Below are 72089 nucleotides of genomic sequence, written 5' to 3'. Positions count from 1 at the left end.
CTTTTTATCCTGATGAAGTCCCAATGGTTCATTTTTGCCCTTGCTTCCCTTGCCTTTGGGATTGTTTCTAGGAAGAAGTTGCTGCAGCTGAGGTCAAAGAGGTTGCTGCCTATGTTCTCCTCTAGGATTTTGAGGGACTCCTGTCTCACATTTAGGTCTTTCATCCATTTTGAGTCTATTTTTGTATGTAGGGTAAGGAAATGGTCCAGTTTCATTCTTCTGCATGTGGCTGTCCAATTTTCCCAGGACCATTTGTTGAAGAGACTGTCTTTTTTCCACTGGACATTCTTTCCTGTTTTGTCGAAGATTAGTGGACCATAGAGTTGAGGGTCCATTTCTGGGTTCTCTTTTCTGTTCCATTCATCTATATGTCTGTTTTTGTGCCAGTACCATACTGTCTTGATGATTACAGCTTTGTAATAGAGCTTGAGGTCCAGAATTGTGATGCCACCAGCTTTGCTTTTCTTTTTCAACATTCCTCTGGCTACTCAGGGTCTTTTCTGGTTCCATACAAATTTTAGGATTATTCCATTTCTTTGAAAAAAATTGATGTTATTTTTTTAGGGATTGCATTAAATGTGTAGATTGCTCTAGGTAACATAGACATTTTCACAATATTTGTTCTTCCAATCCATGAGCATGGAACGTTTTTCCATTTCTTTGTGTCTTCCTCAATTTCTTTCATGAGTATTCTATAGTTTTCTGAGAACAGATTCTTTGCCTCTTTGGTTAGATTTATTCCTAGGTAGCTTATGGTTTTGGGTGTAATTGTAAATGGGATTGACTCCTTAACTTCTTTCTTCTGTCTTGTTGTTGGTGTATAGAAATGCAACTGATTTTTGTGCATTGATTTTATATCCTGCCACTTGACTGAATTCCTGTATGAGTTCTAGCAGTTTGGGGTGGAGTCTTTTGGGTTTTCCACATAAAGTATCATATCATCTGCAAGGAGTGAGAGTTTGACTTCTTCTTTGCCGATTCAGATGTCTTTTATTTCTTTTTGTTGTCTGATTGCTGAGGCTAGGACTTTTAGTACTATGCCGAATAGCAGTGGTAATAGTGGACATCGCTGTCGTGTTCTTGACCTTAGGGGAAAAGTTCTGTTTTTCTCCATTGAGAATGATACTCGCTGTGGGTTTTTCATAGATGGCTTTTATGATATAGAGGTATGTACCCTCTACCCCTACTCTCTGAAGAATTTTAATCAAGAAAGGAAAGCATATGACTCTTGATTTCAGTTCAGGTCATGATCTCAGGGTCTTGGGATAGAGCCCCGTGTGGGGCTCCACGATCACTGGGGAGTCTGCTTGAGATTCTCTCTCACCCGCTCCCACTGCCCCTCCCCCTCCCTGTGCACATGCTTTCTCTCAAATAAATAAATCTTTAAAAAAAAAAAGAAAGAAAGAAAATATGGAGGTGTGTTCAGTATACTATGCCTAGGAAGATCAATGCCATTGCCATTGTTCAGGAAGAATTTCCTTTGTTCCCATTGCTTCAGAAAATTACATTGATTGAGGTTCGCATAAAAGTCCTTCAATGTGTTCTGTGATGGAGTTCAGAAGTTTGCCTGAATCATCTGTGGACAATATAGATATGTGATAATGGCATCAGGATTGTTTGGTTTCAAGTGACAGAAATTCAAAGACAATAAAGGAAACATCCAAGTCTGTTTTTCCAACCTCACGAAGGACAGAGGTATAGCTAAGCCTCAGAGAAAAGTGGACAAAATGACTGGTCTTGCCCAGGAATCTTTCTTTCCATCTTCTTTTTACTGTGGCTTCTCTCAGCGTTATCTTCTCCTGCTGAAGACTGGCTTCCTCCATGCTGTGGATAACACGGCTGCCAGCAGTATTTTGGCATTACTTCTTGCATCTACTACCATCACTCTAAATTACAGAGACTACACCTTGTCTTAGTCCTATTTGAAAATCATGGATAAGGACTCGAATTACTTAATTTACTTTAAGTGTTGAACAGTGAGCCAATCAGTTTGCAAAGAATCAAAATGGTCTCTGAGGGACCGATCTGTAAATTAAGGCCATGCCCAGATTTAGAAATTATAGGCCAGGGAGACACTACAATGAGCACCTATTACATTTGGCGTCCATTGAATTAGAAATTTTTAGGGAAAATTCTACCAAAACATGAACAAATTTTTAACATAAAAAATTAAGCCCACTTAATGGAATAAGCTTCAATGATCTAGAAGATATACTTATTTCAGACATTTCATTGTTTAATGATATGGGACAAAACATATATTATTTAGTCAAGGCCTTTTTCCAATAGTGTCTTAGCATTACTAGAGAATTAAATTGCTAAACTGGGAAAACAAAACTTAGGAAAAACAAAGTCTTTTCATATTCATAGTGAAAAACTGAGTCCTTGATAAAACGAGCTTGTCTAAGAGATTTCTGTAAAATATTCCAAGATCTGTTTCATATTCTTCTAGCTCAGTTGTTGTAAAACATTACTATATGAGTTGAGGTGAAAGTGGGTAATATTATTCCCTTTTACTGAGGCACAAGCCAAAATTCAGTGAAAGCAATGCATGGAAATGTATGTTAATCATTAGAAGAGGCTTAAAAATGTATGTTCCAATGACATGCTATATAGATACAGTTCTTAACTGGAATACTATTTATTCATGTGAAAATTCAAGTTGCTGCCACTGAAAGTTTATGCCGAAGGCAAATTGTCAAATCTGAAATGTAAGGCCTAAGAGCTGGTCTTGGATAGATTAAAAAAACACACGGCAAATAGACTGCATTGTTGTAGGCTAAAGCTCATTTTCAGAAATACATTGCTCAGCACTAAAGTGGACAGTCTAATCAGGTCCTCTGCAGAAACAGCAAGATTTTTACAAATGAAAGAAAATCTACAGAGATGAAGCTGTGACTGGAAAATTTGATCCACATGGTTGTATTTTTAGATCTGTCAAAGATTGACCTCTGTTTGCAGTTTTCCTAGCAATAGTTTAATGTAAAATTAGCCTATATGTAGCATTTCTATATTTCATGGAATTGTGCTATAAATTATACCTTATCTATTATTTCTAGAAAGGTCAAATATTCTCTTTGTTAGTTGCAAATATTTCTTCTTTTTAAGCTATGCAAATGGTAGTTAGCGTATTCTGTATACATTTTGTGTAGGATTCTGGTTAATTAACCTAAAATCCTTATCTGTGATGAGAAAGCTTGGTGGAAATTTACAGAGGATAGAATGTACTATTTTGTTGCCTTCAGAATATCTAAAGGGTAAAGAGATGGTGAACATATGGGGAAATTCTCACCACTGGAATCCAAACAGGAAGATTTCTTATTTTTTCATCAGTATGTGGGAAAATCTTGGATGTGGAAAAATAGCAACTTCTCCATATTTAAAACAGACACAACATGGTTGTTTTCACAGGCATATCATTATTATTTCATAGATAAGTGAGTATATAAGTGTGTCAACACATACATACATGTGTGTGGGTACGTAACATGGTGACCAGGAGAAAAAAGCTCTAGAGTAAAACCATTATCCTATTTTAAAGTATGCTTTTACTAAACCTATTATTGGCAATTCAGTTGACAATCATATTACTGTGTGACATTCAAATGTCAAATGCATATCTCATTTTCAACTAAGACCATTACATCATTCCTTGTCAAATGCACTGAAATATGGCTAGGTCTAGCTCTGATTAGATAAGGGACCTCATGCTGGTGTTAGCAAATCCAACCCCAGGGATTGATTCCCAAGCTGAGGGAAATGGCAAAGTTATTATTGATGATGGTGCCAAAGCTAACAGGTTTCACATGTCCTTCATGAACATATGGCTACAACCCCAACAGCGACACCATTAAGAGCCATTTGTTCAAGTGTCCTAGAATCATTGCTGAAGAAAGGTGAAAAATTTATAAATTTTAAATACCCATCAGTATAGAAGTTTGTCCAACTCATTGTAGGTTGCCTGGTTCACTGCACTTACTGAATCGTATGAAAAATAATCCTTCATCTTTGTGCAGGAGTTTGTCTCATTATAGAGACCATATAACAAGTACGTTAGAATCCAAGTCTGGGGTTTGAGTCTGAGCTCTGTGCAGTCCTGGCTGCATGACTTTGGTAAAGTTCTTAATTTCTTTAAACATCAGTTCTTCTGCACAATTGTGATTATTATGAAAATAAAATGAAATCATGTATAACCAATAAATGGTAGTTCTTCCTATTATGTTCTTTAGCCTTTTCGCAACTTCATGAAATATGTAAGGTACACAGTATAGTCTTGTTCTAGATCAAGAAACAAACCCAATGAGGGAAGTGGCTTGTCCAAGGTCACCAGGCTAATAAGGGTGAAAGAGAATCGAGCCCAGGTCTCTTGTTTTGAAATCCAGTATTCTTAAAGTATCTGTGGAGGAACAGAAATCCTGTAAATTAGACTATAATTAAGGTACTACCACACTTACGGAGGCCAAGTGAAATAGTGAATTGGTTCAATTACCTCAATGATTCAAGCCCAATAGTACCAAAACACTTTTATGTAATATGTCTGAATGTATCAGACCAAATATCTGAATAATTGCTCAATTACTCATATCATTTTGAATGTATGTATAAATCTGATCTTTTTTGTGGGGGAGGGGATGAGGGTAGGCTCTGAATCATGTCTCCAATCTTTCTAACATAAATAGAGAGTATTATTTTTCATTTTCCCCTTCTAATTTGTTCAAAATCCAGTGGCTTTTTTTATTATTAAATTGAAGTTTGTGGATAAATCGTAAAATCTTTACTGAAATATGGTACTTCCAACTGTAATTTTGGTTTGAATTAGACTGCTTACAAGGAACACAACTTCATACAAGAGTGACAAGCCATGACCTTCTTTGTAGGTGTGTGTTGGGGGTAGGGCATAGTTAGAAATCCTTTCAGCTTTTACTGTTAGTGCAGAATCAAATTCTGATCCTGGAGAAAATGTTTCAACCCTGTTAAAAGGGGTTATATTCAAATTAGCCCAAGACAATTCTCATATCAGGAATGAGCCAAAATTACAGTTATTTGAAACTAAAAGAAACCTACCCCCTCTTTTTTTTCCCTTCTGATCTTTACAAACCACATACCTATTTCAAGATAGAATTAAATTCTTCTGATTATATTTCCTTAGCTACAGCCCTGAATGGAACATGATATCAGCATTGAAATAGAAAGTAGTGACATTTGGAAAACAACCAACAAAAGTTTTTCAAACTATAGAAATACACATCAATTAAAACAAATCGGGCATAGTTAAAAATCTCATGTCTGTACTAAAAACACATCTGTCAGCCTACCATCATTTATGTTTTATAATAAATATAGTGCTTAGCAAGATATGGGAATAACATTACCCTGGATTGACAAGCCTATTATACTTTGAATAGATACTACACAGAAAGTGGGGGAGCAAGTGCCTTCGTTTCCCTGTGAAGCCTGTTTAGTAGAATGATCCCTAGAGATGAGGAAGGAAGAGGTTCAGACATAATTAGGGCCCATGTGAAAGGCTATGTTCAGTATAATGGTGTGGGTGTAAGTCTCTCCGTGATAGTGTGCCGATCCTCTCTTAGGGTTGCTAATAAGTTCTCTGTCCCTCTCATCAAGTTCCTGGCCTTTGCTATAAAACCTGTCCAAACTGGAAGGTCCTTTCAAACTAGACAACTTTGTGCCCACAAAGCAGGTAAGCTGGCCACTCTCCTGGCTGTGACGAGTTCTATCTTCGGAATTTTCAACCTCTGTATTTAAGTCTCTGCGCTCTGCTTCGCCATGTATTTGCTTGGGGACCAACTGAGCCAGGGAGCAGCATCTTTGAAGAAGAGATTGGTGGGTGAAGCGCCTCACACGTAATAGAAACTTCATAGACCTTTACTGACCAGACATGAAAGGAAGCCTCAAAAGCAGAAAAGAGAAAATGATTAAATACAGGAAGTGGTTACAGTTTGGGGGTTTTTTTTTAAGGGGAAACCATGCCCACTTATAAACTTGCCTTGCACCAAGCACAATCCGAAACCGCTTTTTTCCTCACCTTCATCTAGAAAGGCCACATGATGAATCAAATAAGTTAGACGAAAAAGGCGGGGGGGGGCAAAAAAAGCTTTTGCCAAATTATGATTGCTAAAATGCTGATTAAAAAAAAGGTTTTGTTTAAACAGCTGTCCTTTCTATATATTTGGCCCCCAAATTCTGCCTCTAAGAATTTTTCGTAAGAAAATAAACACAAATGTGCTCTAAACTCCAAGTCTGTAAAAGAATTTTAACAAAAATTAAAATAGAGGACTGGTTGGAAATATCATGATATATGCATATATACAATGGAATAAAATGCAGCCATTAAAATGATGATATTAAACATTTTAATTTAGTCTCTGCATATTTGTTCAGTTCTTAACTGTGGGCCAGAATCTGGCCAGTCGCTGGCAACAGCAGTATCTGCATTCGGAAACCTTGCATATACCTGAGATAAGGGTGGACATATATTAGCTGAAAAAAAAAAAAAAGATTACAGGATATTATGCTTTTGATTTTGTTAAATATGTTATTTAAATACACACACATACATATATATATATATATATATATATATATATATATATATACTCATACACATTTATATATGCTTATTGCACCTTTAGTTCACCCAAAACAACAGTCATTAATTATCACTCATGCATTTGTGCATCACTGTAGGCTTGTGGATTGGCTGGGACAGTTCTGCTCCACATGTTTCTCATCCTCTTTAGAACAGCGGGCTAGCCCGAGCATGTTCTTTTTATGGTAGTGACAGAGGTACACGAGAGAATAGAAACAAAGACAACCTCTTTAGGTCCAGGCATAAGAATATACAACGAAAAAAAAAAAAGAATATACAACGAAAAATGTAGAAAAACCCCAAGATGCTTAGGCAGTAACATTAGTTATTTGAATGATAGGATTAGGTATGAATTTTAATTTCTTCTGTTTATTTTTTCTGAAGTTACAACAAAAACATACTTTTTATAATCAAATCCCAACAAACACTTAGTTTAACTATTTCACCAAACTGAATTTTCAGAATTTCCTATTTTTGTCCCTTTTCATAATAATTCATAGAGAAAGGAGAACGACTGGAGAAAGAAGACCTAATATTTCATGATGTCCATCCATATGTCAATAGATCATAATTATAATTACCTAACCATTGCCTGGCCTGACTTTGAATGTGAACCCTGAACCACTGATAAACTTAGAGTGGTAGAGAATTGCAAATGTAGTATCATCCCTGTTTATTTATTTACTTTCTTCATTTAAGAAAAACCAAGCACTTGCATTTCAGTTGGCTTACAAAGATAATAATGTCCTTAGATTTACTTTATTTGCATGTATACAACTGTTTTGATACGGAAGGAAACTAGATGGCACCTTGCATGCTGTTAACTGCTTCTCAAAGGATGTGTGGTCCTTGGCTTCACAGCCCTCCCGTGATGGCGCACAGCAGGAATGCTTTAGGTCCCATCTGCCTTTTTTTGCTTTCTGTGCTCATTTAAGTGGGTGTTTTTTTCTTGTCCTATTGACTGGTTTAGAAAGCCTTTTTTTTCCCTCCTTTTTTGGTGCCATGATTACATTGAATGCTTGATGTTTCTAGTGAATCATTCCACCAATTAGGCTAAAATATTAAAAGACAAGTAACTTGAGAAGGAAACGCGCATTTCTATAGCACTTTGCAGCAGATGTATCCTATTTACTGCTTTATTTTATTGCTTAATGACTGGATCTGAAGTAATTGCACCATTTGACAGATATTTATTTGTAAAATGTGATTCATTCAGTCAGACACTTTTAGAATGATTTTCATGCCAAGTGTTAAAATTGTGTAGCTCTTTCAAAAGATGCAAACACGCATGTAAATTCCATGCATCAAGCACATCTACTTTCGGCCCTTTTTATTATAGAAATATTCCAGTTGACAAAGAGTGCTAGTGAATAGACGGCAAGGACTTCTGGACTTTAATCAACCGCAATCACTGGCAGAGTTCAGAATTAATTTCCTAACCATGAATCACCTGCAGACAATGAATCACGTTCTAGAGAATTTTGCCAAGCAAAACAAGCCATCATGCCCTATACAACTTTTGAGGACAGGGCCATGGAAACTCATTCGACTAGCATAGTTGAAACAATGAAAAGAAAAGAACATAGAGAATAGTGGAACAAGCTATCAGAGAGTTTCTGGTGACTTTTAGCTTCACAACGACAGGGGAATCGAGAGTTCAGCAGGAAAACACTCTCCAAAATGGTCTACTCACTGGTTGGATTCTGTTCTTAAATTCTCGCTACTGAGAATCAAGGTAAAGAATTCTCTGTTAATACTTTCTTGGCTCTGAAGCATTCTACACATCACAGCACAAACGTTAGAACATTTCCACCCATTCTTTAACCAAAGTAATAGAAACTTTCTCTTTAACTTCTGGTTCATACACTGTCTCTCTGTGAAAGGAGAGGAATGGGGAGAATTAACTATACAGATAACTCAGGTGGAAAAAAAAACACTTTTGAATGAAATAGCCAAGTGATTTTACATACCTGAATTATTGGTGTGATTGCCTCAATTTTCCATTTTCTCTTCCAGATAGGCAAGCAAAGGAACTTATGATCTTTATCAGTTTCTGGACATTATTTAAAAAAACTGAGATAAATTTGAGTTGCGAGACACGCAACAAAATATTTAGCATCTTACATAATATCATCAAAATAGAATTGATCATTTAAAAAGGAAATATTTTTATTGTCAAATTTAAACCAAGTTAATTTTAAACTACACCAAGTAAAAATATACAACAGTAAAAAATAAAATCACCAACACAAGATATTTGATATGAATGCCACTGCAGAGAAATCATGCATGCCATTGCAAAGAAAATAAAGAATAAATAGAAAATTCTCACCTAGAAAGAATAGTGAATAAGATTTGTGAACACATTAGACAAATATCAAAAGACTAGACAATATCCATGTTCATAAACTGGTTTGAGGTTTTGTTTTGTTTTTTTTAATTGATTGATAGGTCATTAGCATCAAATAAATTTGCCTTTATAGATTCATCCAATTTTGGCATATGAGGGGAAAAAAAGCAAGATTCAAGCAGAATGAAATAATTTTCCAGACAGGCAATCAATATTTCATTTTAGACCATGAAAACAGGTAAATCGAACTATAAAGTACCCATTGTCAGCCACTTTAGCCAGGTGAATGGAACACATTAACCATTATTATTATTAAGTGAAGCTAGCTGGAATTTTCATCTGTGACTTGTATACCATTCTGTTTTTTACAGTGCGTTGCCTTCAGACCTTCTAATCTTTCCCTCTCACTTACTGATTGCCTTGGCACCTGGGCTTGCAATTCTCTTCCCTTCCAAGGGTTCTGTTATCATTCAGAGGGCCTGGAAAGATGTGTGTTCAACCCAAAGAAACCCTGAGCTCTCTGCATGTTGGCCTCACCTCCAGTTACTTACCTTCCCGTGCAGAGCCCTCTGGGGCCCACCACCAAGTTGTAAAGCTGGAACCTTGATCTTTACCTAAAGCTACTCTAGCTATTACATTGTAAATTCAGACTATATAATTATTTGACCCAGAACTCTTAATTTTCTGACTGTTGCTTAATTATTTCTGATACTTTAATCTTCAGTCTCATTGGTTAGCCACTTAACAAATAGTGATGAGAGACCTCTTGGTACCTTATATTGTTCGAGACACTGGATTTGCTGGAGTAAAGCAAGAAGTCAAAGATGCCTGCTGTCATGAAGCTTACATTCAAAACCCTTAACCCTGCTTCATTCTCTTGATCAGCTCTCCCATATCCTTTCTTACACAGCTTAAGTCCCATGACCCATCATTTCAAATACTCTGTTTTTAATATCTTAACTTCTTTGCTCATTGTTTTCCCATCATCTACTGGCAGAAGCCCAAGCCTAGAAGACTCTAGCCACCACCCTTCCCAGCATATTCACCTCAGCGGCTGACCATAAGGTGGAGGAAATCACATAACTCTGCAGATAAACGCCACAGTAAATTCATGGTCTCTCCAACAGCATGGAGGCCCTCACCGCTTCCACGAACTCCCTTTTCTCTGTTTTTCTAGCTCTTTTTTTAGATCCCTTGGTACTTACTTCAAACAAACAAGAAAGCTTACTAATGTTGGCATCCAGGGGGGAGCAGTTTCAAATGAACCCCCAAACCAACTCTAAATTCGTGTTGTGATTCACAAATGATGGTGATTATTATCAACGCAGGACATCTGAAAACATCCTCTTTAACCAGCCAGCACCCAGAGACTGAGGCAAGTAGAAATGTTCTGGGCTTTCATTGAGGGGGAACAACTGATTTGTTTTGCCTTGATGTTAGCCATTTTGTTGGGCCTGATTTTATAATTCAGCTTACCATCAGCAAGAATACTTAAAGCAGGAAGTGTCCAAGTGTTAGGCACAGAAAGAAAGAAACATATAAGATTCCTGGGCTGCTTGACCAGCAGTTGTAGCAGAGGACGATGAAGGGTGCTCCAGAACTTAGTGAGGCCTTGGGCAGTTATTTGACATTTTTTGGCCTTGGTTTTCTGTAAATAGTAGACTGATTGAGTAAGGTAATTGTGAGAATTGAATGGGAAAGTATGTGTAAAGAGTGAGGATATTACCTGGCCCCCCCTAAGCGCTCAGAAAATATCAGCAATTAGCTGCTGATCCCATTTCCATCTCGAATTGTGACTCCATCTCTCTCTTTCCTGCCACACCAACTTTCTTTAAAATCCTGCCAGGGTTTGTAGTATCCATTTCTTCATCTCTGTGCCATTTCTTCACACCACCAGTCCTCTGAACCTGTTCTCACTGAGGTCATCAGTAGCCTCCTCGACGCTAAGTCCCCAGAGGTCTACCCCCTGGTTTTTATGTTGTTGATCTATTGGTATCACTTGACACCAGTGACTGCTCTCTTCTTCCTGAAACACTCTTTCCCAAGCTTTTATGATGTCCTTGATGTCCTCCTATATCTTAAGTTAAACTTGATCACCCTCCTTTTCAGGATTCTAGTCTGTCCACTTTTCAATGTTGGTGTTCTGTAAGGTTCGATCATAGAGTGTTTCTTTTCTTACTCTACATACTTTTCCCTGGTATATCTAATATACTCTCACAGAATTCCCATTTCTATTCTTTAGGGTGAAGGCTAAGCTACTGCGGGAAAAAAGGAGTAACCTAAAGAATGAGGTTTGTCTCTCTCTCACCGAAGAGCCAAGATGTGCATGGTCCAGGAGGGCAGCTTTGCTCTATGTGGTCACTTAGAGACCCAGCTTCTCTTATTCTGCTGCTCTGCATCCCTGCACCATCTGGATAGTCATTGCCTGCTACTTGAAGCTAGGTTCGTACTAAGTTTAGGGTCTTCAGCTGGGGGAAAGGAAACAAGGAAGGTCAGGGGCAGGGACTACCTTTAAACAAATGGCCTGACGTTGTATACATTACATCTATTCATACTCCGCTGGTAAGAATGTGGTCAAATGACCACACAGCTCCATGGTGACAGCTGGAAAATGTGGACTTTAAGTGGGCATAATATCAGGGAAAACAGGGGGTGGGAGGATGGATTTTAGTAGACAACTAGAAGTCTCCACCACACTGTCTATAAGCCTATAAACTAGGAATTCTGTGTCTTCAGATGCCTTTCCTTAGCTTCAGACTCAAACATCTAACTGCTTCCTGGACAGTCCCACTTCAATTTCCCTCTTACACCTTAAATTCAGTAGGTTCCAAATAGAATTTATAATCTTCTACATCTCACAATCTCCAAACTCCATTTCAGTGAAAACCACTCGAACTCTTTTGTTTCCTATCATAGTTGTAGAAACCCCATGGTGTTTATCACCATAGTCATGACTGTGCATCATCCTTCATTCTGCCTCTATCCCCTGGACCTCTCCCCCTACATCAAATCTATCCCAATGGCTTAGTAATGATTTTTAAATATCTCTCAGTTCCTCAGGTTACTACCTTTTTACTACCTTTATTATGTTTCCAGTCTCCATTATCACCCCACTTAACTTTACAAATATTTTTTATTTTCTGAATAGATTTGATTCTTCAGTTTAGACAGCAAGAGGTCAGATAGAGAAAGACATTAGGTTATCTGAATCTGTCTCGTTTCAGTGATTAGCAAAAGTTTGGAGAGTGGAGATTTATCTAAAAATTTATCTGAGTCTCACACCCAAGAGCTCCACTCTTGAGAATGTGGAAGGTGAGGAATCCCTGCATTCTCCACGTGAAGTCCAACAGATCTTTCTAAAATATAAATCTAATCTTACCACATGTATAAGTTTTCACTTGCTTCCCACTGACATCAGGATAAAATCCAAATTCTTAGCATGGCTTAGAAGTCTTACATCTCGGATTGTTACTTAATCTTGCCACTCCCCGTGTTGAACTTTTGACTCCAGGCACACATCCTCTATTCTGGTTCCTTGCACACACCATCTCTCCCTTGTCTTGAGGCTTTGCATATGGCATTCCATTTGACTGGAACGCTCTATCTTACCCTCTGACCCTTTACTTGCTTAATTCCTAGTCATCTCTCAGATGGCAGCTTGGTTATCACATTTTCCAGGTAGTCATGGGACTCTCTCTTGCTGATAGGATTTGGTGCCTTCCGCTATTTGCCCCTTTTGCCTGATATTTACCCTCTATTACACTTACAAAAGTTTGTTATAATTGCTTTTTATATTATCTATTTCCCCATTAAAAAATGTAAACTCTGTGATGACAGAGACGAGTTCTCTTCACTGTTGCATCTGTAGAACTTGGGTACAGTTTAGAATGTACTAGATGCTCATAAATATTTATTAAATAGTCATTTAATATTTGGATATATGTATAGTTTGAAATGAGAGTAAAAGTACTACAAAAGTATTTAGTGGCAATTCAGAGTTCTTGGCACAATTATAATTAGGATGAATAGATTAATATTATCCACTAGAGCACATTTTTACTTAGGAAAATAATTTAATAACAGTTTGAGAGCAATGAGCTAAAATAAATGACCCCAGGCCAGGCATGGAAATGTCAGAGTCTGCCTGAATTCTTGTTTCCCTGCCTTGCCTGATTCTTCTTGTACAGCCCATACATATAGAGCTCTTGCTTTTGCCCCTCAGTCTGGCTCCTTGAGGCTTCCTAGGCGAGAATCACAAGGAGGTGGTGAGCACAGAGACACCAACCTATCAGCTGGTCTGCCTTCTCATTCTGATTCAAACCTCCCTCTCCAGCACCTGTCTTAGGAAACTACTCAGCCACAGTGGCAAGCAGTTATGAAGTGTGTCACCAGTGATTACTGATACTAAAATACCAATGCTTACTAGTGTTTTTGTTTCTTTGTTAATTAAAGCAGTTTCGATGCCTTCTGGATTATAAGATCGCTCATGCCATTTTCTTACTATTTTTCATTCAGGTGATTTTTTTTTTAATTATATTTTTTAAAGATTTTATTTATTCATTTGAAAGAGGGAGAGAGAGAGAGAGAACAAGCAGGAGGTAAAGGCAGAGGGAGAATCCGACTCCCCGCTGAGCTGGGAGCCCGATGCGGGGCTCAATCCCAGGACCTGGTATCATGCCATGAGTCAAAGGCAGATACTTAACCATCTGGTGCCCCATTTTTTTGTTTTTTTGAGAGGAAAAGAAATGACACAGTTTATGCCAGAGCTGACATTAACAGTTGGATATGCATGTGATCGACCATCTAGTTATCTGGTTTTAAAAATGGAAGTAGGGGTGGTTTTCTCTTTCCTGTCAAGAAGCGCACATTTATACGGAGAAAGTGGAATTATCAGGTGGGAGTTAAATAAGAGCAAACTACATTTAATACTGCCAAGCTAGATGGGGGCAAACGGGAGACTGTAGCCAAAGAGAAAATTTCAGGACAGAGCAAAGCAAAGGGCGGTGTTGTTAGAAGAGGACGGAGTTGTCCTTCTGAAAGCTTGTGGGTCCTAAGGAGCTGGATTTAACAGCTCCAGTTAAGAAGAAGCAGCGATTCCACCAGTAACTTCGAGCACATGGAAGTCCCAGGTCAGTGTCTGTTACCTGCAAGAAGAGATATGGATGTTGTCTTTATGGGGCTCGCTGGGTATAGTCAAGGATTTTTTGCAAAGGCATTTAGGGGCTTGACTACCCACGTATCAGTAGCGTACTTGTCCTTTAAGATTTTCTTTCTAAAACTCATCACAGTTATACTTCAAACAATATTTAGTCCCACATTCAACTGGTGCTATGTGACTATATCCAGCTCTTCATTTCAGGCCTCCAGACTTAAATTAATTTAGTGGACTATTTATGTGCTGTCCCATTGCAAAGTGGTATTTGCACATAGTGAGACACTGAGCTCCAAAAAGCAGTATCTCAAAGGCCCCTACCAACACAGCATGTGTGTATCTAAGAGAAGGGGGGAAAACAAACAGCCCTCCTTTACGTTACCTCTACCAGCAACTGCACAGAAGCCCCACGGTGTACTCTGACCTGTTCTAGAGCCTGATCCTAACAGGCATCTTTGTGGTTTCACACTTGGAGACATCGGGAACACGGTCAGAGAGATCTGGTCATGTTCTAGGGTGCAAAAGCATGTGCAATGATGACTCCTCTAAAGATCTAATGAGGAAAATTCTCAATAGTTATGCATGAACACGGTCAGGTCCTGAAGACCTAAACACAGATACAGACTCTTTCCTAATTGCATTTTTCTTCCCTTTGGTTCATTTGCTATGTTTGTTCTTGTTCTTGTTGCTCTTATTTGTTTGTTTTGTTCATTTGAGAAGTTAATACTTTAAAAAATAGGTTAACGAGTTGTGTGCACTTGAAGAAAAACTTCAGAGGACCTTGCGTAATGTCTGAAAGAGCTATGAGTCTCATTGTTTCTAAAAACTTAAACCTCAGGCTTGCTCTTGATGAAGCATCTCTAGTCTGTGAAGACATCAATCAACTTTTTCTCATGTTCCTTCACCTTTTGCTCAAATTATGTATGAAACGATAGCATTGTAGAACTGGCTACTCCCCAGTGAATCTTAAGCTGTCCTAAAGATCATTTTCTACCACCCTGAAGGTTTAACTACACCTCCATTTAATTGGCACTGGTGGGCAATTCACTGAGGGGGTTGCGGTGTGACTGTTCAGGAAATGTCTGCCTGCCGTAATGCTGGCAAGCTTATTCCTATAAAATCTCACAAGATCTCTTGTCGAAACATTTTCTGCTGCAATGTTGATGATATGCCCAGTTCAATCAATCAATCAACAAATATTTATGTTAAATGCCTGTTCTATCACCACCGCTAGACTGACATTCCTCCCCCTCCCGCCCTGTTGGCCATTGTGCCCATGTGAATGGTATTCAGGCAAAGGTCAGGGTGATCTCTCTCTGACCCCAGTGGATGCATGCTGTTGTTTCTAGCCCTCCCCAAATGGAAAAATCAGTTAATTCACCAAGTAGTTATTGACATCTACTGTGTGCCCACATTCTTTGTAGGTTTAGATTTCTTCTAGTATGGTGAAACTCTTAAACCAGGGTCACTCCCTTCTTTTCTCCTTCCTCACCTCTTTCAATAACAGTTTATTATAGTAGCGTCTAACATTTGTATAGAATTGTGTCATTAGCAAAGTATTTTTGTTCTTAACCTTACTGACTATACTGAGAGGAGGCTGTTTTTTCCTCTTTTACAACTGAAGAACCAAGAGATTTAGATTTGTCTAAAGTCACAGCCAATAGAGAACAAGGGAGCATTCCTTAACTCCAAAGTGACTTTCCCCAGACCCCCATTTCTCTCTGTTACATATAAAGCACTGTAATAAGTGTGGGAGTTTGGGAATAGGAGTAATAATAAGATGAATAAAATAGTTTTTTAAAATTTTTATTTATTTATTTATTCAAGAGAGAGCACGAGCAAGAGGGGCAGAGGGAGAGGGAGAGAGAATCTGAAGCAGACTCCACAGAGCATGGAGCCCATCATGAGGCTCGATCCCACAACCCTGAGATCACAACCTGAGCTGAGACGAAGAGTCAGATGCTGAACCGACTGCGTCACCCAGGCATCCCACAAAAAAAATAGTTTTTAACCTCAGAAATGTAATATTAGAGGTAACCCAGTGATTTTTGTCTCACTCTAAAATAGAACTAAGAGACTGTGCATTTCAGAACACCTGTTTCATGCCTAGAAAGAGATGACCCCTAGTCTCTGGAGTCTTCCAACGTTTCTTGGCCTCACAAGCGTCCCACTCGCATGCTTCTATCTGCGGACTGATTCAAACTCTATTTCTCAGAGCCATGCTTCTCAACAGCTGCTTATCTAGCTGTATCTAAATGCAGCGTCCATTTCTTCACCTCTCCCCTGGCCCGGCTCTACAATCCACTGCAGTGGACTGTTGGCCTGGACCTATCATTCCAGTCAAACATTTTGTGCTAAGGTCATGACTGACCTCCCCATCACTCAAGTTAAAGACACCTTTTCTCTATCTTTGATTTGTGGAGAGGCAGAATGGCGTAATGGCAAACAAAGTAGGGAACCCTGAGGTCAGACTGCCCTGGATTGACTACTGACTCCTTTATTTACTAATGTGGTCTCAAGCGAGGGACTTCACCTCTCTGTGCTTCAAGTTCTTCATCCATAAAATGGGGATGATAATAGCATCTCTGTCACAGTACAGGTATAAGTGTTCAAGGAGTTAATATCTGTAAAACCCAGAGAAAATGTCTGACACATATTAAATGCTACAGATGTTAGCTGTTACTATTTATTGTTACCTAAGCTGCTTGATATGTTATCCATTTTTTTCTTTGTTAGCCCTAATCTTCCATGTGGCACCCCCGTTCTCATTATTTTACTCTATCCTCTCCAATAATTTTTCTCGCTCGCCTATGTAGACTCTCTCTCTCTCCTTTATTTTTTACTTAACAAATAGATGTTTAAGTTCTTCAAGTTTCACTTACCATTTCCATTCTTTGTATTAGTTTTCTATCCTCAGAAATCTCATCAAGTTCACACATTAGAATACCAAGTTCACTCAAATATATATTTTCACGACGGATTCCCCACCCCTGGATTCTCCATTGGCATAGCCACCTATCTTCCTGCCATCTCTACTTGTATATTTCACATACAACTTAAATTCAGTATTTCTCCCCTAATTGGTCACCTTCTGGTATTCTGATATTAATAAATATAACCAGAAGTCAATGTATTATTGAAGTTAGATGCCAAGGAATCATCCAGAAGACTTCTGTCACCCTCACCTCCAATAACCAATCTATTACTAAGTCCTGAAGATTATACCTCCATATCTTTTGATGCAGGTATTTCTTATAGCCCATCAATGCCACTGTTATCTCCCACCTGGACTATTGCAATAGCTTTCAAAGTGCTCTTTTCTGATCTTGTCTCTCCACTCTGGGCACATCAAGTAGAACAATCTATTCAAACACAAGGACATGCTAACATTATCTGCTTAGAGCATCTTGATGTCTTTCTTACACTTTTGTAATAAAGACAAACTTACCCCTTCACTGAGCCCACCAAACAATACCTCAGCAGCTTTAAATCATCTTACCCTTCCTCTTGCTTTCTTACTGCCAAGTCACTGACTATTGTTTCATTTCATTAAGAGTTTCCTGATCCCCTCCCCCCACTGTAGGGTCTTTGCACACGTGGGTCCTTCACATTTTCTCTCTTCTTTGCCTCATTATTTCCTATTCATCTCGACATCTTGGTTGTATCATCACATCCTCAAGAAAACCTCATCTAACCATCCTGACCAGATAAACTCTTCATATTTCTTTGCTATGTAGAATTTATCGTGCTTGTAGTTTTACATTCCTTCATGGATTCTATCTGTTTCATATAGTAGACTGTAAACTCTATGAGACTATGTCTTTGGGGAAGGTGATTACTGTTTGTATTCCTAGGACCTGTCATAGAGATGCTGCCCCAATATATTTTGGTTGAAGTCACATAACCCTGGACACTCTGAGTTCAGCTCTAAAACAATGGACATACCTTAATTTAAAAATACTTTATTGCTAAAAATTTTCTAACTATCATCTACGCTTTCAGTGAGTCAATCTTTTTTGCTGGTGAAGGGTCTCGCTTTGTTCTTTGGAGATGACTGGTCAGGGTGACGGTTGCTGAAGGCTGGTGGTGCCTGTGGCAATTTCTTAAGATAAAACAACAAAGTTTGCCACATCAATTGATTCTTCCTCTCATGAACAATTTTTCTGTAGCATGTGATGCTGTTTGATAGTACTTTACCCATAGTAGAACTTCCAAAATTAAAGTCAATCCTCTCAAACCCTGCCACTCCTTTATCAACTAAATTTGGACAATATTCTAAATAGTTTGCTATGCCATTCTACAATCTTCATAGCCTCTTCACCAGGAGGAACTTCTGTCTCAAGAAACCATTTTCTTTGCTCATCCATAAGAAACAATTCCTCATCTATTCAGGTTTTATCATGAGATTGCAGTAATTCAGTCCCATCTTCAGGCTCCACTTCTAACTCTACCTGGCTATTTTCAGCACATCTGCAGTTACTTCCTCCACAGAAGTCTTGAACCCCTCCAAGTCATCCATGAGGGTTAGAATCAACTTCTTCCATGGGTCGCCTGGGTGGCTCAGTTGGTTAAACATCTGACTCTTGATTTTGGCTCAAGTCATAATCTTAGGGTCGTGAGCTTGAGCCCCACATTGGGCTCTGCTCTCAGTGGGGAGACTGCTTGAGGATTCTCTCCCTCTGCCCCTCCCCTGACTCATGCTCACATTCTCTCTCTCTCCAAAAAAAAATAAAAAATAAATAAATCTTAAAAAAAAAAAAAAGAATCAACTTCTCCCAAACTCCTGTTTGTGTTGATAATCTGACCTCTTTCCATAAAGCACAAAAGTTCTTAATAGCATCTAGAATGGTGAATCCCTTCTAGAAGGTCTTCAATTTACTTTGCCCAGATCCATCAGAGGCATCACTATCTATGACAGTTATAGCCTTATGAAATGTATTTCTTAAATAATAAGTGTTGGAAGTCAAAATGAATCCCTGATACTTGGGCTACAGAATGGATATTGTATTAGCAGTCATGAAAACAAGATTAATCTCATTGTACATCTCTATCAGAGCTCTCAGATGACCGGGTGCTTTATCAACGAGGGGTAATATTTTGAAAGGAACCTTTTTTTCTGTACAGTGGGCTTAAAGTATTCAGTAAATCATGTTGTGGCCTTAAAGTATTCAGTAAATCATGTTGTAAAGAGACGTGCTGTCATCCAGGCTTTGAGGTTCCATTTATAGAACATAGGCAGAGAAGATTTAGCATGATTCTTAAGGGCCCTAGGATTTTCAGAGTGGGAAAGGACCATTAGCTTCAGCAGCATTAGCCCTTAGCAAGAGAGTCAGCCTTTCCTTTGAAGCTTTGAAGCCAGGCACTGACTTCTCCTGACTAGCTATGAAAGTCCTAGATGGTATCTTCTTCCAGTATAAGGCTGTTTCATCTACACTGAAAGTTTGTTGTTTAGTGTGGCCACCTTCATGAATTATCTTAGCTAGATCTTCTGGATAACTTGCTGCAGCTTCTACATCAGCACCTGCTGCTTCCCCTGCACTTTTATGTTATAGAGATGGCCTCTTTCCTCCAACCTCATGAACCAACCTCTGCTATCTTCTGCCTTTCCTTCTGAAGCTTCCTCACCTCTCTCAGCCTTCACAGAATTGAAGAGAGTTAAGGCCTTGCTCTGGATCAGGCTTTGACTTAAAGGAATGTTGTGGCTGGTTAGATCTTCTATCCAGACCACTCAAACTTTCTCCATCTCAGCAATAAGGCTGTTTTGTTTTCTCATCTTTTGTGTGTCCACTGCACAATTTCCTTAAGGAACTTTTCCTTTGTCCTCACAACTTGGCTGTTTGATGCAATGGCTTAGCTTTTAGGCTGTCTTGGCTTTCGACATGCCTTCCTCACTAGCTCAGTCATTTGTAGCTTTTGACTTAAAGTGAGAGACATGTGACTTTTCCTTTCACTTGAACACTTAAAGGCCATTGTAGGCTTATTAACTGATCTAATTTCAATATTGTTGTGTCTCAGGGAATAGTGAGGTCCAAGCAGAAGGAGATAGGGAAATGGCCAGTTGGTGGAGCAGTCGAAACACACAGAGTATTTATGGATTAAGTTTGCTATTTTGTATGGGTGCAGTTCATGGCACCCCAAAACAATTCCAATAGTAACATTAAAGATCACTGATCACATATCACCATAACAAATATAATAATAATGGAAAAGTTGGAAACATTGGAAGATAACCAAAATGTGACAGACACATGAAGTAAGCAAATGCTGTGGGGAAAAATGCCACCCAAAGACTGACTGGATGCAGGGTTGCCACAAACCTTCAATTTGTAAAAACATGGTATCTGTGAAGCGCAATAAAATGAGGTATGTGTATATATATATATATACATATATATATGCTAATTATGGCAGAGTAGCAACTAATCTCACTTAGAACCTGCCATGTTTAAATAGATGTGGTCACAGGACTCGAAGACAAATGAAGTAGAGGTTTGTCAGGCAACATCATAACTTGCTGACTGATGCTCCAGCCCGGACAAATAAAGCATTTCAATTCATCTTGTCTTCTTAAGATTGCTGACATGGCCGTTCCTGGGTCCTGTCTACTCGTGGGCAGTATTACATGGCCAAAATGTAACAGAATAATTGTAGTGCTTAGCTATATCTTATTTGTGCTCTAATGTTTAGCCAACCGTGAGTTATTTGTTCCTAAAAAAAAAAGACTGTTTCATATTATAATGGCTGAACCTAGACCCTCCTAATATTCCCAAGCCATGGGAAGGGAAGGAGCTGGGAATTGCATTATTTTACCTTCCGGTAAAATAACTATTTTAGTTATAGCCTGAACTATTTCAATTTTTAGTCTTTTGATGATTTCACAGATGAATCACAATGTGGTTGGTTTCACTAAAATAAAAAGAAGAAATTTTCAGGCCTTTCCTATTCTGCAACCCCATCCCAGTATTTAGTAATAAAATGAAGAATTATTTTGCGACCTTGATGTTCAAGTGTCAGAGACTCTAAATTTGTTACACAAACAAACTTTGATGACTCTGTTGATAAAAATTTTTTTATTAGCATTATAGGTCTGTTAAGGAAAAAAAAAAAGTCTGGACAGTTCATTTGAATGGCCACAAGAGAGCAGTAAGAAATTAAAGCTTAGGAAGATGACTCATAGTCATTCTTTATGTATTAGGAAGAAGTGGAACACAGAGCTACTATTATGTGTTCTTAAACTTGGAAATACAGCTTAGAATCTCTCATTTTTTAGGAGGGACAGTATACATAGCGTTAATAAATTAACTAAAAAGAACCTTGAATTAGGGCTTTTACAAATCTCAAGTTTATATCTGAAAATAAAAGAAAATAAGGACTTTGGGCAAAGGTACATCTTGAGCAGTCATCTGGCCCATCCTTTTACATTATGCAAGCCAGACAGAAAGGTATGAAACCCATTTGCAAAGTCCCACAGAAGAAGATCTTGGCATCCTGTTCTAGAACATGGCCAACACTTTAAACTGTTACCTATTAGGAAATATATTCTTATGTGTAACCTAACTCTCTCATGTTGTAATTTAGCTACTATTTCAAATAATATTTTGGATACCTTGGATTTTCCCGAAGGCCCATCCTATTTCTTTATGTGCCCCCACCCTTCTTTCCCCACACAAACTTGTGCCATTTTTTACTTGAAATTTCAGATGCCATGAATTTTTTAAATGAATTTAAAAATCATTAATTTACAAAATGATCAGCAATAACCCCAATATGTAAGATGCTATTAAGAATCGGTCTGAGGGGTGCCTGGGTGGCTCAGTCATTAAGCATCTGCCTTCGGCTCAGGTCATGATCCCAAGGTTCTGGGACCGAGCCCCGCATCGGACTCCCTGCTCAGCGGGAAGCCTGCTTCTCCCTCTCCCACTACTCCTGCTTGTATTCCCTCTATCGCTGTCTCTCTCTCTGTTAAAAAAATAAATAAATAATCTTTAAAAAAAAAAGAATCAGTCTGAAAAAGAAGATTAATGGCCAGTAGAAAAATAGGCAAAGGGCATGAATAGGCAATTCACAAAAGCAGAATCTCAGCCAATAAACATACGAAAAAATTATTCATGCTTAACAGTAAACAAAGAAATGAAAATTTAAATAGGGTACTTTTCTACTACTAGATAAGGACAGATTAAAAATAATTATAATGTCCAGGGTTCATAAGAGGGAAAGCTACTTGCAAACACGAGGAACAACTTTCAAGAAGTGGTTTGAAAATACATATCAAAAACTTTTCAAACATAAATTTCCTTTGACCAGGCAATTTCACTGTTAGGAATTAATCCTATGGAAACAATCAGACAAATACAAGTATAGGTTTAGTAGTAAAAAAAAAAGGGGGGGGGGCGGAATAAAAACCTAAGTTGTTTCAAAAGGAGAAGTGGTTAAATAAATTAGAATATAACCATACAAACGAACTATGATGTAAATCATTAAAAATAATACAAATAACTATTTATTGGTATTGAAAGACTATGGTTCATTTTAACTTAAAATGAGATTGAAAACATCATAGCATTTCATTTCAGAACATACTGGGAATGACTACACAATGTCTGGATGATATGCACTAAAGAACAATTATCTCTGAGTAATGAGCTCACAGATGATTTTTTTCTTTCTTCTGTAGAACTTCTTATAGTCTGCACATGTGTTAGTTTGCTTTCAATCAATGAACACACATTACTTATAAAATCAGTTAAAAAACATATTACTATATGTTTATTACTATATTGGAAAAAAATCCTTAGAAAAACTTAGACATTGGTTTGGTGAATTTGTAAGAAGTTTGAAACAGCAAGGTGCAATGAAAACACAGCTTAAGAAAATATGATCTATGATTATCTCCATTATCTTAATAATAGGAAAGAAAAATACATAACAATAAGTTACCAGAGTGTATGCAGGTGATGTCTCTATGCTGCTAATATAACTGGGTGAAAATTAAAAACATTTCTAAAAAAGCATTCAAATGATTGACTTCATAACATAAATACCCTTGCTTTTAGGAGAAAAAACAAATCCTTCTCATCCCTTTTTCCCAGGAACAAGCCAATAAGCTGACAGCCAAATCATTTTTTTCTACATATTTTAAGTGATCATATTCTCATTATTGATTTTTCAGTCCTATATTTAGCCTACAATTAATATAATGAGATATCTTTCTAAAGGGCTTTTTTGTGAATAGGGCTTCTGTGCAGCTGAAGGTCTCCGTGTGTAGTGAGAACTTTCCTATTACTGTGGACCTGGGAAAGAATACTGGGTTTCCTACTCTAAGCTGCGAGCCATTCTTTATTTTTGACCCTGTTCAAATTACATCCATGACTTTTAAAATTATCAGTATTGAATATCTCCCATGAACCTAGTACTAGATGAGACCTCAAAACAAACTGCAAAATAAATATTATCCTCAAAAGATGGCAAACGGGGTCCCAGAGGCTCAGCTCACTGGCCTGAACGGCAGAGGAACGAGCAGTAAACCCTGCACTCTCTAAACCCGACAGCGCTGCATCTTTATTTTTTTCCTTTTTCTTTTTTCTTTCCTTTCCTTTTTTTTTCTTAGCATGGAAGAAGCCCTTTTTCCCAATTGCTTTTTTTTTTTTTCTTTTCTTCACAGCATTTCCTCAGCTATCTGAAGCCCATCTTCCTCTTACCACCGAAGCGGCCGTAAGATGCCTTTGAAAATTAACATTCCAATGTTTTGTCATTTTTCTCCCTGCCTATACTTGGAATTGAGAGTTAGGCTGTGGTGGTGGGTGCAAGGCAAAGCAGCTCAGTGGTCCAGTCAGAGCCCCTGCTCCGGCTTACCACCAATGGCCTGAATCGCTCTGAGGTAATTGCCCACTTGTACTTTATGGTTTTCGTGGGTGAAATCGTAACAGGCGTGCCTGCCACCCTTGCTGGGTGGTTACAACTCCACCTTCCCTTAAGAATGCATGTTATCCTTCTTAGAAAAAGAAAAAAAGCTGTGTCATGGAGATGTAAAAGCATTTTGAAAAGGAAGTTAAGTGCCTCTGTTTTATCCATCACGTCTGAAAGTAAGTCTTTAGCAGCCAATCAAATTGTGTTTGATAGCCAGAGCTTTTAAATATCCTCAGTGGTGTGGCTCGGGGGTTGGCTTAGAAGCAAGGCATTGGAATTCTGGTTGCAACCCAGAGAAAGCATTGCCATAAATGATGAGTATATGCACTGGTCATTTCCAGTCTTCTTTCTGGCTACTTTTGGGAAAACGAATGACCTCACCCTGTCCTGGCCTTGGCTCTCTTTGGTGAAGAAGTTTCTAGAAGTTCTGAGATTTCCAGATTCTTACTGCAATTTCTCTGGGTCCCCCCTCTTTCCTATTGCCCGAATACCACTCTCTTTCCATTCCCGGGGCTTTTGTTTGTGGATGCTTTGAAATAATATGTTGAAAACAAGAAAATAAATTTGAACTTTAAAAAAATCCAAAGGGAACCAAATAGCAAAAACATTCAAAGGGCAATGGGCAGGAAGGTAGAGAAGGGAGGGGCAGGGGGTGTGAGGGGGAGATTAGAAACACAGGTACTTCCTTTACCACTGGCTCACCAGGGCTCTGGGTGAGTCACCGAACATTAATCCTGTCTGAAAAAGGAGATGCAAGAACACTTCCTTGAAGAAATTCTATGTAAGCAGATACAGTAATATACAAAATCTCTTTGAAAGATGTTCATATAAAAGCTGCAAGTATTATTTTTATCTTTCAGCTTGCTTAGCCTTCACATTTCAAGAATCATGGAGATGTATGGTGTTGACATTAAAACAAGGGGAATGTTGTTACTAATTTTACCCTCTTTATGTTTAGAAAATGGCTTTTTTAGTAGAGTTAAGAAGTTATATGGCAATATGAGGCTGTTCAACTTAATTAAAATAAAGTGTCAGATTCCAGTTCTACAAAGTACCTAGCATGTGTTGGGTGCTACTAGAAACTTAATGAGTATAGGGTAATGGAAACTAAATGAATGTAAGACCCCGGCAAGAATTAAGACAATTGTAGAAACAAAAGAATGAAAATTAATGGGCTCTAAGTTAGTTGTAGCAGATTAAGACACTGAAACCAGTCGTGAGTCCTTTCTGGTAAGTGGACTTAGTTAGATAAACTCAATGCTTGGTCTTTCATCTATCTGCCCAACGACAAGGGTATCGAGTGGCTATGCCACACGAGGGTAATGGCCCACTGAGAATAAGATGAAGTCCCTTTTCTCTCAAAGCACAGATTCCAGTAGAGGAAGACAAAAAATAAACTAGTATTCAATGAAGCAACTAGATAATATTAAAGAGCAGTGAGTGCTATGCAGGAAATAAAACAGATGGTTGAAGGAGAATCACTCCGAGAATTCTGTAGATCAGGAGGCCCAGGAAGAGTTGTCTGAGTTAAGTGACATGATGGGTCAGCTGAGACCTAAAGGTTGGATGAGAGGGAGTCAGGAGTGTGATAAGGCAGGAAACCAGTCTTTCAAGAAGAGGGAACATCCTATTCAGAGGATTCAAGGCAGAATTAGGAAGAAAACTATTGCACATAGGTTGCAGTGTACAAAGAGAAGGACAGTGGGAACAGTTGAGGTCAGGAAAATGGGACAGCCCGGATCATGTCAGGCTTTTGACGTCACAGAAGGGAGTGTGAAAGTTGATCAGAGTGCAGTGGGAAGTCCCTGGAGGATCCTAGCAAGAGAGAGAAACAATCTTATTTACATTCATTTTTTGAAAGAAAATTCAGGCTCCTCTGTGAGGAAGTGAAGGTAGGGAAGTGAGAATGAAAGGCAAGAGATGAGTTAGGAAGCTGTCTACGTCAGCGTACAGGCTTAGACAAGTTTATGTCAGGAGCTGTGTGAGTCAGGTGAGCAAAGAAAGTGCCATGGACGAGATTCGCTATGCGATATTGGGTAGGACTGGAGCCTTGTGTGGTCTTTGAAAGTGTTCCTTTGAAAAACAATCATGTTGTCTCACCAACTGAACTTGGCGGTGACAGTCAGAATTAAAGCACAAAACAGAGGAGCCCGGCTCTATGCTGGAAAAAACCACTTTTGCTTTGAATTCCTTCCGGTTCTCTTCTCCAGCTTAGGAACATTGTACCAGAACTTGGAATGTGTGTAACACTCTGCCTTCAGTTTCCTCACTATGACCCCTTGGATTCTCAGTCTCCCCGGCCATTGCAGGCAAAGAAAAGGAAGGTAGGGTCGATAAGTTTCTCGTGTTAACATGGAAAATGAGAGGTAGGACTGCTTACAGAACACAGGTATGATGTCTGGGTTTCAAGGCTGTAATCAGAAACACATTGCCTTGTAACAGGAAATCTGCGCTTCTAAGAACTGCAAAGTGGAGACTTACCAACTGACCTAATCATGCAAAGAAAATGTCAAACTGCAGTAACAGATTTTTGTGCTCTGGTCTGCCTACAGAGCAGAGGTTGGGGCCCCTGCCCAGCATAGATCACGAAGCACACAAATATCCAGGCTCCATGTTTCGGTAAAGAGTTTTGCTTAAATGTGCCAGATATTGTTAAAAATACAAAGAACCCTGTTCATAAACACCCGGCTTTCGACTGATCCAAAAGCACATGTTTATTTGTGTGGTCAGTGGCCTACATATTTTACGAATCATGGAAATAATAAAGTCAAACTACTTTATTTGGTAAGAGTGAAATTGATGGCCCAATAATCAGACACATTTGTGGGCCGCTGTATCAGTACATATGCTATTGATGAGAAATAGTGACTGCATACATGTGAGAGAATTTACAAAAACGTAACTTCAAAATTTACAACTTGCCTTTGGGGAAAGAAGGGGCTTTCCTTTCTTTGCTTCAGGAACACAATTAGAAAATAGAAATTAGAAAAAAATATATAATGGCTATTCATTAGCCATATCTCCAAGTAAAAAGATACACAACGATTTAAAACCTGGAGTAGAAAAGAATTTTTCTAAGCATTAAATATAATCAGAATAATTGAATGATTTCTTAGGTCTCCGGGAAAGAAAGTAGGTAAATCTGCTTCCGAGAATGTGGAAGTAGCTATCCCTCCCCCTACTTGAACCCTAACCTGAAAGAAAATCAGAGTTGAAAATGTCTTCAGTCTCACTGACTAAAGGGCCCAATCATAATTAGTTTTCTGAATATGTAAATGTTTCCTTGAAATGCTTTCACATTTGTTTTAGACCAATAGGTGATTCTTTTTGAAACCAAATGTTTGACCAAATAACCATTTCTTTGTGTGTCCCAGTTCTTCTGTCTGTAGAAACCGGTAACCTCAGAACACTGCTCGCCTCAGAGACTGGAGTCCAATCTACAGTTATCAGCCATTGTCAGGCAATTTTTAAAAAGTGCTAATGGAAAAATTTAACATTCATTTTTTTATTTATATATTTATATATATATATGCATGTATAGTCTATTTTTACATATTTACTTTTCTCAGGTCCAGCCTGAGATACATTGAAATTAGCAACTAAATAGCTCAAACTCATTTTCCGATTTTGGGCAGAGCCTAGCTGGTCATTTGCCGATCTCCACGCCTGTCTGAAAGGCAGACTCCCCACTTTTGTGCTCCCGAGTTGACATCTCATTTGATCAGAGCACACTTTCTCTCCGATCCTGCATGAGAGCTCACTGCAGAGCTCACCAGACCTCTGCTGTAGAGAGATGAAAGCTAATTGAGGAGACGAAACCTCCTGGGTCTTCCTGGCCCATGTGCAAAATGGAAGTGAGTTTTTCATGCGATAGTAAACGCACAGGGCAGCTTCTGTAGATCTCACTCGCAGCACCCTCTCTCCATAAACTGCCGGAGAGGAGCTGACAGAGAACCCTCAGGACTGAGAAATACCGAAGGTCAGAAAGCCTGGACATGGTAAAAAGGAAAAAAAGAAGTCCGGGTCGTTCCTTGGTGTCGTGCACATATTATCTAAATAAGCTAGTTAATGCAGAGCCAGTCAATAACAAGATGGTCAAACTAGAAATGCAAAGTGCTCAGTGATGTCGGCATCAAATCCGCATCCCCCAACTGGCCATGCTTCTATTGCCAAGTCAGGTGTGACATTATGGCTTTTGTCTGTGAACTGCAACTTGGAGGAGGGCAGTTGGCATTGTTTTAAATTGTAATTTTATGGGACAGCTGATTAATGGAAGTCACAGACCGGATGAAATGTTTGGCTTTTGATTTGAATCAACTGCACAGAGATTCTTTGGGGGTATCAGAACTAATAACAAGTAAAAGCAGGAAACAATACCTGTGATAATTAAAAAGAAAAAAAGAAAAAATTGCAACTTCAGGTGTTCAGGTGTGTATTTAAAGAATTCTGACTCTGCTTATTTGCAATCATGTGAGTGAACATAGCTCAGGATAAAACGAAGCCAATATTCGAGCTTTAGCTAGCAAAGTGAATTAAGAAATCTAGCTAAATCCTGATTAGAAATTTAAAAAATCTTGATTAGGAATAATCACTACTTAAAAAACTATAATTCATTTCAGCATTCAATGATACAAATTATTCTAATCTGTTCGATATCTTTTAAAAGCCTCAAAGTATACTGTTTATAACCTCATGATTTCAATAGGGTCAAACATATACTCTGGTAGGAAGAGAGATTAACGTACAAATCTGAAATTTATCATTGAGTTATATGAGAAAAGAAGCTAGTTCTTTCCTGAAAATTAAAGATAAACAATGTTTGTTTGTTTTTCCCCAGTTAATTATAGGGTCAACATTATCTTCACTTAATGAAAATATTTAACACAAATAATCCTAAAATATTAACACAAAACTTACTTTCACATATGTATTGTTTAATCTATGATATTACAAAGTTATCTCCATAAAGCATTTAGCTCACTATGATCCATTATTTTATTTGAGATATTTGGGTGATTTAGATTCATTTATCCCTAGATCCAGTAGGTATGTTTATAAATATTATCTTTATGTGAGTTGAGGAATCTAGAATATGAGTTCTTGCCATGAAAAGGGGGCTGGAGTAAAACCAGTCTCAATAAATTGAGGATGAATGGTTCTACTTACATAGTTATCAGTTGTCTTCTTTCCAAATGAGATCTAAAGGAATAGCCTGTTTTACTTCAATGTTTATCCTCAAACAGTTTTGATTACTTTCCTTTTTCCATTGCTACATTCACACTTCTAATTTAGGTATTAAGAAAAATAAATGATTTGCTTCTACATCATTGTTCAATCTTAGAACTGTGAATGACCCGCCTGGATAATGAGTGGTTTTTCCATTATTGCCAAGCGTCACCAACGACCCTTACCCTAAACCTATGTCAAGATGAGGGCATTTGTGAAATAAACAATAAACAGGAACAATAACTTGTCTTATTTTTACATTTATTTTGTGAAAGGGGAACTTACTTGCCTAAAAGATGTGGCCAAGGTTTGGATTTACTTTTGAAAATATAAAATCATGTTTTAGACTAGATTTTGCAAGCAGAATGGTGTTTCTTACTACTGAGTCATACTGTCTGGGAGAACTAGAAAGGATTCTTTATATTTGCTGTTTGTGTGTTCGAGTCTTCTAAATTTTCTTTCCCAAACCAATGGAAACATACAAATGTTGCATTGTAAATGCACACAATGGTGTGAGCTAACCTGAAATAATATGACTGTTGTTGACTGTGACTCAAAAAAAAAAAAATTTCCCCCAGCAGCTGCTTCTGACTTGAGTTTTGAAACATTATTTCCATACACATCCATGAATTATTTAGAATTCCTTAGTTTGTAATTCTCCTCTTCTCCTGCTAGCCGTAATGCTGATTTTGAACCATTGTCCTGAGAAAGATAAAGCACATATAAGACTGAACTTCACATAAACCTCTTATTTATATAGAGTTTTCTATTGCTTTTACTTTTCAGATTAACTTAGTTGTTCAGTAAGGTGAATACATAGTTCATTCAAGTTTTAATGTAAACCAATAATGTAAAATGAGAGTTTAGGTAGGTATAGTATCTATAAATATAAATAAAGAGTAAAGAATAATTTTGCATTGTAAGAATTGTACATGGAAACAAAAAAGTCTCTAGCTTTTACATAATTAAGAGTCATTAAGGATGATCCAGCTTTCTAAAGTTTCCTCACCCATATTTTTCAAGTTAATAAAAGTTTTACTCTAGTATCTTTTTAAAAATATACAAACACCTAATTTAGAAAGCATTTTTTATTGATATGTGACAGTCTTGATTTCTTCAGCAAAAAGCATTAAAATATTGCTTTCTATCTATAGAAAAAATAACAAACTGAAAAACTGACCAACTGTGAAATATTTCCAACAGGGTGATCACGTAGAGTCTATATATGTTGTAGATGAGCTACTTGGAAGGGGAAGACAACGCCATTTGCATGGAACGACATGAAGAAGCATGTCACAGAATCTGTCTTTCCAGATCAAACCTAGCTCTCTTTGCTTTCTCTTTTTTACTCTTGCCCTTTCTGCTCTCCTCTCTTTTCTTGGTCTTTTCTTTCCATAAATTTCTTCATGTCCCAGTGAAGTTCCGGTCTCCTCACTGTTCAACTCAAACAGAGCATCTAGGACCAAGCCGGCTTTCCATTTGACTTGAATTTTCATTCAGATGATTTGCATCCTATAGACACAACACAATTTTTCAAAATAAGATCTGGCAACGTTCAACGGTGGGGTTCAACTGCAGATGCCAAAAATGCAAGGTGCTGTGATGGAGTTTTATAGTGTCTAGTGGAAAAACTTGTAAGTGGAATTCTTTCTCCATCAACTTTCTTACATTAAACGGATCAATTTTTAAAAATAAACTCAGGTTTATGGAAGAATCATCAAACACCAAGGCTTGGTTCCTTAGGGCAAAGCGTCTCAGTTAAGACACATTTTTACAATTTGCTTCTATTCCAAACGTTTGATCATTTTACTATGTTTGAGGGAGTTAAAACTTCTCTTCTGATGCTTCTTGCATTCTCCAATAAATGTTGTTTATAAAAACTGTAAACAAATCTGACTGAATACATAAAATTACCATCTAGGAATATAGCCGAAAATAATCATTTTCAAGAGTATTTAAATAAAATGTAAGGTATTACAGATTCTTAGTAGAAAACATGTTTTAGAAATCTGTCCTGATAGTCCAGTTATGAAAAAATATTCTAGATATATTTTAATAACACACCAAATTTCTCAATGATGGGAGTTAGTAATATGTAATAACATAAAATATATTAAAACATTATTAAAAATATGCAGATTTTATTTTTAAATTTTATTAAATTTTAATTTGCATTATATTTTTTAAGTCAGCAAATTTTAAGGAGTTCCACGATATTTTGATAATGTTCATAGCAGCAATGTCTGCAATAGCCAAACTGTGGGAAGAGCCGAGATGCCCTTCAACAGATGAATGGATAAAGAAGATGTGGTCCATATATATAATGGAATATTACTCAGCCATCAGAAAAGATGAATACCCAACTTTTACATCAACATGGATGGGACTGGAGGAGATTATGCTAAGCGAAATTAAGTCAAGCAGAGAAAGTCAATTATCATATGGTTTCACTTATTTGTGGAACATAAGGAATAACATGGAGGACATTAGGAGAAGGAAGGGAAAAATGGGGGGGGGAATTGGAGGGAGAGATGAGCCATGAGAGACTATGGACCTGAGAAACAAACAGGGTTCTAGAGGGGAGGGAGAGGGGATTGGTTAGCCCAGTGATGGGTATTAAGGAGGGCACGTACTGCATGGAGCACTGGGTGTTATACGAAAACGATGGATCGTGGATCACTACATCAAAAACTAATGATGTATTGTATGGTGACTAACATAATATAATAAAATTAAAAACTACAAAAAAAAATGAGTATTGACATTGACATAAATATGAATTATTTAAAAGGACATGGGCTTCCCTGATGGTTTTAAAAATCATTTTAAGAACGTTCGTAACTTAATAGTTTAGTGTTATCAATAGTATTAAAATAATTTAAATTGAAACTTAAACTAAAACATTAACATTGTTAGCTATTTTAGTAATTTAATTTAATTTAGTAACAATTTTAATTTGCTAAGTCAAAAATATTCATTTGTAAAAAAATGGCTAGTTCTTTCCTTGTGGAATGAAATAATATGATATTTTTAGGGAAATAATATTAGTGTTTTTTCTTAATAACATAGACTGGTGTGTATCCCCTCCTCATTCCATGGTGTGAGCACAAACAGGAAACATAAAATATATTTTTCTAAACCAGTTTGAAATCTTTTTTCAAAAGCTGGAGCGTATTTTGCATGTATGACTCTCAAGTGTTTGTTTGTTTTGTTTTTTGTTTTTGGACAGGATATAGTACTAACTTCCTACAATTTTAACTCATTTGAAAAATATACTTATTCCAAAAACCTCAATGGCAAAAGATAAAACCAAGAATTATTGACACATTTAAGAAGGAAATTCAAAAATTGTAAATGCCTTTTGCAAGAAGTTTTGCTTTTTCCCCAAATGCCTTTGCAAATAACATAGAGCTCATGATAAACAAAATATGTCTCCCAATAAAGATCACATATTAAATAGGTAAAATAACCCAATGTGCAATATTCTCCATCTTTTCTAAATTATTTGGAAATACTTTCCAATGTCAAGTAATAGCTCATTCATTTATAACTTTATAATGTTTAGAAAATGATAATGCACTTTTAGCCAAGAAATTCCTTAAGTAAAATTATATGACTTGTGACTAACACTTGTGCTTTTGTTTTTAAAGGAAAAAATACAGTTACGTACATTGTTGGGATGTATTTATAGAGCATTTTTATTGTTAAGTTATGCTTTTAGAGCTTTAGGAACATTTGAGAACAATAATCAGTAGTGTGTAATGGTATTGTTAGTGGAGTCCTTTCTATTGAATTTTCAAGATGTTGTAAAATGAGATTATGTGAGTAGCACCTCTGGACACTTTTTCCCATCATTGTGTTGGTATCAATCGCTGACTTCCACCATTTCTCCGGGTATTAAATAGAAGCACTGTTTCCCACTGCCTTGATTGGAGGGTTTATAATACATGACAGAACTGATAACCCTACTGAGATTAAGCATTGTAACATTATGAAAGCTACATGAAACCTACAGCTCCAGCGAGTGTCTCTAAGAGACGTGAGAAGGTTTAAGACAGACCCGACAAGGTGTACTTTCATTTCTTATTTTAACAAAGCACTTCTCCGCCGAAGCCAATCTGACCCAGAAAGATAACGAGCAAGCCTGCATTTCCTTGAGCTTCAGCCACCCCGTCCGGCAGCCATTCTACTGGAAGAGGCAACCTTTGCCAGATGCGGATGCTAATGCCTCTCTATAGAAAGCATGGCACGTGATCACTTACTGCATGCAGACAGATTGCCGGCACACACAGGATCAGTTTGCAATTGGCAGGACTCAGCACGGCTGGAAATTGAACTATGTATGAAAAAGGGTGTCTCTTTCTGGCTCTGCCCCTGCAGTCATCTATGACTATGGAAAAAAGCTTCTCACATTTGCTTCTTAGTTTCCCACACACATGAAAAGAAAATGAAATTTAACAAACAATCATTGACTCTCCTTTATAAGGAGCTGTGGAGATCAGATATTAAAGGATCATAGTCTGATAGAACTGAGGGTGGCATATCAGTTCGTGAGGCCTGGCTGCAGGGATCAATAGAGCTACACCCAATAGGCTGGAATTTTAAGGATTTTTAAGAATCTTTAATCAACGGCAGCCACTCATGACCAGAAGTACAGAAATGGCATTCCCTCTCCTCTCCACTCCCTGGACTAATCTTAAGAAGGCAGCTGACTATCTCAAAGTAACCCTGGAGAGGGTCTGGTCAGCAGTGAACTGCTACCCTTAACTGAATTGTTTTTTTATATCTTTCCACCTCTCATTTACTGTCCTTCCTCATATTTTCCCTCTTCCAAATTCAGCCAGTCCACCCGGTATTTGCACAGACTGAGCAGTTTAGTCCCCCTCCAGCTTCAGTGAATGGCTGCATGGATTCTGGCTCAGGAATCCTCTTTCCTCTCTCAAAACGTGTAACATTTCATTTTGATAGGGAGGTATCAGCAGACCCACTGGAAAGATAAAAGCTAAGGACTGAGTAGCTGGTGACAACTAAATGTCATTACCTGCCATATGACATACAAGGGTACTTTTATTTTACCAATCAACAATGTCTTAATCCAAAGGAATTATTTTCTCCTGGTATTTTTTCTAGAGACTTACTTTGGCTAAAACACAACAAAACAAAAAAACAAAACTCAAATCCAGAAATTTTCCAAAAAGGGATTTAGTTAACTGCAAAGTTACAATGGCTAGTGATAGCCTTATGTTACTCTGAGCTTGTCGAATCATACATGAAGTGTTCTGTTGAATTCTGGGCCCTTCATTCTAAAAGGATTGGCAAATCATAAGGTATTCAGATGAGTATGAAAGAATAGAGGAGAGGTCTGAAAATCAAATTGTGTTAGAACAATTAGAGTAACTGTGGACGTTTTGTGGCAAGAAGACTTGGACAGGATGCATCCTCTAAAACCCAATGAAGTCTTCATGTGATACTCTGAACAGGGAAAGTTTAGAATGAGGGTTGACAGTTCACATTTAGTGTGTTTTTTAACAACTCTTCACAAGCCGACCCTGACTTTCAGGAAATTAAATGAAACTGGCAGATTACCAATCTGAAGATCCACAAGCTAAAAAAGAAACTCTTAAGGGATACCATCTCGATAGTGACACTGTAAAGTCCAGAAGGCCTCATATACTGGAAGCCGTTTTGGGGGGCCAGGGTCCCAACAGGTCTCTGGGTTTAAGGGAGGAATTAGACTCGCTCAGCATGGCTCCCAGGGACCACAGAAGTTGCAAGAAGAAAGATACAGTTCCATGTATAGGAAAAAAAATTATTTCCACTGGATCTGTTAAAAATGAGAACATTCTTCTTTATGAGAGTATTGGAGACAGGCATCAAATGATTGCAATGAACAAAATTCTACTCTAGCATATTTGTTAAAAAGTAGATTCTTGAAAGAAAAAAGAATAAGGAGTCACTGATAGAACTCAACTGCAGACAATGCAGTTAGTCTTCCTGGAAAACAAAATAACATCAGATATCTCCTTTCTCGGCCTCTTTCTTTCCAGAACCACGCAGTCTCTTCCTTCTCTTTCTCTCTTTAAATTCCCTACATTCTTCTCTGTGCAGAATGGATTGATCCTTGACATTTCTGGTTTCTGTGACTCCATCATTTCAACTTGCTTGCAGCCCTAGCTTGCCACAGCAACTGCTCTATGAACATCCCAGTGTTTCCTTAGCATTCCGGAATCCAACAGCATCTCTGTCATTTTGGGGTCTTATAGTTCAAATTCTTCTAACAAGATTTTTTTGGAGCCTTGGGGCACTTGGGTGGCTCAGTCAGCTAAGTATCTGCCTTCAGCTCAGGTCATGATCCCAAGGTCCTGGGATGGGGCTCCGTGTGGGGTTCCCTGCTCAGCGGGAAGCCTGCTTCTCCCTCTCTCTCTACCCCTCCCCGCTGCCTGTGTGCTCACGCTCTCACGCTCCCACTCTCTCACTCTCTCTCTCTCTCTCAAATAAATAAATAATCTTTAAAAAAAAAAGATTTTGTTGGAGCCTCTTGAGTCCAGTTTTTCAAACCTAATCCAATTTGTTGTGCCAAGTGCGTTGGTTCTACCAGTTACCAGTATAGTCAAGGCTTTTAGCCAAGTGCTGGGACAGGCAGAGAATTCTTTCAGAAGGGAGTATAGATAATCAGCAGTATTTCTAGAGCATGATAGTGAGCTTCCTCCTGCTAGAAGTGGAACAGAGACTGAATAATCATCCCCCACACTTCCGTAGGAATATATACATTGGGAAGATTACCTAAAAAATCCTTCCAACTTTTAAGTTTTCCTCTTATAAACTTCAACATAAGTAGCAGATTTGGGAGGGAAAATTGTGTGCATTCTTGGATCACAGCGATTAGATGACTGACTGCTCTCCCCTTTATCCGGCTTTGTATTCTCATCTTACTATGTATGCCCACCATTTAGCCATTCAGCCATTTGTGACGACACTTTTTCTTTCAACTCCCAAATCTAATCCATCAACAGGTCCTGGCAATTCTATCTCCCAAATAACCCATTGTTCCGGAGACTATTCATGCCACCCTAGTCCAAGTCACCATTATCTCTCACCTGAAATATTTCAAATGTCTCCTAACTTGTCTCCCAAGGTCATATTAACCCCATTTTCCACCCTGCAGCTGAAGCAACTCTTCCAACCAATTCTGATCATGTCATCCCATGTTTAAAGCAAGACTTTTCAGGTTCCAAGTTCAAAATCAAATAGCCTTCAAGAATCTACATAGTCTGAGTCTTATTAATCTCTCTGGCCTCATCATATACTACTTTGCTACTTGCTCTCAGAGCTCCAGTCATATAGTTTACTTTTAGAAAGTGGGAATATACCAAGTTTTCTATCGCCTCAAGACTTTTGAATTTGCTACTTCCCATACCAGGAACACTTTGTTCTACCACCCTTAGGCTAGATAACTTCAACTCCAGCCTTCACATTTGAAATTAAATATTATGTCTTCAGGGTGGTCACCCTAAATGCTGAATGGCACACCGTTACTGCTCTCTTGTAACATTCGACTCGTGCAATGTCTGGCTTTCCCTCAGAGTATAAGGGACACCAACTAATACTGTTCCGGCAATGCTTGACATTCACTATAACTCAATAAACACTTACGGAGGGCGCCTGGGTGGCTCAGCTGGTTAAGCGACTGCCTTCGGCTCAGGTCATGATCCTGGAGTCCCGGGATCCAGTCCCATATCGGGCTCCCTGCTCAGCTGGGGGTCTGCTTCTCCCTCTGGTCCTCCCCCCTCTCATGTGCTCTCTCTCTTTCTCTCTCTCTCAAAAAAATAAATAAAATCTTTAAAAAAATAAAATAAAATAAAAAATAAAAATAAACACTTATGGAGGGTATGAATTAATGGTAAGCTTAGATCTCATACCAGGCATCCTGAAGATGTGAAATTCTCATTGTCTTACATTTTCAGAGATGAAAACTTCACACTTCTTAAAATCTATGACCATGATTAGGGAAAGCAAGACACTTGGTGAAAACTTCTAAAATCAAGAGCATATTTTTAAAAGTGTTAGATTATTTCTTCACAGAGGGGGAAAACAGTAAAAATTTTATGTGGGTTATGTTCATGGCATTTACATTCTAGTAATATAAATACACAAAAATAGACAAAGAATGAAAACACTGAAGTGTTTACCCAAACTTGGCCAAATTTTGTAAGATTTCAAAACTTCAGAAGTTGGAGCATTGTGAAGAAGAAGAGACAAGGATGACCCCCAGGCTGACCAAAGCCCAGCGTCCAGTGCCTCCATCCTGCCAACTGCAGCCACCATATCCAAGAGAAAACCTGAGGTGAAGGACGCCACAGGTGAAGCCAAGGTGAGGGATGAGCTGCAGAAAAGATCTGCAAGGTTATCTGCTAAACCTGCTCCTCCAAAGCCAGAGCCCAAGCCTAAAAAGGCCCTTGCAAAGAAGGGAGAGAAGGTACCCAAAGGGGAAAAGGGGAAAGCTGATGCTGGCAAGGATGGGAATAACCCTGCAGAAAACAGAGATGCCAAAACAGACCAGGCATAGAAAGCTGAAGGGGCTGGAGATGCCAAGAGAAGTCTGCGCATTTTTGATAACTGTGTATTTCTGGTGACTGTACAGTTTGAAATATTATTTTTTTATCAAGTTTTATAAAAATGCAGAATTGTATTTTACTTTTTTTAAGCTATGTTGTTAGCACACAGAACACTTCATTGTTGTTTTGGGGGAAGGACAAATGTCACTAATAGAATATTCCAGAAGCTAGTGGGGGAAAAACACCTTTCCCTTCTAATTTTGAGAAACTTCCTCTTAGTTCTCAGAAAGAGGGATTCGTGGATGTTGACACATTAGCCACATTGGCACAAATCCTTTGTAGTGTGGAAAAACTAAAATTTCTTTTTTATTTCCCCTTCTCCTTCTCTGTCTTTATCATAGACTTGACTCCCTTAAACCCAGAGACCTGTTGGGACCCTGACCCCCCAAAATGACTTCCAGTATGTCAGGCAATCTGGACTTTACAATGTCACCATGGAGATGGCATCCCTCAAGAGTTTCTTTTTTAGCTTGTGGATCTTCAGATTGGTAATTGTGTCAGTTTCATTTAATTTCCTGGAAGTCAGGGATGGCTTGTGAAAAGTTGTTAAACAACATGCTGTGAACTGTCAACCCTCACTCTAAACTTTCCCTGTTCAGAGCATCACATGGAGACTTCATTGGGTTTTAAAGTGGCTTTCTGACTTTGGTAGTCCATTGAAGAAGGTAGTTTGAAAGTTGTTGTATACTGTTAATGATTGTCTGCCCATGTCCTGCCTGAAATACTGTGATTATTTATGAAAAATATCTTTAGTAAAGCTGGATACAGTTTGGCTTGGAAAAACATTTTTTCTGAAGTTGACCTATAAAATAATAGTGTTTTCTCTCCTAGCCACTAATCACCTACAGAAAATCCTAAATGTTGCATAAGACACAAGAATAAGACTTTGGATAAAGGCTGAAGCTCAAGTTGATATAACTTGTTTGTAAATTTGCCATTACAGATGTTTATGTCTAAATAGGTAAATATTATTTGAACTGGGATAACTTAAACATTTCAAAGCAATGGGAAGTCTAAGATTCTCATGTATCACACACCGAATAATTCTAACAAAGATGTTTACAAGGAATAAGTTAATTTTGGTGACGTTGCCTCTCTTCATTTACTCGAATGACCAGGGTTTAAGCCAAGGAACAACAACAAAGCTGGGTGGCAGGGAGATCATGGAGAGAACAAGGTGCCTGACAGTCCCCCACATCAGATTGGTCAGGGGAATACGTGAGAATCTAGATGCCAAGAGTTGAAAAGAAACCATGGAAAATGGGGTGATATGATATCCCTTTTAATCTCTTTTGTTTTTATTCCAAGGGATTCTATGTTGGTGCAAGCCGAACAATAGACTCTGCAAGAGCAAAGTTCACAGCACAATAAGTGCTCCAAAATGGATGTTAATGCAAAAGGAAATCAGGCCACTTAGAAAACAGAATGTTGCCTTTTGTCTTAAAATTCAAGCCAAATTTAACTCAGAGAAGACAATTCTGAGCAGAACAGTCATATGGCTTCTCACATTGGTTCAATGAGAACCCTCAAGTACGTCTAACAAAGGTCATCAATGTAGTATCTGATAACACTAAGATGTTGTCGGTCGACAGATCTTCTGACAATTCATTCATTTATTTTAAAAATATGTTTTGGGTGCCTACTGTACACCAGGCACAGTTTGGGGTACTGAGGATAAGAATAGAATAAAACAAACCCTAACTTTAATCTCATATGGAAGATGAATGTATAGCACACAAAGGCATGTCTAATAAATGTCAGATGGGAACGATGCTATAAAAGAAAATATAGAGGAGAAAATCTATTTCCTTTTACAATAAGGAGATAAAGAGTGCTGGGAGGTGGTATTTATGATGAGATGGAAAGATATGGCTTGTCTGTTAAGGTGACATTTATGCTAGACAGGAGTGGGTCAGGAGAAGCATGATCAGAGAGGAGCATGGAAAGGTAGCTGGAATTCAGATCAGGAGGCTACTATGGACTATGTTAGGATAGTGTGGTAGCTTTGACAAGAGTAAAAGGGGTGGTGAAAGTAGTCAAATTCTGGAGGAAGAGAGAGAGACATGATAGGCAGACATTATCTATTTATCATCTATCCAGATTCAAAAATGGAATTTTGGTGCTAGATCACTGCTGTCCAATTGTCCTTGAAGACCTCATCAAGGATGATAAGGAGAACATCAATGATCCCGGACTTGCAGTAGTCATGCAATTGTTAAAATATCCACACTTTTTTTTTTTAGATTTTATTTATTTATTAATGAGGGACAGAGAGAAAGAGAGGCAGAGGTAGAGGGAGAAGCAGGCTCCATGCGGAGCAGGGAGCCCGATGCCAGACTCAATCCTGGAACCCTGGGATCATGACCTAAGCTGAAGACAGACACTTAACTGACTGAGTCACCCAGGCATCCAAAATAATCACTCTTAATAAACTTAAATAAGGTGTTGTTGTGATAGGCAGCCTCTAGGATGGTCCCCAATGATCCTCACCTCCTGATATCCAGGCCCTTATGCAATTCCTTCTCACATTGAATCATGGTGACCCCTATGCCTAATAGAACACTTCTGTAGTGATGGTGTGTGACTTCTGAGGCCAGGTTATTAATACATTGAAGCTTCCACCTTGTATCTCAAGCCCACTCTTCCTGAGGGAAGTCAGCTGCCATGTCTGAGGATACCCAAGCAGTTCTATAGAGAGACCCTTCAGCCTAACCCCACAGCCAGAAATAATTTTCCAGCCATGTGGAAGTGAATATTATAGCTCCAGTCAAACTTTCACTTGAGTGCAGACCTGATTGACATGCAATTGAACCTCATGACGACTCTAAGCCAGAGACCACCCAGCCAAGCCATTCCTGATTTCAAGACCCAAAGAAACTGTGGGAGATAATAAATGTTTGTTACTGTTGTAAACCACTACAAGTCGGGAGTAATTTGTTATGCTTGATAATTTGTTATAATAGATAACTTATACAGATACCGATAGAAAGCAATATAATAAAAAGGTGTTTGAGAAGTACTGAGAAAAAAGTAATTATAAAGACTATCAAATGATATGGTTATTGATATGAGCAAGAGATGTGAAAAAGAAAAGAAAAGATTCACCAGGTTCATTCAGCACTTAAAAACTAAGTGTGGAAATAAATGAGTCTTCCTAGCAACATATAAAGAGATTGTCAGCTCCTGCAGCCAGAAGATGGAAAAGGTGAGGATCAGGCCTAGAACTTAATTATAAGAGTAACAAAGCTCCAAAAAAGATTCAATTTTCAAACATGGATTGTCTGCAATGCCAAGATCAGAATCCTGTTGGGAAGCAGTGGGATGCTAAGACTTGGGATAGGGATTATTAAAGCACCTTAAATCCCAACATCATCTTTAATGCCCACCTGCCATGTTTAAGTCTAATCCTTCTCCCTTGCCTGAAAATGATGCAAAGGTTTCTACCTTGTAGGACAACCCATCCCCTCTCAGGATCTACCTCCTGCTATGCCAACAACTAAAGTTGAGCCTCAGTATTATCCAACCAGGGAAGAGCTGGGGTATGCTAAGGGAGGAAAGAGTCTATTTTAAAGGCATGGCAGGACCTAATCAACATGTACCCATAGGTACAAGACGGGATCCTAAGGATGCTGGATTAAGGAAGGTGGAATACAAAATTGGATAAGCCAAAGTATATTAATATGGGAATATTCTACCATTACACAGGACTTAACACCCTGGCACACAACCTTGGGAAATGGAAGTAATATGCTGTGAAGATGGCTATTGGAAATTTGTCGATAGGGATCATCTAAGTGAGGTACATTTACCCCCAGGCTATTATGGCAGACAAGGAAGAAGGAATTAAAATGGCCAGGAGAAATGGGCATGTTATTTTGTGGGAAGGCCAGAGGACACTATTTCCCAAGATGATAAGGAATGCACAGGTCAGAGGGTAAACCTGCACTGCTGAGCTCAGTGGTGGCTGTCCTCTCTAGGTCATGCTGATGATAAGAGATACTTCTATAGAACTGTGCTCCCTAATAACAATGGGGATGATAGGAGGCAAAATTATAACAGAAGCAAAGTGGGATTAATTATTATAATGAGCACCAAGGTTATGAGGCAGCTGAGAGTGTATTTAACAGTTATTGAAATGTTTGTTTTTCACCTTTTTCCAAGTGAATGATGTAGGCTCAGGTTCAGAAACTGGGCAAAGCATGTATCCTAGAGGATGACAATGGACATTAGAAACTCAACTAAGTAGTAGCCCCACTTGTAGTCACTATGCCATATAGGGTATTTTTGCTAGAACAGATTAGTAAAGCCTTAGGTGTATTGAATATGACCATTGATCAAGTAAATGCGTTCTCTTTTAATTGTATCAGAAAGGAAGATCAGGAACAGTCCACATTCACTTGAGACAGACAATAGTATATATGTATAGTCTTGTCCTCCTCAGGGCTATGTTAACTCCCCCGCTCTCATCAGAGGATTGCCCAAAGGACCTGAACCATCTAAATACTCTGCAGAAAATCACATTGGTCCAACACACTGATGATGTCATGTTAATTAGACAGAACGATCAAGAAGAGGTAAATATGTTGGACATCTTGATGAGCCACATGCATTCCAGGTTGGAGATAAACCTAATGAAGATTCAGAGATCTGCTATATATATTAGTGAAGATTTTGAGGGGTGCCTGGGTGTCTCAGGTGTTTAAGTATCCAACTCTTGATTTTGGCTCAGGTCATGTTAGGGTGGTGAGATTGAGCCCTGCATTTGGCTCCACACTGGGCAAGGAGTCTGCTTGCGATTCTCTCCCCCTCCTCTCTCCTTCTCTCTCTCTCTCAGATAAATAAATAAATCTTAAAAAAAGAAAAAAAAAAGATTTTGAGATGCAGTTATCTGGGACATGTCAGAACTTCCCACCCAATGTAAAGGGACAAATTACTGCATCTAACACCTCTCACCACTAAGAAGGAAACAAAATGCATTGTAGGCCTCTTTGAGTTATGGAGGTAGAATATTCTACATTTGGGAATACTGCTCTGATTCAAATACCAGGATACACAAAAGTTTGACCTCTTTGAATAAATCTGGAGCAGGAAATGGTTCCATAGAAGGTACAAGTTATGATGCAAGTGGCCCTGCTTTTTGGGCCACATGATGCTGCAGACCCTATGGTATGAGAGGTATCTGTGGAAGGTAGAGATGCTATATGAATTTTATGGCAAACCCCAATGGGAATATCACAATGTAGATCCTTGGGGTTCTGGTGCAAAGCAATGTCATTTGCAAATGAGAATTATGTACCTCTAGGATACTAGCTCCTGGAATGCTATTAGGCCATAGTAGATACCTGGTCATGGTATATAAATTGACCAGGTGATCAGAACTGCCTACCACAAACTGGCTCTTCTAGACTCACCAAATCATAAATTTGGATGGCTCTAGCAGCAGTTTATTATAAGATGGAACTGGTACATCTAGGGTTGTGATGACAAAACAAAAGGGCACCAAAAAACTACATAAGCATGTGGCCTGACCCCCCCATGGTACCCAACACTTGTACAAGCATCTCTTCCTTAGCTCATATCTATGATCACATGGTGATAGGAGGGAAGTCCTTTACAACCCAATGAGGGAGGAGAGAAACTGCTGAAGTAGGTTCATGGAGGGATTGGCTCAAATTGTTTCTACATGCCAAAAATGAATTACAACTATGCTACTGCTTCACTAATGGGAAGTACTGAAAAAGAGTGGTAACAGGAAATTCTCCTATTGAGAGAAGCTCTGAGCAGTGAACTTGGTCACTTTGGTCACCAGATTACCACTTTGTATAAAAACTTAAGTAGTCCTGATTGGAAAGTATACAGCCTTGTAACTGAATTGATTGGTTATTTTGGAACCTGACAGAGAAAGTTCAGCAAGTCAGGAACAGGGAGGTGTAGGAAAAAGGAACAGGGATGGATTAACATGAGCAGTCATGAAGTATGAAGATCTTTGTATCACATAACATCACTCAGAAGACATTTGCCACAGTAAGGCTCCTAAACAACAAAGTAAAACTATTCAGTCAGTGGACATCACCCCTCCTATCACTGGCAGCCCCAGTTCTTGCACAATAGACTTATGAATGGAATAGCTGATGGGAAGAATGGAGGTTCTGCATGGGACCAAAAGCAGGAGCTCCCCTTCACTGAAGCTGACCTAGCTACTGCCACTCCAAATATCCAAACTGCCATCAGTGGAGACAAATACCAAGTCCTCTCTATGGTACCATGTTTCAAGGAGAACAATTTTGGTGGGAAGTTGATAATACTGTATCTTTTCTACATTTCTACATTGAAGGGGGCAACAATTAATCTTGAGCAGAATCAACAAATATTCTAAGTATGGATTTGCCTTTTTGGCTTGAAGGACTCCACCAGCACCATTAGCTGAGGGTATACAGAGTTTCATCACCAACACGGGATCCCATACATCACATTGGACTAAGGGACACTCTACAACAAAGCAAGTATAGCACCGGCCACATGACCATGGGATCCACTGGTCATATCACATACTGTACCACCTAGCTGGCCTGACAGAATGATGAAAGAGTATGTGAAGGGGTGAGTTTGGAGATCTACACTGTGAGGATGGAACACCATCTTCATTCATGCAGTATATAGCCTAAATGTATGATCATTGTATGGTGCTCTGTCTTCAATACATAGAATACCTGAGTCCAAGATGCAAGGAGTAGAAATAGGAGTGGCCCCACTACCATGACTACAAGTGACTTGGGAAATTTGTGCTTTCCATACCTGTAAGTTTAGAGGCCCTGATTCCCACAGGGAAGTGCTTTCACTAGGGAACTGCTGGTACCTCGTCACTTTGGGCTCGTCATGCCGAGAGACCAGCAGGAAGATAAGAGATGACTTTGCTAGCAGGGATAATTAACCCTGATTATCAGGAAGAGAGAGAGTTGCCATCACACAAAAAGGGCAAAGAAGAATATGTTTGGTACTCATGTGATCCACCTGGGTGTGTCTTGATAACCCTTGCCAACTTTGGTGGTAAGAGAAGTTAAACAGCAGAGACTGAGAAAGGCATGGTGACCATGAGATCAGAACTCTGAGATGAGGCCTAAGAGATGAGAGTCCAGGTCATTCCCACAAGGTAAGTCACCCAGAGCAGCATATGTCCTAGCTGAGGGAACTTAAAGGGGTGATAGAGGTGGGAGATGATGACTTTCAGTGCAGCCTCAATACCAGCTATGGCAGGAGCAGCTGTAGCTCATTGTGCTAACATTCTTCTTTTCAGTTTCTCCAAGAAAACATGTCCATCAGAATCAGGAAGGAGCTACTCCCAGATCTGGGCAATACTAAGTAAGGGTGGTCTCTATGGATGCTGGGATGTGCTATACATATTTTCTGACTTCAGTACTAATTATTTAGTCCTTCTTGTATTGGGAATTGCTCTCAGCTGAATGGAGCCATCTTACCCAAGACGATGTTTCCTTCCTATGACTAGCCCTCATCCAGTGACTGGCTGATGCCAGATATAAAGGACCAGCCCCCTTGCCCCAATTTGGGACAACTCTCACGGCCATGGGCTGAAATCCTTGTCATAACTGCATCACAGTTCAACATTTCCCACCCCCTAGTCCTACCTCCTTCACTCCCAAACATACTGATTCCTAGAACACTTCCTAATATACTTCACTTTCCAATAAACTTCTTGCGTACAAATCTTTATTTCAAGTCTCTTTCTCAGGGATTCCCAACCTACACCACAAGATTTGGTATTATTATTTTTATTATTATTAGTCACTTAGTATAAAATAATTTAATCCCCCTATACACACAAAAAAACTGTAAGGTTAATATTAAAGTAATCCTAGTACAGTTAAGGAAAGCAAGACTTAGATAAGTTAAATACCTTACCCAATATCACACAGTCATATAACTGATGGAGTCAGGGTTTGAACCAGGACAACAAATTTCTAAGCCTATGAGTTCTGTGAAGGCCTGAGTATTGCTGTCAGAAGCAATAGCATGAACAAAGATGATAGATAAATAGAGAAAGATAGATAGATGATAGATTAGATAGATAGATAGATAGATAGATAGATAGATAGATAGATAGATAAGGACTGGCATGTATAATATTCCATGAAGGGTAGTAGTAAATAATGGCTGGAGCTTGGGGACTAGAGGAGAGGTAGGAGAAGATAAGTCTGTGAAAGAAGAGTTCAAACTGGGATAAGCCAAGAATGTCACTGCAGACATGGACCTACCCCAAATTTGAACCAGTTCTGTAGAATTCCCAAGATACTCTTATCTCCCAGAAGAAAAAACAATATGGCTTCTTGACCAGGCAAAAGCTCGTGGAAAATTTCCATTTACATTCTGTTATTTTTGCCAGGTAAGGGGAAAGGCAAGGGGTGGAGGGAGAAGTATATGGCTAGAGCATAGAAAGAAATCCAAAACCCCCCTCTCCAGGGTTCATGGAGTGAAGGTGCCAGTCGTGGAATGCTGCACTCCTACCCTCCTTTGTTTATTCAGCCCTGGGGCTGAGGTTTGCCTTGGAGTTGTAACCTTTAAAAGGGGTTTGCTTAATGACAGAATTATTCAGCTGCATACCTCACCCCAATTAGAGAAAGGCTGTTTGGATTCTAATTGGCCTTGACACAAGTCTGCTTAAAGAGATTCCCCAAGAATTATAGAGCTACTTTCAGAGTTTGACTTGGCCAGGAATATGAAATGTAACATGGTTTTTCAAATTTTCTGCACTTACCATGAAATGACCAAGCCACAGGTATCAAACATGCTTTGTTTTTGTGTTATAATCACATTACAAATTGAACATTTCCACATGTGCAAGTTGGCAAATCTAAAATGAATGATTATGAAGATTATAATTACATATATCAGGTATATATGGCCTACATATTTTCACTCACACAGAAGTGTATTTTCTCAAGTCCCTAGACATCCATGTATAGTGTGTTTATAGGATATAAAACCATCATCCTCTATATAAGCCAAAAATGTATATTTTTAAACAGTTATCACCAGGTCAGGTGATAAGTCGACATAATATTTGGAAGGTGCAAATACCAGGAAAGGATAGAGATTCTTAAGTTAACCATGAGGAAATGACTAACAATAATAGGTTGAAATTAAGAAGAATATAATTTGGACTAAATATCAGGAAGAGAAAAAATAACCTTCCTGGCTACAATAACTGTTAGGCTATGAAATAATTTCTAAGGGAAGTGGAGATCTCTCCCTCACCCTGGACTTTGGAAATGAGGCATGCATTCTTGGAGTCCCTTACATCAAGTCATCTTGCTAGGGGAGAGGAAGGAGATCCTTTCCGTTTCCATTTTCTGTGACTTGATATTAAGGAGAAATCTCAAAAATAATCGTGTACCCACTAAATTTTCACCAAACCACCTTTGAGCAAGATCCTGCATTTACCTTGTAGTGAACATTATGTGTCCTGTTCCTTCACAGCCATTCAAACCCCACAGTCATTCAATTTGTAGCAAAATGGAATCCTTTTATTCCAAATTCCTCTTGGTCCTGCTGGCCACTTGCTGGTCTTTTCCTCATCTCTGAGCACCTTTCCCTGCTCTTGAAATGGAGAATTTTCTAGAAAAGCAACTGTGTTCATCAGGGTTCCTCTCCTCATCCATCTTCAATCCCAACCACTGTTTCCTAGCTCACAGAGAAAATGAAAACATAAAGCGTGAGCATGATCAAACTCCCTCTCACCTATAAATAAACCTGTATCCATAATTTCCCTCCCTTCCTGGGGAGGCCAAAGCTTCTTCCTTTTCCTGCTGTGAGCTACATCCTGACCCCTATTATCTCCTACAGGGGCTTGATCTGTCAGTCATTCACATTCTTTTCAAGCTCTTCTTAACTGCTTTCCCAAGGTTAGTCTCTTTCCCCTGGCATGTAAATATGCTTTTGCTCACCTGTTTTTTTATGGTTTGGTTTTTTTTTTGTGGTGTGGGGGGGCTTCTGCAGTCAGCGCTCTAAAGAGCAGCCCACACTACTGGTGGGCACACCGCAAGGGCCAAGGGTTAGTCATAGAGTGAATGTTGGCAGGGAAAGAGGTATGGATGGAATTTGGGCTTACATGCTGTGTGACCACACATATGTATATATGTAGGTTTCCTCACAGTATGGAGGTTATAGGAATGGAAGGGAAAAAGAGGGGGCTCCTGTAGGCTGGGTTGACCTCTCCAAGCTACTACATTCCAGGGCAGAGCTCTGAAGAATTCAAGTGTTCAAAATTCAAGTCTGGTCTTCTAATACGTGGCCATATAGGTCTTTTTATCAAGTTAGAAGGGTAGAATATATTTAACAGTTTATTCTGTTAGTTCACAGCTTTTGGATATTAGACATCTGGTGTGCTTGCCTCCACTGATACTCTTGCCCAGCCTGCTAATGTGACCCACGCAAGCTGCTGTAAACTGGTCTCCTATAATTATTATTCCCTTGCAACACTTATTATTAGTCATCAATGATCCTTTTCCAGTTCTTTCCATTTGACACTATTGGCCAATCCCTCCTCCAGATTCTCCTTCCTCAGCGTCCCACAACTTTCTCCATGTGTTCCCCCTTTGTCTCTGCCCTTTCTTAGTTGTCTTTCTTGGGTGTGTAGTCTGTTATCACTCAACTAAATGGTAGTATTTCCCAGAGTTCTACCCTAGAACTTATTTTCTTCTCATTCTACATTTTCCCCTACCATGTATAGATTTGTATTTCCAAATCTGTAAGTTACATCAATGGGTCTCAGCCTAGACCCAGTTTCTTATATCCAGACGATTCTTTCCATTGGCAATATCATCTGAATGTCTCACATGCACCCCAGACTCAAAATGGCCAAAATTGAACTCATTATTCACTCTTCATCCCCCTACATATATGTTTCTCCTATCACATTCCTTACTTCTACAAATGGCACTACCATCTACCTCGTTTTTCAAACAAATATCTGAAATTATTCTTGAGTATTCTTTTTTTATGTGTCATATCTAATCCTTTACTACTATTGACACTACTTTTTTTTTTAATTTTTTTTTTTTAAGATTTTATTTATTTATCTGAGAGAGAGAGACTGAGAGAGAGAGAGCATGAGAGGGGGGAGGGTCGGGAGGGTCAGAGGGAGAAGCAGACTCCCTGCCGAGCAGGGAGCCCGATGCGGGACTTGATCCCGGGACTCCAGGATCATGACCTGAGCTGAAGGCAGTCGCTTAACCAACTGAGCCACCCAGGCGCCCGACACTACTTTTTAAATCCCACTTGACTGCCAGTCCCTTTTCTCCATTCTTCCAGTTCTTAGGGTATGTTTAGTTTTTGACACATATTCGCTTTTTCCCACATGGATTATTATAATAATACATTATATATAAGTTATATATTATATATATATAAGTGCAGTATCGTGCTCTAGAATGAGATTTATTTGTGGTTATCAAATCATTGTAGTGGATCATGCTGTTTATTGAAACTTTTGATTCATTTATACTTATGTATATACACTTTCATATGTACAGATACATAGATTATATGTATTACCTAGTATAGATTTTTACATTAATTCCACTGTGTGTGTTTTGGGGTGGAGGAAGTTTTCCCACACATCCAAGCAATTTTCTAACACCATCTGGCTGTCCTACAATTCAGCTCAATTCTGACACTACCTACCCTAACATAGCATTAAATTCTATAGGTTAAGGGCTCAGTCCTACAAGACTGCCCCTATCCCCACTTCAGATGCAAATCACAAGTCCAAGCTGTTACCTGTGTTTCTGACAAAGTGGCTATAGATCATAGGTTTCAGGGACCCCCTGCCTTGACTTTGATTAATTTGCTACATTGGCATACAGAACTCAGAGAAACATTTTACTTTTTAGATCACTGGTTTATTATAAAAGGATATAACTCAGGAATAGCCAGGTGAAAACAACGCACAGAACAAAGTATGCGAAAAGGACTCAGAGCTTCCATGCCCTCTTCAGGCTCACTACTCTCTCTGAATATCCACATGTTCACCAACCCAGAAGCTGTCTGAATCTTGTCCTTTTGGATTTTTATGAAGACTTCATTACATAGGCATGAATGAATAAATCATTGGCCATTGGCGATTGTTCAACCTCCAGCCCTTCTTCCCTCTCCAGAGGTCAAGGGGTGGAACTGAAAATTCCAACCCTCTAATCACAGAATTGGCTCCATTGTCAACCAGCCCCCATCCTTAGGTGCTTCCTAAAGTCATCTCATTAACATAACAAAGAGACTTTCTCATCACTGAGGAAATTCCAAGGGCTTTAGGGGCTCTGTGCCAGAAATGGAGATGGAGACCTAATATATATTTTCTTACTATGACTCATTGAGTTACAATTTAAGTTGTTTGTTTGTTTCTGTTTGTTTTGATGTTTTTTGCTTTCTTTTTGTTTTTGTTTTTTGTTTGTTACTATGCTCAGCAGTTGCAAAAGCTGGAGAACCATTGAACTAATTGTGTTACGAGTTTCTAGTCTTGACCACTGCAGTCTTTTCTCCTAGGGAGAGTTTTCTGGATTCTAAATCTGATTACATTCTGGCACTGCTAAACTCTTTAGTGGCTCCTCATGATTACCTACAGGATAAAAGTCTTCACAAAACTTTAGGGATTTGGGTCATCTGGCTTCTCTAGCTTCATCTGCTACCTCCTCCCCAGCTGCATCCAGCTCCCTATCCAAACAGTTCTTCACATTTCCCTGAACCCAGAATTCTTCCTCATGGCTCTGGGCCCTTATACTGCAGTCTCTTTTGTCCAGAATGTGTTTCCCTCCATTGTCTGCCTCACTGAACTACACACCATGTAGGCTTCATGTTGGTGTCTGGAATCACCTTGAGACTTCCTGGGGTAGAATTTTGTGTCTATGCCCTTGGATAGTTTCATGGTAGTCAGCATTTTTCCCCAATGCAGGGTAGGGGGACCTACAAATCCCTCCAGGCCCCACATACACAATTAACATTTTGATGTATTTTCTTCCAATGTGCTGCTAAGTTGTTTTTTTTTTTTTTTAAAGATTTTATTTGTTTATTTGAGAGAGAGAATGAGAGAGAGCAAGCACATGAGAGGGGGGAGGGTCAGAGGGAGAAGCAGACTCCCTGCCGAGCAGGGAGCCGGATGCGGGACTCGATCCCGGGACTCCAGGATCATGACCTGAGCCGAAGGCAGTCGCTTAACCGACTGAGCCACCCAGGCGCCCATGTGCTGCTAAGTTTTATAAAATTTTCATGACAACTTACATATACAGTTCTGTTTTTGACATTTTACTTTAACATGATATCACAAGAATTTCCCCATGCTATCTCATTGTTTTTTTAGCATAACATTATAAATGTCTTTAAAATATATGATCAGATCAGACATGTGATTCGAAAAAATGAACTTGCTGATAAAGGGCTGATGAGAGTATGGACAGACTGGAACCAGGGAAATAGGACAGAAGTCTACTTGGTCATCCAGGTAAGTGACCAGAGACAAAGAGGACTAGAATAACATAGAGTCAGCATGAAAAAAGGAGCAAGAAGGCACTGGAGCAGATACAGGAGAACTTAGTGAGGAGGAACTGACAGGCCTTAGGTTCCACATGGCAGCTCAGGTAGATGCAGGAGTCTCTATTAGTTGATGCAATAAACCAGAGTACAGAGGAAACATCATGGAAGGAAGTTTTATGGAAAACGAGTTGAGTTTGTATACTAATATAACTATTTGAGGATTCTTCAATATAATGATAATAGTTAAATGATTCAGAGTTTAATAAATATGAAAAATAACTTTAGAGGAAATGTATAAAATGTGTACATTAAATTAGAAAAAATTCAGTAGTAAGAACTCTCAGAATGGGTTTTAAAAATTTAGAGAGAATTGAGAGATTTTAGAGTAAGCATTAACTCCAGGAAAATAAGAGTTAATAAATAATAAAATGTAATGCATGGGTCAGCTATGGATAATATTTATATAAGTATACATAAAGTATACTCATTATCATAATTTTAAGCCCTTAGTTTTGAGCTACCTAGTAATTGTTATATACCTATGTTGGGAAGATAGGAGGAAAAAGTATGGAGAGATTATGCAGGGCAGCTAGATTCTTATTTTCCATAGCAGGAATCTGAGGATAGTATCTAAAATTTAAACCAATTAATAAATAACAATATAAAACATTATTTATAAATGAGTATTTAAACACCTAAAAGGCTTGAAATTATGTGCATATGAAAGCAGGAAAAGGGAGTCAGACAGGAGGCCAATGGATTTTTAAAAATATTTATTACGAGGTATATAAAGTAATTTGACTTTTTAAAATTATAATAATTAAATAATAAGCAAATTAAGGTAAAAGCCTATAGCTATATGTATATATATATATGAAAACATATATATGTATTTTAATGCACAATTAGAAAAGGGCATATATCATAAGTGTCACCTCAGTGAATCATCATACAGTGAGCACACCCATGTAAATATCACCCAGGTTAAGAAATAGAGCATACTAGCACCCAGAAGTTCCTTTTTTCACTTTCCACATTATGAACCCTTCCCTCCTGAGCAAAAGTGACAACTAGCCTCACTACTATCAATGAAGAGTAGTGCCTTTTTTTAAATTTATATAAATCAGATAATACAGTATGTATTCTCTTGCATCCAGTTTTTTTTTAAGATTTGTGTATTTATTCAAAAAAGAGAGCGAGAGAAAAGGTGAGTGCTTGCACAGAGGGAGGGGCAGAGGGAGAGGAAGACAAACAGACTCCCTGCTGAGCAGGGAGCCCAATGTGGGGCTCCATTCCAGGACCTCAAGATAATGACCTGAGCCAAAATCAAGAGTCTAATGTTTCACAGACTGAGCCACCCAGGTGCCCTGCCTCCAGCTTCTTTTTCTTAAAGTTATATTTTGTGAAATTCACCCATGTTATCCCGTGTAGCAGCAGTCATTAATTTTGAACACTAAATAGTATTTACCTGTCCTCAAATACCACAATCACTGGTATATTTATCTATTCTACTGCTAATAGATACTTGGATTGTTTACAGTTTGGAGCTATTATGAATAATGCTGCTGCGTACATCTTTGTACATGAATTATGATGCATATATGTACATATGTCTGTTGAGTAGCTGGCTCATGTGGCATAGCATATACAGGTTTCGCCCACCATCTGAAAGTAGAGCATTCTTATAAAACCTTTTGTAAGTTGAAATGGAGTACAACAAAGAAGCAATTACCATTAATTATATCGAAAATTTTTTTTAGCATTCACAGACTCAAAAAAGGCTTTTAGGCTTTTCTGATACCTTAGGACAGACACATCTTGTTAACAAATGCACAAAATAAATCAAGATAAAGCACAGAGGCTCACAGACACAGTTCAAAATGATGGCAGCTTGATGCCGTGATGCTGAGCGTAGTTCCCTGGGAAGGAGCTTGGTGGCTCCACTCTCACCTCTGGAGGTGTCTGCTGCCTCTATAAGGGCTCACTGCAAAACAAACACTGAATGTTATAAAATTTTCACCTCTTTTCGTAAAACTGGAAAATCTTCTCTGGATTCCTTTTAGTTAGCAGAAACAGGTACTAATGTAGGTCTTTTGAAAAAGCGAAGTGGCCTAACATGAACTTTCAAAAAGCAAGTAATACCTGCATTCAATTTTCATAGATGTTTAAACAATTTTCTAAGATGGTTGTACCAACTTGCGCTCCCACCAGCAATGCGTGAAACTTGCCATTGCTCCAGGTTTTATCAACCCTCGGTATTGTTGGTTTTTTTAATTTTAGTTACTCTGGTGTGTGTGAAGGGATATCTTATTAAAGCTTTAATTGGTATTCCTTGATTTTCAAGGACATTGAATATTCAGATACCATCTTTTGTGAAGTGTCTAATTAAGCTTCTTGCCTATTTTTCTATTGAGGTTGTCCATCTTTTTTCTTATTGATTGAGAAACACAAAATATTCTAACCAATTATCCTTTTAGTTAGAACTCTGCATCCCATTTAAGAAATTTCTTTACATTAAAGTCATGAAGATATCCCAACCATATGTTAATCAAGTTTTGTTGTTTAGCCCTTACTTCTGGATATGCAATTCACCTAGAATTGATTTTAATATGTGATATGGTGTAAGATAGGTGTCAATTCTCTGTAAATTAATTTGTGTATTGAATGAGTCCCAGTTAATAAAAAAAATAGGTCAATAAGATTTTTTGAAATTGTATAAGCTGATTCTAAAATTCCTTTAAAAAGTAAGCAATCAGTAATGGTTGGGAAATTCTGAAAAAGTTAAACATTAGTTATGTTGGCTATGCACTGAACAATTCCTGGGGGCAAAAGGGAAGGTACCATCACTAACCTTATAGTTTATGTAAAAAATGATTCTGAAAATGAGCCATGTACAATTCACATGGCTGTAGAGAATAACTTTGACCCTACCATAAAACTTATTAAAAAGCCATATTGATTAAAATTGCATGTTAAAGGCTTCTTGATTGATTAGTGGAAAGAGTGAAAGCCCCCAGAATAAACCATGGTCATATAGAAATCTATATGAAAAGACAGCATTTGAAGCCAGTTATAAAAAAGGTCAATTATTGTCAAAAGGTGGTGGGGAAACTAAAGAGAATCCCTGATACTCTTTATAACAAAATGAATTTAGATGGATCAAAACAAAATTTAAAAATAATTAGAATGGGAATTTCTGTCTATGTATGAGCAAAAAAAAAAAAAAGAAAAGATCAATGAACTTCACTGCAGAAATAATCTCTGCAAGGTGAAACAGAAGATCACAAAAGATGTTAAAAATATGATTTATATCACAAATAAAAGGCTGTTTAAGTAGACAGCTCCTTAGAAAACAAAGCAATAACTCAATAAAAATCTCAACAAAAGAGAGGAACAGATAACTAAACACACTTTACATAAAAAGAAAAATTAATAGTTTTTAAACATACAAAAATTTCACACAACCTCACTCATAGTAAGATCCAGTATATTTTATCATCTTAGATTGGCAAAGATCAAAATATTGTATTATTTGTTGTGTTGGTATGGGGAAACAATGATGAAAATATAAACTGATGACAACCCTTTAGAGATTAATCTAATGCCCACACTTTTTGACCTTGTAATTTTATGACTTATTACCAGGATATTCATTTAAGTTCGCAACAGTGAAATATTTGAAACACCCCTAAGGGTTTATTAGTAGGGAACTGGTCAGTCAAATTATGGTACAATGGAATACTATATATGGAAAAAGGAGAAGAAGACAAAGAGGAAGGGAGAGGGAGAAAAAGAAGAAGAGAACTTTATTTGAATTTATATGCAATTATCTCCAAGATAAAGTAAATTTAAAACATCCAAGAGTATGTAACATGTTACCACTTCTGGGAGAAATAAAAGGAGCGATATGCATGCTTTCTGAAAAGATATCTAAGAATATTACAACTGGATTTGTTTGTGAAGGAGAACCAGGTCGCTGGGATACAAGAGAAGAAAGAAAATTTATTTTTTATTATAATCTCTTTTATAACTTTTGATTTTTTACCATGAGCAGATACAGTCTATGCAAAAAAGATGAATGAAATCATGAAAATTGAAAAGAAAAAAACAAAAAATAGGAGAGATTGTAGTGAAACTCAATACAGACCATTTATTGTTACTATTACTTGAACATGGATTATGCACCAAACTCTTCATATGCATCAAATGTTTGCTATCCTTTCCCCTACTATGTGGTAGTTATTACCATACCCCCCTCCATAGTAACTCATTACCTAATAAGAGAGCTGTAATCCTTATCTCTGGTTATGTCTGGTTCAAACCATGGGCATTTTGCACTGTGTTTCCTCTTGCTACAACACACTTTACTGCAATTGTCTTTAAAACCAACTTTGATGGTGCCACATGGCACTAGTGAGCTTCTAATCCATCTATTTTTTTACTTGCCCCTCTTCATTCCCTCTCCCCCTCATGCTCACACAAACCCATGTACACACAGAAATGACTTTGTTTGGAAAGCAACCACCTACCATGAGGTGACCCAGAACCTTGCACTGTTCCATGGATAATTGTAGGAAACCAACAAATAGTTTTCATGCTCTAGACATATGTGAGTAATTGTTCAAAGTTAAGTGGCATCCTTCCTACTCTGCATAGCTGGGCTGTTCATGCAACCCTCAACCCTTGCATTCCTCTGCAAAGTATTCTGTTTACACAGGCAAAATCCTAAGCACATGGATATCTTAGGCTGTCTTCATGATCAAATTCCAAATATTCAAAACACAAAGAACAGGATACAGTTGATATAGAAAAAATGTAATTGCTGGTTATTCAGTGGAAGAGTAAAATAGCATCCCTTGTCATCAGAATGGAAGAGTGATAGAGTTCACAGCCTTTGGGGTCAGATACACCTGGGTGGGTTCCCAGATCTTTTATGAACATAATGTGTAATCTGGGGTAAGTTTCTTAACCTCTTTAGCTTCAGTTTCCCAGATGATAAGGTGGGAATGATAACACTGTCTATCTCATGTGCAGGATTGTTGTGATGGTTAAAAGAAATAAAAGCATTATCCTTAGTGCTAAATACATACTAAAGATTCAATAAATGATAATTATTATTTTAGGTACTATTTGAATACTCCATAGGTCAAACCATCAGTAAGTCTTACTGACTCTCCCTCTAAAACATGATCCACCTGAGACACTTCTTTACCTCTTCTACAACTCATTCCCTGGTTTATCTGGTTTCCCCAGTTTCATTCTTTTGCTGCTCCTATCATGGTGTCTGAGGATTCTTACACACTGCTCCTTCTAAACTGCTACACAGTTCACCCAGATCATTCATGGAGGACTTTTCTCCAACATCCAGGCCTCTACATGAATGTCACCAGCTCAGAGAGGCTTGTCCCAACCAAGATATGTTCTGTTTCCTATGTCCCCCGGAGCCTAGAACAGTGCAGAATAAATACGCGCAGTTCAAAACATCCATGTGCTACATTGTATAATGTCATGTAACTTTAAAATAAAACCCACCATAATTTTTATTGTGTGCTAACTGCCATCTTTACATGTCTTTTCTAATCAACACAGAGCCAATTATTTTCCATTACTTACCTGATTAGGAAACCATGGATCAATGAGTTTGCACATTTTGCCCAGTGTATTTCAAGGCATAGGGATAGATTTGAAGTACACGAAAGAAAATCATTCCCATTTTAATTATGCTCAAATTTTTGATTATACTCAAGAAGAAAGTCTCAAATTAGAGATAATATTTCTCTAACATCTCTCATAGTTCTAAATATCCCCCATTTTGAATAAAGAGCAAGTAGACAAAGAGACCACAGTCTTAGGCAGGCCACGGTGTTGTCGTAATCAAAATAGGTGAAGTTTTGCGGTGGGCAAAAAAGACACCCAAAGTCTGTGTCTGAGCTAATCAAAAGTATATTTCTTATTCAAAGTTTATATCTTAATGGATATAATAGTGTTCAGAATGGAAGCAGGTCTGTGCCGTTATTTCTCAGGAGCCAGGACGGAGGGTCTACCATCTTAGAGCTATAGCAGGTAGAATCTACAGCTTTCTTCTTTGCCACATCAGAGGAAGAAAGTAGAGAGTACTGTTGTTAACTTATATGGCCCAGAAGTGCTATGTCTACCTCCTCACAGTCCATTAGGGAGAATGAGTCACGTGGGCATCTCTAACAGGAATGTGTGCTTCTCAATATGCCCAGGAAGTAGTCCATCAGCCACAAGTATCTTGCTAGAATCTAATAATAATATAGTTCTTCATTGTGCTTATTTTTATGATTAAGTGATATTTATGGAAAGTGGCTTTCTATTGACATGTCTTTTTAAAAGAAAATTACCAGGTATAAAAAATGAATCAAGATGAAAAATGTTAAGTAAATAATACTGATGGTATACAGATACAGGGAAATGTAGTGATATATAAATGGTTAAAATTTGGGAATCGCTGTTCTTCTATGAGATCACATAGCTAGTTTGTGGCAAAAATGTTAAGATTCCAGGTCTCTTTGACTCTACCTTTGTATGTTCTCCATATTGTTGTTGCCTTTGCAAGAAGTGTGGTAGCCAATTAAGCCTAGGAGATAGTCCTGAATCTTTTCTGAACGATTAAAACATTAATGAAAAGGAAATCCCACTTTCTCTAATTATTCTTTACTTTTTTATGTCTTTGGATGGCATTTTAGGAAAAAATAAAAGGAGCTAGAAACTGCTTTTTAGTTAATTCTACGAAATGTATTGGACTTACAGGAAGAATACAAAGAGGAAAAGTATTGATTTTAAGTACATGAAAGAACAGTAAGGAAAATGTCACCCATTTAAATAACAGTGGGTACTAAATTGGTAATGCCAACAGGGGGATGCTTTTCCAAAAAGACCATGTTGAAGAAATTCAGAGCTAAACAATGCAAGTCTTTATCCTTTCTTCTTTAAAAGATTTTATTTACTTATTTATGTATTTATTTGACAGAAAGAGAGAGAGTACTAGAAAGCATGAGCAGGGGGAGTAGCAGAGGGAGAGGAAGAGACAGACTCCCTGCTGAGCTGGGAGCCCAATGTGGGACTCGATCCCAGGACACTGAGATCATGACCTGAGGTGAAGGCGGATGTTTAACCGAATGAGCCACCGAGTCGCCCCCTAAGTCTTTATCCTTTGGTCCATATTTTTTGTTGTCATTGTTCAAAAGCAGTTTATAAAGCCAGAGAGCTAATTGAATATTTCCGCTATCACAATAAATTTATTTCTCAAAAATTCTTCATTGAGTTTCCCAATTTATTCTTCCATTACTTTCTTTCGAATCTGTCAAATGGAAGACATTAGTCCACACTCTTCTTTTTAGGAAGTGAATTTTGATGAAAGAATTGGTCCTTGACAAAAACAAAGCAAAGCAAAGCAAAACAAAAAGCCCGCACTCTCCTCTTGCCCTTCTGTCACCTTCTCCCCTCCCAGGTAAACAATGCTCAGATTGCTGCCACCCTCCCTGCTTCAGCCGTCCCAGTCCTTCCATTCAGAGAGGGCCTCCAATCGGTCCCTTCACGTTCTGTTTTCACCCTACTCTCATCTCTTCAGAAAATATCCCCTCCCCTTGCTACCACACAGAAAAGGATCAATTGACTAATTCACAATAAAACTGACTGAAATCATTTAATATGCCCCTGCTTCTAGAAATTTCCATGATTATCTTACATGAAAAGAATGTGACTGTTCCAGACCAAGATGACTTCAATGGTGGTGGTGAGGAGATATTTTTTGACAAGGTCACGACACTAGCTGGCCTCCTGCTAGCCTTGTTAACTTTGCTTCTATGGGGGAATCTCTGATTCTTTGTTCTTCTGATGTATTTATCCTGATTTAAAGATGCTGCTGCCTATAAGAGATGATTGGAAGAAGCCAAAATCTTATCCTGTAGAGCAATAATGTAGAGAAAATATTAAAAGTCAATTTCGCCTTCTGAGATGTCAGATTGGAGCAGGGTTTTGACACAAGATGTTTTTGACCACTTCTTTTTTGCCCATATGAGCTCGATGCCATTCAGTTAGTTAAAGGAGCCCGATTTCTGATGAGTAGTTAGAGCCCCAAATTGAAATGTAATAAACATAAATCAATATATGGGAAAAAGGTACTATAATTCTAAGTTTACTATGTATATTAACTTTATTACCTTAAAGACATTCTTAAAATTATTAATAACACATAAAAACAAGTTCAAATAAGGTCCAGAACCTAGGGCATGGTGTCGATTTGGGCATATTTGGAGGTAATCTAACACCTGAGCTCATTATAAAAACCCTTGACCTAAGCTCCCTTGTTGGACACCAAGATTTTACCCCACTGTGCTCATACCCTACTCCTTACTGAGACAATGGTTCACACTTTAGTGTTCCAGAAAGCAGTGGGTTTGGGCTTGAAACCAGCTGTGTGACCTTGGATCTTGGATAAAACCATCATCCCTCTTTGTAGATCTCACTGTTATCACCTGCACAGTCAACAGGTTGGCCTCAACCAACTCGCAACCTGACCATCTGAAAACACCTCCGTAACGCTCTTGGATAAGACCTTTTTTGTTGTTCTCTTTGTACTTTTTACTTAATTTGGAAGAAAATTTTTTGCTTGTCTTCATAATAATGTTTCCCTTATTTAAAAAGTAACACATGTTTACTTTTAGATAATGTAAAAATGGAAATAAGCAAAAAAAAAAAAGACAAATAAAATTCACGCATAATTCTGCTAACTAGCAAAATGTTACAGGCTATAGCTTCCAGCCAATTGTCACTTGATTGTTCATTTAATATGTTAGGACTTTCTGTCCATGTACTTAACCATGGGCATGAAGACACAGCACAGTTTACTTCAGCAAGTCTCTTTTGTTTGACCTCTATGCTGATAATCATTTTTGATTATTAATGTTTTAATGAACATCCATGTATACAAATATGGGTGTGTAATGCTAACTAGCTTCTTAGGATGAATTCTTAAAATTGAGAGTCTCTTAATCAGGAGGTATATTAAAAAAATGTGTGTTTTTAAACATAAAATAATTCATTCTTGTTGAAAGCATTAAAATAAAACTATATACCTTAAAAAGTTATTTTTTACCACTTCAATTTTAGAGGTAACCACTGATACTGCTTTGATATACATCCTTTCAGTTAACTCGTTTATTTGTTCATTAATTTAGTAAAATGTATAGGGTAATCACAATGTGCCATACTCCGTACGAGTCACTGGGGATATAGCATTGATCAAAGTAGACATAGTACATTCACGGATCTTGAAAATTTAGGAGCAGAGATCTTAAATTATTCGTCGATATATATATAGTTACAAACTGTAACAGGTACACAAAATGTGTAGTAAATGCTTTGACTACAACAGGACTGTTCATTTACGTTCATAGGTGGAGGGGAGTAGAAAGTATCAGGCAAAGTTTCTCTGAAGAAGGAAGAGATAAGTTAAAATCTGAAGAGTAAATCAGTTTAATCAACTAAGAGTGGGGGGGTTGGTGGTGGTTCTGGATGGAGAGAGAGACAAGAGGGAGTGTTCCAAGTTCACAGACTGCTGTGTGTGAAGTCCTGGAAAGTGAAGTTGAACTTGGTGACTGAGAGTCATTTGGCATGTTTGAGGCAGGCAAGTGGGGCCAGACTAGAGAGATAGGCACAGTCTAGGTCATGGAGGGCCCTGGAGGCCATGTTGATATGTTGATATCCATTCTAAAACCAACGGGAAGCTATCAGAGGATTTCTCCACTAATCTAGTATTATCTGTTCAGTTTAGCTGGTCCTACATCAGATATGATCTGTTGGTATTCAGCCCCAGTCCCACTGTTTCTCTGTATTACTGGGGCCTGGATGCTGGAAAACTCATTGCCCAGCTGGCTTCTAGTGAGGTGTGGTGGAAGGCACTGGTGGGAGGTTAGAGGGCAGCAGGAAGGGCGCCTTCCCGAGTAGCAGCACCAGGGTTTCGGCACCGACAGTGAAGGCGAATTATGAGCTGGTGTGGCAGCAGCCATGCTTCCCTGACTCTGTGGGGAGGGGGGAGGGGCAGGCCACTTCCTGGTCTCCAGTTTGCATTCTATTCTTCCTTTTGCTTTCTCAGAGCTTCCAATGCTTTTATATGTAACCATTTGCATTAAATCCTTCTCTGCTTTAAATATTTAGAGTGGTTCCTGGTTTCCTTTCTAGACATTGACTGAATGCTTTTGATTCAAACACTTCAGGTTTTTACTGACCATGATTATTGTATTCATCCCATAAAAATGTGCAGATCCTCTTATGAATCAGTCTGCCTAAATTCTGGTGAACCCATGGCTACTTGGCTACAATTTTTTGCCAGTCTTGGTAGAATTGTCAGTAAGAGTCATGATTGAAGCATTACACACACACACACACACACACACAATAACAACCATCTTTACGTCAAGAATTTTCTGGAATAATTATTCCTGTGAGGATTGTAGGTCCTTCAATTTCTGGAGCAGTCCTAATTTTGTACATGCTTATCAGTTTATCTGATGACCCTTAAAATTACCAAATCCTGTGTCCTTCCCTGACAGTATCGTTCCTTACATATTTGTTAGTTTTCCTATCATCAAGTGGTATGATGTGTTGTTGTTGACATCCATCGTTCATTCCCACTTATATGTGAGGAGCTTCTCAATTTAGTTATATGGGAACTGGCCTTTTGTGCCCCATACCTTTAGATGCATTCAATGGTGCTCTTGATCAAGTAGGGTTTCAAGTAGCACCAATTTAATGGTCTACCCCTAGAATTTTAATCTGGATACTGAGTGACAGGAAAGACTGAACATAGTGGTAATTGATTCATCTTGATTATAACAGCCTAAGTGGTGGTGCATGCGTTCCTGCTATTGCCTGCTCACTGGTTCTAGATTAGGTCCTAGGCCTGATTCCCTACCTTTCTCTCTAATTGTTATGAGCTCTCCCATATCTCCCTGGCAATTTGCTTCTCTGCTTGAGTTAAACAGAATTAGATTCTTTCAGCTTAAAGAACCATGTGGATAGAGCAGGATTTTATTTTTATTTTTAATTATAGTAAAATATACTTAACACAAAATTTATTCTCTTAACCCTTTTAAAGGTACAATTCAGCAGTGGCAAGTGCATTCACACTGTTATGTAACCAATCTCCAGAACTCTTTTCATCTTGTAGAGCTGAAACTCTCCCTCAATTAAACAACTCCCCATTTCTTCCTGCCCCCAGCTGCTGGTGATCACCATTCTACTCTCTACCTCTATTTGAAGATTCTAGGTGCTTCATATGAGTGGAATTATACAGTATTTGTCTTTTTGTGACTAGCTTATTTTACCTAGCATCATCTCCTCAAGGTTTGTCCATGCTATAGCATATGTCAGCATTTCCTTCTTGTTTGAGACTGAGTAATATTCCACCGCATAGCAGACACCATATTTTGTTCAAATCAACAGACATCTGGGGCTGCTTGCGCTCTTCAGCTCCTGTGAACGCTGATGCTGTGAACATGAGTGTACAAATATCTCTTTGAAACCCTGCTTTGAACTTCTTTTGGGTATCTACCCAGAAGTGGGATTACTGGATCATAGGGTAGTTCTATTTTTAATTGTCTGGAAGCCCTTCCAGAGTGCCCAGACCAATTCACATGCTCACTAGCAGTGTATAAAGCGTCCAATTTCTCCACCCTCTCACCAGCCTTTGTTAGTTTCTGGATTTTTTTTTTTTATATATATATTAGCCATCCTACATCCTTTTTCTAAATAAATGTTGCACCAAGGACAGCCTCTTATACTCAGAAATGTGTTCTGTGAAATACAATAGACAATTAAACCCCAGCCTAAATCTCTGGGGGAAGAGCTGCCTGGCTCTCCAAACTTCTTTTTTTGTTGTTGTTGGCTGTCCAAACTTCTTAACTGCCCTTGCTTCTACATTTGCTTTCTCTCATGATGAGTCTGCTAACCATTTTAGAAAGGGCTTAATTCATTCCATGTTAATAATTTCAAAATGTAGGTTTGGGGTAAATCACTTTTTTTTTTTTCCAAAAGGGTAAGGAGGAAACGCAAGCCACCTGCTATGAATTTGCAAACAAGATTACTGAGGCTCTTCTCTCATTAAGGAAGCATTTAGGATCATTCAAAAAAGCACTGGTATTGCTGGTTCTGACTTGAGATAACCTGAATAGAAAAAGCTTGGAACCCAGTGCTTGGCACTCACCTTTCAAACTCTTTACAGCCAAGACTCAGACGCCTAAGTGTCTCCTGGGCACATTCGCATCCCTGACAGCTTCACTCTCTGTGGGCATATTTCTTTGATTTGGAACATTCCTTTTTGGATTTTCATTAGCTGTGCCTAAATCAGGAGGTCTGAGACTCTTGGCTAAGAGTGGGCTAAGGAGCCAGACACCCCTGGAAGGTCAGCCAGCCAGTTCCCAGCTCGTTCCCTTTGAGCGAGGTCCTTAAACTCTCCGAGCTCCTGTTTCCTCATCTGTGAAACAGGAGAAATGCTGCCTATTTCAGGCCCACCGTAGTAACTAACTGAGGTCATGGACGTGCCCATTCCCAGCAGGACACTGACAGAAGAGGCAGTTAAAAAATGGAGAACTCATTTATTCTGTACAGAAATAAGATTGGTTGATGGACATTATCTGAAAATAAAAATATGAAGGTGCTTACTCTTTGAAGATGCTTTCTTGACTGTCCTTAAATTTTTTGAGAGCTCTCAACAATTATACTGAAAACTTATGTTTTCAAAGGGCTGAGCTTTATTTTTCAAAGATACATATTTGTTCAAGAAATAATCTCTTAACATTTTTTTCTAGAAAACATCCACATCTACTTCTGTATAGTCTAAAGTAGATTTCTGTCACATCCTAAAATTTTTCTCTTAGCATGGTGTCTGTAGATACACATATGTATACACATATGGTAGATACATGCAGATATTATGTCTCCTTAATTACTACCATGAAAATTCTATAATACTTTGCCTGGGCAGAACTCTTACCAAATATTTCCAAAACCGTATTTTGATTTTTGGACATTCACAGAAATCCAGTGCAGTAGCAGCAGAAGCAAGTATTATGACCCCGGTTTCATAGATGAGATTTTGAGAGGTATGTGACTTGCCCAAGACCTCAAAGCCAGTGAAGCGGCGGAGCCAGAACTCAAACCCAGGCCTTGGGTTTCCAAATCCAATATTGTCTCCGCCGTATCTCACCAGTCCCCATAGGGGCACGTGGTGGAGGACTGCTGGCGAAATGAATGGAAAAAAAACAGCAGAACTGTAGGGCTTGAAAGCCTTTTTGGAATTCGGAGGGACTAAGTATTAGCAAACAACTGAAATGTTATGCTCAAAGCCTAACAAGAATTTAGTAGCATTGAGAGTATTCAAACGGCTGCCGAATTTATAGGTATATTCTTTAAAAGAAAGAAAAATGTACAGCATGTTCCAGATCCCCACTTTTCTTATGTCCCCAATACTAGATTCTTCTTCTCCTTCTTTATAGATCAGATTTATAGCTTACGTAGATTTCCTGAATGCTTTTCCTTGTACACACTTTCTATTTTAAAAAATCAATATTTATACCCTATATATTTAATTCTTATATTTATACCCTATATATTTAATTCCTATACTACTGACATTTAGGAAGAATGGGCGAGGGGGGGGGATTCTCTTTGTATCTGGCCATGTGGCTAAGAATGAGTAAATGAATGAAGAAATTAGTTTGGACCTATTTGTAGGTATCATACTTATTTATTCTTCAGGCCTTGTTAAAACCTCTATAGTTAGCCAAAATTGAAATTCCCATATTCTAAAACAATCGACATTATATTTAAGGAGCAAAAAGTATTCATAATTGCTCCCCAACCAGAGAATTTATCCTATGGAAATGCCACTCTTCACATTTCACCACTGCATGTACATACATGAACACACAGAATCAATTTTGTGCATGAAAATTAAAATTCCACTGCTTGCATTAGTGAATATCAGAAAGCTTCAATCTTCAACAAAATTGAAATAGTTGAAGAAATTATAGCATATCAAACCTGAAGGAATATGGGGCAACTGCTAAATTATTAATTTAAAGAATTTGTAACAACATGCCTCGACGTTCTTCTGTCACGGTAAAGAAAGAAAACACAACATTATGTCTCCACTCGGATTACAACCATAAAAAATGGCATTTTGCATGTGGACAGAGACTTAGAAGGAAGATAGAAAAGTTAAACGGTTTTGTTCTTTTTTTTTTTTTTGTCTCATGAATCAGTTCAGAGTATTTGTGTAATTAAAAACAAAAATTGAAATCATCACAACTGGGACACCTGGGTGGCTCAGTCGGTTAAGTGTCTGCCTTCGGCTCAGGTCATGATCCCGGGGTCCTGGGATCGAGTCCCGCGTCGGGCTCCCCGCTCCACGGGGAGCTTGCTTCTCCCTCTGCCTCTCTCTCTATCTCTCATGAATAAATAAATAAAATCTTTGAAAAAAAAAAAAAAAGAAATCATCACAACTTTTAGGATGCACTATGTAAAGCTGAGTAGAAAAACAGTAGGTCGCTGTCTGTCCTAACTAGAATGGGCGCCGTGGACGTGGAGTAAGACCCAGGACCCTGCAGCGTGGCACACGAGCCCTGACTTTGCCCTGCACGGGGAAAGTTCAGAAGAATGAGTCAGAGTCCCAATTCCCCGTGGGTCAAGATCTATCCCTATGTCATCTCAAAACAATATACACGTTTGACATTCCATGTATCTCTCAGGGCTTCAAGGCCCCAGACATCATATCTTCAAATCACTGGATCCCTACGAGAAACTAAAATTGCACAAGAAGGAAAAATATCACACAGTGGGAAAAATGACCAGTTTTGTAAGTCTTTATTTTTTAGTTGCTCTTCCCATAGTAATGCACTGAAAGGCGTAACAGTTTATATTGTACAAAGCATTTGAAGAAAGTACCTCAACTTGCCGATTATTTCAAAATGAGATTACAAACAAACAAACAAACAAACAAAAAAGAAAACAAATCTGGTTCTTCAATAAAGGGCAAAATAACTGAATACAGTCTGTTATTTACTTCTCTCTTTTAACATAAGGTCTGGAACACTTCATTTTACAAATAGGATTAACATGAACATAACATCGCACAAGCTTGCAGACGACCAGCATAAAATATGGGGTACAGTTTTTAATCAGAAGAATCATGCTTTCATGAAAGAAATTATAATCGTTTATACAATTGAATCGATTTCAGTATTACAAAAACTAAGTTGCATCTATTCGTATTTAGCTCATTAAGAAGGAAAACAAAACAACAACAAAAAAGGAATGTTAAGAAAAGCCAAACACCATTTGGCACTCCCATACACAGGTCGAGTCACCTTGGTCCTTGCGATTCAGAAAGGGGCGTGCCTCAGACGTCAGAAAGTAGTGGCCGACCGGAACAGTGCTATTGAAATCAACAAACGATAGTTTGCCAACAAATAAATACATGATACACGCAACACACACAAAAATTAAACATTAAAAAACAGTGACATGATTGTCTAAAATTAAGATGTTATTACAAGGATTTGGCAAACGTTTTATTAGTGTAGTGGTACAGCGGGACTGGTGATGAACAGGTTACTTCACTGACTTAAACTCTTTGAGCGCTGGAACATCCATAGTTTACAATATACACATACCCTTTTTCCCTAGTTTTACACAATGTACTTAAGAAGGCAAAAGTTAATGGGGAACGAGGACTCCCTGTTATCAGTTTCTATAATAATCGAGTGTGCATTTCATCCAACTACTTCCATCTTCAAAGGGTTAAATTACATAAAACTTTAACAAAGGAAAAAAAATCAAATCTGTAATTACAAAAAGCAACTGTTCCCAATCATGTGGCAGGTGATCTTGTACAAAAAAGAATTCAGTTTCTATGGAGTGTTCATTCGTGTCAATGCCGCCATCCCCACCGCCCTCGCGCCCGCCCACAGCCCAGGGCAGGGCGGACGAAGACGCCTCCTGCCCGCAAGTTGCTCATTCTCACCGAATCACGTTCATAACGTTGCATTGACCTTCCAGAAGTCAGCAGCTGCCTTTGCTGTGCAAAACAAAATATCGAGAATAAATAGTTTCTTTTTTTCTTTCTTTCTTTTCCTTTCTTTTTTTTTTAAGCATTCAGTTTAAGGTCACCAGACTTTAAATGAGTGACCCTTCAGGTTTCTAAGGCATTCTGCTCAGCAGTCTTTTAAATAGTCCTAGATGAAAGAGCCATGCTACTGTTGGACTTGGTCCCACTCTGGTCGACCTTGGTAATGTCATACGTGGCTTATGGACTGGATGGCACTGGATTCCGCCGCAGCCCTTGCCATACTGTGCCACACGTTGGAAGAACTGTGGGATGTAGAATGAAGGGACTCCTTGTCGGACAATGACAACATCATAGCATATGCCTGGGGTAAAGAGGAGAGACTTGGTAAGTGGCACTGGAAAACATCACTTTTTTTTTTTTTAGAGTATTCGGCCTTTTATTTATTTAATTATTTATTTATTTAATTGTTATGTTAATCCCCATACATTACATCATTAGTTTTAGATGTAGTGTTCCATGATTCATTGTTTGTGCATAACACCCAGTGCTCCATGCAGAACGTGCCCTCCTCAATACCCATCACCAGGCTAACCCATCCTCCCACCCCCGTCCCCTCCAGAACCCTCAGTTTGTTTTTCAGAGTCCATTGTCTCTCATGGTTCGTCTACCCCTCCGATTTACCCCCCTTCATTCTTCCCCTCCTGCTACATTCTTCTTCTTCTTCTTTTTTTTTTTTCTTAACATATATTGCATTATTTGTTTCAGAGGTACAGATCTGAGATTCAACAGTCTTGCACAATTCACAGTGCTTACCAGAGCACATACCCTCCCCAGTGTCCATCACCCAGTCACCCCATCCCTCCCCCCCACCCCCCACTTCAGCAACCCAGTGTCCTTTCTCTGGTTTCCCTCTGTGTTTGAAATACTCAAAGCTGACACCCAAAGACCTTGCGAGCTCAGTTTTGGAAAACATCACTTTTAATTTGAAGAATGTTGCTGATGCATGTTAGGGGGAGACAGGACTCTGAGTAGGAGCATCCCTCATGGGTGTGTTTAGAAAAGCATGGAGCCCCTTTTTGTCATCGTAATGACATGACTTTACTGCTGGCCTTCAGTGCCTAGGGGCCACAAAAGTACATGTCCTACAGAACAACAACAACAACAAAAAATGAATTGTCCTACCAAAAATGTCAATAGCGTCTCCACTGAGAAACACGAGTCACCCCATAAATACGTCATCCATCCACTGTTCGTGCACCTGCTCAAGTCACCAAAAATATTATGACCGAAACTGCAAATACGAATGGGACATAGACCTGCCTTGATGGCACTGGGGTCCTAGCAGAGGACACAGTCCCACCGACTCCTGCACTTTATAACGGAGAGAGCTGAAGGTGACACGACTGGCCCCAAGTCACTCAACTAGACAGTGGAGGAGGCAGAAGCACAACTGATTTCTGCCCTACTTTGAATCCAGTGTCCTTTCTCTGGTTTCCCTCTGTGTTTGAAATACTCAAAGCTGACACCCAAAGACCTTGCGAGCTCAGGTAGATCAAGTCAGCTCTACCAAAAAGTAAAACACAACACAAGACCCAACAACGTTCTAACCAACTTGTACTCCAGTGTCTGTCAAGCAGAAGGTACATGGCGGTGCTCTGTGAAGAAGTGATCTTTCTTCCCTATTATCATGTCAATTCTAAATAACTGTTCAGAGAATCTCCCATTTGCTGCCAAGTAAAATAGTCAAATGAAATGTTTGGTCTTGACTTGTGAGTGAACTTTTCACTGTTGATTTGCTATTGTTGGTCTCATCCACTGCTAAACTTGCTTGTCAAAACGCTGCTGCAGTAGAATCATTAAAGTCCTGCCAAAGACATTCCACTGTCTGTAAACAAAGACAAAATGCCTCTGTTGTTAAGCAGAATTTCATCTCTGAGAGTCATGCTGAGACATGTGGCCAATCTGTGGTTTCTTCCGTAATCATGGCATTCGGTTAGAAAATCTGCTCTTGTAGGCTGCTTGTGATTTGCTGGGTCATTGCTCTCAGTGTACACATTTGACTTTTATGTATGCAATTTGCCTTCTACAAAATCTCAACAGACATATAACAAATATCTCTTAAGCATCTACTCTCTGCCAGGCACTGTGTTAGGTCCTAGGGAATCGATGATAAGATAATATATAGTCCTTGTCCTTTGAAGAGTTTAAAATATGAGTGAGGTGAGCATTGAACTTTATTTTTATCAGGTACCCACTTTCAGAGATCAAGATAAAGAGTATTCTGAAATGGTTTTAACAAAACCTATTCCAATATTTGGAAAAATGAAAGGAATCCTAGAGAAAATTTTGGACTCCTGGCTTCTAACCGGCCTCTCTTCAACCAGCTGTGTGACCTTGGGCAAGTTCCTTAACCTTTCAAGGTCACTTTCCTCCTACCAAATGGGGATCATAATAACAAAAACTTGCCTCCAAGGGCTGTGAGGGAATTACAAGCACTAACTAACATAGAGTGCCGGACATAAATAGTACCCATTATCATGCAATTAATTTTTGGGATGGGAACTTTCAAAGAGGATTCTATGCCGAATGCAGCCACTGTTGTATTGTTCAACTATCTTGGATTCAGTCACTATAAAAATCACACAGTAAATATATGAATGTTTGAGTAAGTCATCTATCTCTACTCAGATTCTAGAAAATGGTAAATATAGAATATTTGCCTTTTGGTAATCAAACAAAATAAACATTTTCATGCACAAAGATCACCTCCCTGCACATCACTGATAGTGAATAACAACTGAATGAATGAATAAAAAGTCTCATGAAATAAAGTTAGTTTGCATAAAGGCCTGACCATATTTAAACTGATATATATGACATGATCAAGTAGCATGAAAAATACGAGAAATACACTAGTATTTCTTGTGATGGTAATTGTTAGTCCAGCTGGGCAGGGATTTTATGTCAAAATGCTGGAACTGAAATAGATCACATCTGTTATCTCTGGGTTCTCTGACCCTTCTGCTTTCAATCATTCCTGACAGCTTCAGAAATTTTTAGGTACTGTGTCTTATAAGCATTTTGGTGGAATAATTAAAAGAAATTAAAAAAAAAAAAAAGGAAGGAAAGCCTGAATCCCCCAGTAACTCTCTGATCAATTAGGAAGGAAGAATGGGATAACAAGGGTTTTAAAAAAATACTCGCTACCTCTAATAACCAGTTATGTCCAGGTAAAAATGAGATGTCTACTCTGGCTAATTTACTTTTAATGTTAGAAACTGAAAAATTAATTTTGATCCCCATTGAATCATACAGCAGGAAGAGATCTTAGATATGGCCTCCAGTCACCCCACTTTACAAAGAAGTGGTACCCGCAGTCATGAAGTGATGTTCTTAAAGTTCATGCAGCTAGCCACTCCGGTGCTGGGGCGGCTTCTTTTACATCAATGCAAAAAGAACATTCATCTTGCCTATTACCATCCATGGTACCTTAGATTTTTACTGAACTGACTGAGAGTTAAGAATTGGTACTATCCCACTAGCACAGTGTTTTTCCCACCTTAGTTGAGATATGACCACATTTGCTGCTAAGAGCAAATGGCTAAGGCCAAAACATCTCAGCCAAACAGGAAAGCATTTCTAAATGTACAAGCCAATGCAGTCACGTGGTCTGCTATGTCAGGCCACCTACAAAATGGACTCACGATCAATTAGACCAAAGTGACCAAGAAATATGGTAATAACAAGAAGTTTTCTTTTCTTCTTTTTTTTTTTGATTGACCTGAGTGAAATGAACAATGTGGTTGAGTAGGGATGTCACCAGAAAATACTGACCTCCTTTATTTTGTGATAAAACAAGTGAGGCTCTTTTAATTGGTATTTACAGATCCTTAAATGGATTTATTTTTGTTTTCACAGTGCTGACAGAATGCCGTAGAGCCCAATGAACGTGGGTACTGTTCATTCATTCATTCAATTAAAACTTAATCAGTTTTATTTCCAGATCTGCCAGTAAGTTGCTGTAGACTTTGGGCAACCCATTTCATCTCTGATCCTCAGTTTACTCCTAAAAGCTATAATTAGATGACTTGTTAATTAACTACATTTAATAAGGGACCAAAAAAAATGGAAGGCAGGATTCACATTCCAGAAGTCTGGAAATATAATTAGGTTGACAAGAATTACAGAGGCAAAGAAATTAGAAAATCACTCTGAAGTCATACAGAAATAGGTGCAAACATTATGGCCTATCTCTACAGAAGGAAGAGATTGCAAAATAAAGGAAAAGCTACTGGAGGAGAAGGTTTCTCATGGAAGCCTCTGTGCAGAGGGCAGCCATGTTCACGACTGCATTGGTTAACCATTTTGGATTTGGTCATAGGGTCAAGGTAGGAACATTTTGAGTAAAGCATCTGAACCTGGTCAGATTCTAGAGTATTGCCCAGAGAGACTATCTGCCTTTTGGCGCCCGAGGCACGATGTTGCCATGATGCTGTGCTGCAGGAGAACATGTACCTGTGATTTGGACTTTCTGTGTAACGGCTGTTTAAGTTCCTCCGGCACATGGGAAGCACTAAAAGAAGACAGCTCAGCTTCAGTATATT

At 38.5% G+C, this 72089-nt stretch overlaps 1 protein-coding gene and 1 pseudogene across 12 annotated transcripts in view; one reads left to right on the top strand and one right to left on the bottom strand.

The window, feature by feature from the left end:
* Positions 1-20443: 20443 nt before the first annotated feature.
* On the top strand, positions 20444-53512 carry LOC129046583 (uncharacterized; annotated as a pseudogene).
* Positions 53513-66266: 12754 nt separating this feature from the next.
* The window catches only part of MECOM (MDS1 and EVI1 complex locus), a 541263-nt gene continuing 535440 nt past the window's right edge, over positions 66267-72089 (bottom strand). For 11 of the 12 annotated variants that reach the window (XM_064585679.1, XM_054504331.2, XM_045903416.3 and 8 more), the window contains 2 exons: positions 72001-72089; positions 66267-67846 (listed from right to left, as the gene is read on the bottom strand). The exon at positions 72001-72089 is cut by the window's right edge and continues 95 nt beyond it. In XM_064585679.1, the coding sequence (XP_064441749.1) occupies positions 67712-67846; positions 72001-72089 (224 nt within the window). In that variant the 3' untranslated portion in view covers positions 66267-67711. The remainder of the gene's footprint in view (positions 67847-72000) is intronic. The other variant, XM_045903421.3, reaches the window with a different exon arrangement.

Source organism: Mirounga angustirostris, unplaced genomic scaffold, assembly GCF_029215605.1.
Source record: "Mirounga angustirostris isolate CCGP_5_RB_7025 unplaced genomic scaffold, mMirAng1.0.hap1 SCAF_1, whole genome shotgun sequence".
NCBI lineage: Eukaryota > Metazoa > Chordata > Mammalia > Carnivora > Phocidae > Mirounga > Mirounga angustirostris.
Note: the sequence above shows the minus strand (reverse complement) of the source record. Positions and strands in the feature narration are given on the sequence as shown.